The sequence below is a fragment of the Poromitra crassiceps genome (genome assembly GCF_964638095.1).
Source record: "Poromitra crassiceps genome assembly, chromosome: 2".
In the NCBI taxonomy this organism is placed as follows: domain Eukaryota; kingdom Metazoa; phylum Chordata; class Actinopteri; order Beryciformes; family Melamphaidae; genus Poromitra; species Poromitra crassiceps.
In genome coordinates, this window is record NC_139624.1 from 67200881 (window position 1) to 67272969 (window position 72089).

At 43.7% G+C, this 72089-nt stretch overlaps 1 protein-coding gene across 1 annotated transcript; it reads left to right on the forward strand.

The window, feature by feature from the left end:
- Positions 1-32667: 32667 nt before the first annotated feature.
- LOC310800205 (extracellular calcium-sensing receptor-like) lies at positions 32668-52907 on the forward strand (the record flags this gene model as incomplete). The annotated part of the gene is made up of 6 exons (XM_083662791.1): positions 32668-32894; positions 33107-33404; positions 33682-34479; positions 34591-34818; positions 34962-35085; positions 51994-52907. The coding sequence occupies 6 exons, from the start codon at positions 32668-32670 to the stop codon at positions 52905-52907; spliced, it is 2589 nt and encodes an 862-aa protein (XP_083518917.1).
- Positions 52908-72089: the final 19182 nt, after the last annotated feature.

Below are 72089 nucleotides of genomic sequence, written 5' to 3' on the forward strand. Positions count from 1 at the left end.
CTATGGGCAGCAGTTCCATGAATCTATAGACAGTTTTAACTTGACAACAAAAACATTCTAAATTGAACCCCCGCTCACTTCCTGTTGCAGTGTTTGCTATGGACATTAAAAAAAAACATTCAATTGCAGGACTGACCATCCCCTGAAAACCGTCTATACAGCTGAGCAGCGAAAACAAAAGTAATGATGTCGAGTGAATATTTCTGCAGTTTGCCGAATGCTGAGAAAAAGGAAGTGCTGTGGGGTTGCGCTCTGGTGAAAACCGTCTATAGAACATGTATAAGAAAAATACCAAGTATAAAAGATTAAATAGTCTTACAGCTTTTCAATAGCTTATTGCATCAGTGGTCCTATAATTGAACAAAACAAGACTATAAAGTGAAACATAGTGCAACATTTAAAACATCTTAATAATACCTTTCTGAGCTATGCCGATGACCCAGCCCGCAATGCCGACGTTAGGTTTAGGCGTGGGGGGTGGGAGAGGTTAGGTTTAGGGTTAGGGTTTGAAAAGCAACTCCATGAACAGATCAGCCTGTTTCTAGCATGAACATAACAAATAAAAGATAACATGAGGCTTTCAAATGATGCCCGAGAGGCCTCCACGTGCTTCAGGTGTTCCTCAGGTGTTCCTTGTGTCGTCTCTGGCTAGACACTTCGGATTCTTGAGCCGGGTGAAATACAAGTACGAGGCCCAGGCCATCTCTCTATCCACTAAGCAGAAAACTGCTGCTACAGTCCTGCACATCTGTCAAAGTGTCCAACATTTGATATAGGAATTAGGAAATTAATTACATCTTGAGAAAATCCGATTCACTACGTCAAACCGAGAAGGAGTCATTCAGACAATCTGGCAACCTATTAATCTGATTGGAAAATGTAATGGTTGATGTTCTATCAGGCTGTCATCTCTCATTCATTTTGCCATGTAACTTACAGTATGCGATCATGTGTGTGTAACCTTCCTTATTTGTGTTGCCACCATTTTTTGCGGGGGGGGGGGGGGGGGGATCTGTTGCTTGTGTTTTGTGTTGTATTTCTGTGATGTCTATTACATTTAAAAATATGTTTTTCACACATGTATGTTACCTATGTAACATAAACATAATACATGCACAGCTGACATGACTATAGGCACAACCCTATTTTGACAGCATTCTTATAATTTTGGAAATGTCTCTGTAAATTGGTTGCCCTTGCACATACTTCAGGAGGATCACTCATGCCTGGAAGATGCCAAGGTGCCAGAAGGCCAAAGAGCATATCAAAATCACAAGAAAGGTTCTGCACACTTGGATCCATGCAAAAATCTTTACTTATTTACCAAGCTTTCGGTCTACATGACCTTCATTCAGAGTCCATTCATGATGAGCATTGCAATCAGTGAAACAGTTTTACACCTGTGCTGTGTTCCTCTTGCTCAGATGGCAACTTTGGAAATGTAGTCCAGCAGAAGCTTAGTGTAGTTCTAGATGCACAAATATACATGGGTATACACAGGTCTACATCATGGTTATGAAAGCTCAAGCACAGTAGAAAAGATAATAAAAAGATTACTTAACAAATACATTTATATTTACATTTACATTAAGGGAGAAAGACTGCACAAACATATATATATATATATATATATAGAGAGAGAGAGAGAGAGAGAGAGAGAGAGAGATATATATTTATATAGATATATATATAGTGCCGTTCCTACGGCCCTATGGGTTCTACAACAGGTGAATCTCACAGAAACTCCATTATAACATGACACTCATACATGACACTCACAAATTTAAACCCCTAGGGTGTAGAGAGCCTATAGTGTATGTATCCAAAATAGTTTGACACAGCCTTTTATCAATGTCTCCTCCTCTTGGCGATTAAATAAATGGGGTGAGAGCAGCCAACACGTAAAGTGACAGGCAACAGGGTAGTTGGGATCAGCACGTCTGATTGAACTTTTATGTTCACTAATCCTCTGTTCAAGACAGTGTGTGGTTTTACCCACATACACCTTGTCACAAGGGCATTTTAGTATATAAATCACATTCTTAGTGTTACATGTAATGAAACCCCTGTCTTTAGTTATCCAATTTTGTTCCAAGGCTTGATTTGTGAGATCACCAACTATCTTTTGCAAGTCAGCAGTGGGATTACTCCTTAGTTTATTATAGAATTCATCATCATTCAGCTGGCGATAATGCTTCTGCTATATAGTCAGTACTATTAAGTATGACTATAGCACCCCCCTTGTCTGCCGGTTTGATAACACTATCAGTATCACTTGCAAGTTCTTTGATGGCATTTTTCTCTTCCTGGTTAAGGTTACTTTGGGGGGGGGGATGAAACACAGGATGAGATGTCTCAAGGAGCTCTTGTTCCACAACTCTACAGAAAGTTTCAATAAAAATGTTTTTTCCCAATGTGATTATTACTGTAGTTCACGCGGCGCGAGCCCTTTAAGAGCAATGCATCATGTGTAATGGCCTACTGTGGCTAATGTTAGCGGCTAGTTAGTTATGTTACATGGAAGTAAAACGCCACTGAATTGATATAACTTTTAACCATTTAGAGTAAGACTGTTTCCATACAGATCACCAGCGTTAGTTTATTGTTTATAACGTGGCTATATTTATGACGTTCTCTATCTATCTCTGATACACTGAAAATACTGGGAGGCGGGCCATAGAGTCTCTGTCGATGATTTAATTTGACAGTTCTGGGCGTTGGCGTTGGTCAATCCTGGCGTCGTCCACCCACAAATCAATTGTGTTCTGGTGCAAAGCGAGTGGGTTCCAGGACGAAACAGGCTCGAGCCAACTACGTTATCTTTAGAGCAGCGCAGTAAATACAAGTTTAACTAAACTGTTACATGTCCTCTGCATTCTACAACAAATAAATACATTACTATTTGTTTTATTTTGTATGTTGCATACTTATTGGCCAAATTATGTTAGTTTATGGGCTAGGAATTCTACCTGGGTACAGAAGGGAGTATAGGTGTCCATCTTGCCTGCAGAGTTTTCAAATCAAGTAGAATACCGTTTTGCAAGAAATCTGGGGGGGTCAGTCCCCCTTTAATCTCAGAATTCTGACTTTATTCTCAGAATCCTGATTTAAAGTTATAATCTCAAAGAGTTTCATCTAAATAAATAAAATAAAATAAGAGTCACTCACAATGTTGATTGTGGCTATGGTTCATTGATGGAAGCATTTGCAGTATATTGACATTATGTGACATCAGTGATGGGCAAGCTACTTGGAAAATGTAGTAAGCTAAGCTATCAGTTACTCTTGATTAAATATAGCTAAACTACATTGAAGCTATCCCCAGAGAAATGTAGCAAGCTAAGCTACGAGCAACATGGCAAAAGCAGCTTGCTACATCAAAGCTACTTTTTTCTCACATATAATCAACTTCATGTCAAAGAACAACTTTCCACCAAACAAATAGGCAGGCAAAAAAAAATCTAATTTTGATTGTTTATTTAAAACACACTGAAACTCTCACTGGCACAATATTCAAAAACAGACAATAAAACCTGAACATCTTCTTCATCACTGCCAGTGGCTCCCTCTGGCTCTGCCATCTTTCAAAGTTCGTTGCTGATGTGACTTTGGCACATGACATATTTTGCCCTACCCTTAACCAATCGTCAGTCTTCATTGCCTAAACCCAACCCAATCAGAGGCAGAGTAGTGCCGGGTCTTGCTGCAAGAGAGGCAAGGATGCTAAAAAGCAAGGATGAGACAACAACATTTGTTGTCCGTCATAATGGAACTGGAAGTGCTTTACTGGCTACACAGGCACACTTGACATATGCAATGTCTCCTCCTGTTTAAGCCAAACCGCAGCAGAAATCTCCACTGCGTGCTTTGCTCATGGATTTTCTCTGGCGAGTAGCTTGTAGCTTTTGAGGGAAGCTACAAGCTACTTGGGTCTATAAATAGCATAGCTACTGAAAAAGCTACTTGGTTGAAAAGTAGTGAAGCTACCACCAAGCTACTGAGAAATGTAGTTAAGCTATGTAGCTTTGCTACTTGTAGCAAGCTACTGCCCAACACTGTGTGACATACATTAGTAATCTCACATAATGCAAGGATGTCACCTGCAATTACCACTCATTGCCATAGGTGTCACCCAAGAGAACAAAGCTGAAATCTTAGAGATTATCACTTTAAACTCAGAACTAAAAATAATAATCATTAAATCATTCAAAAAGATTGCAAGTGGCCCTAATCATCTTCGGTAGTATTGTGTCTGCATGGTGTTAAAAAAAACTAAAAACTAAAAAAAATAATCAAGCGACCCTATTTGAATTCCAGGCGACCCCACTTAGGGTCGCGACCCTAAGGTTGGGAACCACTGGCTTAAACCCTTGCTTAAGGCCGAAAGATGGTGTACAGTGAGTACCCGTTTCACTGATTGTACTGATTGCAATGCTCATCGTGACTGGACTCTGTCCATTGTGTTGTAACTTTGCCCTGATGAAGGTCCGAAAGCTTGATACATAAGTAAAGATTTGTGCATGGATCCAAGTGTGCAGAATATTACTTTAGATTTTTACATTAAGCATATCATAAAAGACTACTAGCCTTGGTGGAGGCCTGCACTCCCTGAATGCCATTCTGCTTTATTTATGTTTTCCCTTCCCATAAATCATATTATGACTCCACAAAATTATCTGACGATACCCTGGGAAGTCCGACCGTCAGGTTGAGAACCACTAACCCATCACTTGGAGATGCTTATTGTAAAATAGATATTGGTTAGAATAGAATAGAATCTAAATTCTGCTCAGATAGCCTTGGCCTCATGCGTCTGTTAGTCTTTTCCAAATCCTTGATATTTAATACTTTTTTATATTTGGCACATGGTATTTCCATTTTAGAAACATTTCTTTAATAATGGTAAATCCATTTTAAATAGATATTACACGGTAGTGTTATATGCTGTGTTGAGGGTCTGGAACAGGGGTGTCAAACTCATTTTAGGTCATGGGCCAGGCAAAGAAAATCAATAATAATCTATAAATGACAAAACCTCCAATAGTTTTCCATTTACTGATGAATACAGAAAACATGAATAGGCTGATGAAACCTGGTACCTCTTAGACTTCACAAGTGCATCACATTGGTTTGAAGGATTTCTCAGTGCATTTTTTAGACTTTGCAAAGTCATCCTGTGTGCCGGATTGGACCCTTTGGTGGGCCGGTTCTGACCCCTGGGCCGCATGTTTGACACCCCTGGTCTGGAAGATTTCAGACCAGAACGTGTTAAGCTTGGGGCAGGACCAGAACATGTGGGTTGTATGGTCGGCTGGAGATTGCTTACACCTGTTAAGATGCTCAACACAGCATATGACACTACCTTGACCCCTGACCCTCTCTTGGCCCTGTTCAGAGTCCCTCTGCAGCCTAACGACCTGTGTGTGTGTGTGGGGGGGGGGGGGGTTGCAGACTTTCTCCACTGTTCGTTTGAATACCTTTTGAACGCATGGAAAATTACCTGTGTGCCTGACGTGCTGTTTTAATCAGTCACGAATAACAACAGGCATCCAAGCGTATTTGTGAAGCAGTTAAAGTTGATGTCGATGTTTAGGCACCCAGGGAGATGTCGTCATCATAAACCAGCTGGGCAAGCGAAGGCAGGTAAGTGTTTTCGACACAATGATGACATTTGGGCCATGGGGCTGTGACATACAAGCTTACCAGGTGTTGTGTGGGAGATTAATTAATTTGGTTCAATTAAATTAATTGAGTTTAATGGCAGGGGATCTTGCACTTTGAAAACATGCTAACATTAATTGGCAACACTACAGCAGGGTCATTATTCACCACATGCTACCTTAGTTTGATACTGCAGAAAACAACAACAATTGCATCATATTATTATGGGAATAAGCAATCTGCAGTTTCTACAACTACATTGACCAAATGTGGCAAAACACATAATTCAGTTCCTTACCCATCTGACAGCATTTCTTATTGTGATCAAATGTAATCTTTTAATAATGTAGGTTAAAGCTGAAAAATCTCAAATTCTCAACCTCCAACTGTTCCACACTCAATTTAGTCAAATCTTACATGTAGACTCAGTGCAACATGAGGTTTGACAAAACAACACTTCTGTATAGTAGCTGCTGGGATTTATTTCAACTTGTACCATAGAAGAACACTTTTGTCTTTTAATAACCCTTTTTCTATAACCATGACCAAACCTTACAATAATATATAACAAACATTACAATTAATTGCAATGTCTACAAGAGCGGATGTCAACCATCTGACAAATCAACTCGTGTGATGTTTGTAATGAAAACCTGCAGAACTCTTAGGCCTCATGGCATGACTGGAAACCACTGAAACACTATAGTCACCTATAGCTATTTGAAAACCACTGAAACGTGAAAAGAACCAGGGTTCGAGTTATGTGGGGGCCAATGGGGGCTGAGCTCCCATATGGAGTCTGAGGCTCCATGAACACATACACCTGCCGGGATCTTCAGTCTAATTAGTATTATTTATGTTAACGAGATGCATAGGCTAAAAGAAACATGTTTTCAGTTTTCCAAAAGAATGAAGCACTATTATCTTGTTGTGCATGACAATATGGCTACAGTTCAGCACCTTGGACAGCGCCGTTTGTTGTGTGGGGTGCAAAAATGGGCTGTTGTGTCTGTGTGTGTTTGTGAGAGAGATGGAGAGAAAGAGAGACAGAGAGATAAAGTGTGGATTAATGATCAGTTAAGTCTCTCTCACAGAGGGGCGTCCGGGTAGTGTAGTGGTAGATTCCCTGCCTATACCAACACGAGGGTCGCGGGTTCAGACTTGGTGACTTGTACTCGAGTCGACTTGAGTCCCTGTTTTGATGACTTGCGACTTGACAAAAAAATTAATTACGTGAGACTTGGCTTGGACTTGGAAGTTAAAGAGTTGTGAGTTGACTTAAGACGTGATGACTTGGATGACTTGTTTGTGTTGATCAGTTTAAATATTAATATAAAATATTAACATGTTCAACAGTGTTTGTCTGAACTAAACTTATCCGGTATGCGAGTGAGTGCAAGCTGGAAATGCATTGTCATGATTGGCTGTCAGTCACGCACCTTTGGGGGGGTTTTTCAAGGAGAAGGCACTTAGTTAAGTATAAAGTTATTTGACCTTTGTTTGATTACATTTATTTAACTGAATATCAATAATTATAACACAAATAAAAATGTATTGTCATACTTTTTAACAGGTTAGATAAATTGGCCAATATTATCACTATTAGACAGGTAACCTTGTCTTTTTTCTTTATAAAGCAAGGTAAGAGTGCACTATCTTGGGCGGGGGTGGGAAAGTGAAATTGACTTGGGACTTGACTTGCCTTACTGTAACTAAGGACTCGACACTCGACTTGACTTGATATAACCTGTGACTTGACTTGATATAACCTGTGACTTGACTTGATATAACCTGTGACTTGACTTGATATAACCTGTGACTTGACTTGATATAACCTGTGACTTGACTTAACAACAAAAAAAACTTGGGACTTACTTGAGACTTGAACAAAAGTGACTTGGTCCCATGTTTGCATATAACCGGGGCGCTGACCACACACTACAGTAGGCTGTGTGTGTCTGCATGTGTGTGTGTGTGTGTGTGTGTGTGTGTGTGTGCTAACCCTAATGGCAATACTTGACAGCTGTTAGCTGGAAAAAAGTACATAATATTAACCACAAGAGGTCAACATGTCACATAAATAAACTTACTGACCTTTGTTCTATATACAAAAAGACTCCTAGGCTAGAAGAACCACAGGAAAGTACATACATCACAAAACAACAAACATCAATAATCATAATATGTTGTGAGACCAATAGAATGAGAAAATACATATATAATAATCATGCATAACCCTTGTACACAAATAAAGGGGGGGGGGGGGCTAGGAGGAAATAAAGCAGAGGAGAGGGCTACCAAATTCCTGAGGGGAGGATGTCTATAGGAAAGAAACCATATCTATAGCATCGTTCAGCCCTGGGGAACGCAAAGCCTGTAGTCTATGGATCCAGCGGCTTTCTAACTGATTAACTCATTGAGTGCCAAGGACGAGTATGTTCGTCAATTGGTTTAGTAACGTAGAGTGCCAAGGACGAGTATGTTCGTCAATTGCGTTTTTTGACGGTGGGACGTGGATCAAAGCCATCTCCTGTGAAAGTATGGTGGCTGTTGAATGTGTAAAAGCTATTTTAGGGACCCATTAGGTGGCGACAGTGCTCTCCAGATTAGAGAAAGGCGAGGAAAAAAGAGAGAAGAAGTAATGGGGAAACGGAAATCGCATCGATATGCATGAAGCATAACGTTAGCTGTGCCTGTGAACAGCAGTCATCTGCTGCCACAATTGAGCCCCTCCGTGTCCGCTGCGATAGCCCCTCCATATGATTTAGTTGCCGACACCAGCGTCTTTCTGAAAAGTTACATTATTCTCAGCTGGGAGCCGGCGACAGGCTGTGAAAAAGCGGGGTGCAGCGCACTTTTCAGTTCAGCGCAAACGCAGAGCAAACGCACTCGCAGCAGAGCCCCAGAGACACTCCCACGGAGGAGGAGGAGGAGGGGGGTGGGGCACGCAGGGCACTACAGCATACAACCATTGACAGTAAACACAGACCCAGGCAGCAGCAGGCTCGATGCACAGAGACAGGCAAACAAGCTAGAATAGGCTATCTGATGCCCACCAGCAGTAAATCAAGACCAGCAAGAAGGTGTAGGGTCTGCGCACGCAGGGGCCAGCGCTGCTGGTTGCAGCTAAAAAATATTATTTGGCCAAACAAAATTCCTTTGTTTTCACTCTTTTATTGAAGGAAATTATTTTTGAGGTGTCATTACATCAGAAAATATTAGCTTCAGAGTCAATGATGTGCTTGAAATGCTTCCTTTCACAAAAGGCTGAATATCTCAGATTCTAAATTGAAACGTGTCTTTTTGCTCAAAACAACCTATCTTCTCCGGCTCATAACTAAAGAACGGAAAATGGTATCAATAAACTTTTTTTTGCAGATGATAGAAGAGAGTCTCATCGTTCTTTGTGCGTGTTCGGTGTTTACATAGTAATATCACACAATATTCTGTGGGCCTCGAGATATCACTGAAAACAATCTGAAACTCTGGCACTGGGAGCGTCCGTTCTCCAAAAGTGGCTGGCACTCAATGAGTTAAGGGCTTTCTCTCGATTTCCTCTTCTAGATGTGGACGGGACGTGATCTATAGCGATGGCTGTGAAGGAAACAGAGTAGTAAGCATGGTTATCTTTGAAATGTTTAACCAAAGCATAGTCCATGTTGTTAATCTTAGCAGCATATCTGTGTTCTGCTAGACGGTCCTGAAGCCGTCGCTTAGTGCGTCCTACATAGAACGCCACACATCGAAGGCAAGACAGAATATAAATCACATGGGTGGTTTTGCAATTCACAAAATGTCTTAACGAGTAGGTCTGTAATGTGTGTGGATGAGTAAAGCCTTTGGATTTTACTACTAGTAAATTGGTTGCAATTGCCACATTTAAAGGTGCCATTTGGGACTCTAGGTAGCCAAGTGGCTGTCTCCTTGGCAGGTTGGTGACTGCGCACTAGTTTATCCCCTAAATTTGGTGCTCTTCTGAAAGAGAATATAGGGGGATCTGGGAAGAAGTTAGGCAATGTTTGTACCTGACATGTTTCGGCTGCTCTTTCTGCAGTCTTCATCAAATTTGATCAGTTTAAGTTGATGTAGGCTACCCCCTATAAACATACCTCTGTTGTTTCAGAATTGGCAGGGAAGCACTATTTGCTGTGCTTTGGTTGTCACAAGGTGTCAGAGATGTAGCTATTTATTAAATTTGAACCTCACTGCAGTGATCATGACGTGATTAAAACACACACACACACACACACACACAGAGAAATCAGCTGCACCCAAGCACACAGCATGCCATGAGCAGAAAGATGGAGACAACGCATCTGATCACTTTATTTCTTTAATTTAATGAACCTGGCACTGACTGGCTATTATTTTGTTTAGTCTTTTGTCGATTTTTGCAGCAATTGTTTATTCTATGACTTTTCATATAGACATATATGTTCACAGTGCAGACAGGTCCCGCATTTCACGTTATGCAAAGCTCATGTAGCACATGCCTCCTAATACTGCTGGTAGTGGAGGGAGTGCAGTAATGTTATAGTTAGTAAAGACTACCAATAATACTGGACCAGAATCAGAGGATACTAGATACGAACAGGAGACAGAAAAGTGACTATTTGCAAAATCCAATGACCACACGAGACAAGGAGTTAGAAACGTATGAACTGGTACCTTGAATTTATATAAAAACATTAAAGGAATGAAATAAAATAAAAACCATAAATTCAGTTTTCAGTTGAATAACAAAAATACCTCAGTTTCAGCTTATCAACAAAGCTTTTCTTTTGTCACGCTTGTTTTAGCTTTTAACCACTGAGTTCTTTTCAACTATTTTTTCCTATTTTTCACAGCTAGGTTATTTTCGGACCGGGTGCACCCTAATACGGTAAGTACTGTAATTCTGTATCAATCTCCATTTTAATATTTCAGGTAATCCAAGGATCCAAGGTAAGTATAAATATTAACACTGTAACAGTTCAATATTTTCACCTTTCAATTCAAATCAATCATTCAATAGTTCAAGAATACCCCAATATCAAATATAATCAAATGCACAGAAATAATATCAGTAGTGATCCTATGAATACTCAGTCCATTCACTCGAACTAGTGATGTTTACTGTTCAGTCCTTCCATAGGCACGGGGGGTGTTTGGAGAAGAATGAAGAAGGTAAGTGTCTTTCCAAGTCGAGTCAAAGAGAGGTAAGTAAAAGTCTGGGATTTGGGCTGTGCAAGGGGGAAGTTGAGCGTACGAGTAGGGCTGGCGTTGTGTGATTATGATTTTTCCTCCTACCGCCGTGGCAGGAGAGGGGTAAGGTTGGCAGTTCTGGGCTCTGGGTTCTACTCAGGGACCTTCAATCCAGGAATCCAGGAATCATCAATCCAGGGGTCTAGAGGTCTCATCTGGGCTGGGTTGGCTCGCCATCGAACTTCAAATCGACTCAAAAAACCTGACCTGCAGTCATTGACATGGCCAGAATTGTTCGATCAATCAAATGTCTTTCAATCCTTTTTCTGATCAGGAATTAATCATTCTTTTAACTTCACCAAAACATGTATAAATTATAATGTAAATTGTATATTCAACACATTTTAAATAACCTTTACAGCAAATTAATTCCTGAGCAAAATGAAATAAAGTGTCTTTTTAACTTAATATTATTGTAATTATTTTTTACAATGCAACAAAGAAATGCTAAATCAATTGCATCATCTTTCACAGTGCAATGAAACAAAATACTTGACAAAACATGACTCATGTTGCTTCTAGACTATTAAACAGTGTAGCAGCTTGAAAGCAGCTTAAAACATTGAGCAATAAAACACTCCACATAACGTTTTTCATACTCTTCTCAGTTGAGTTGTCAACCAGCTTGACTTTAGTTGAGCTAAACAGTCAGCTAATTGCACTGTTCATCATTCAATGCTAATGTTGTTAGCTCCAGGCCTAGTGACTTGAAACTCGCTAGCTTAGCCTGCACCTCATGGCGCAGCATTAATTATTTATTTCTTCCGTGACTCACCAATTCGGGAGTTCCTCTGTTTTGTTCGGTCGGTTTCGGTGAGCAAGGCTTCTCACACACAGGCATCTACAAACTTACAACAAAGTACAGGCTGTTACCATTCTGATTTGACAACTTTAGATTGTGTTTTTAACGTTTTATCTGTGTTGCATTTTTACCGTTCAGCACAGGTCCTCTCTCCACTGTGTCTCCCAGCCTCTGACTAACGTAATGTCTAGCTCGTCAACAGTGCTATGGATGGGCGCTCTGATTGGCTAAGGCACTTCAGTGCTGTTACTTCTCATTGGCTAAGGCACTTCCTGGGTTTTGTTAACTCTTTGTGACCTGGTTCAGACAGGCATGAGAGAGAATAATGTACTGCTGTTTTATCATTTCAATTGTATTGTACATGTGACTTTTCTATTTAAGGATTTGTGACCTGGGTTACACCCAGCTCTATTAATGCCTTAATCTGCTGCCTTAATCTGCTGCTGTGAAATAAATGTTTTATTTGATTTTGAATAGTAGTCTTTCTTGTGTTGTTATTGCGCTTTTCAGAGGTTATTATGGTTAAAAACTCCAGAAATAGGCATAGTAAAACCTATGTTTTACGATATAAAAATATATACAAAACAAAAAATCGGAAAAAAAAAAAAAAAAAAATCAGCCCCCTCCCCAGTTATAACCGCCCCCTCAGTCATTTCATCCTGCGCTGGCCCTGCCCTGTCACCCAGAATAGATTTTTGGGGGCGATTGGGTGGCGCGCACTTCTGTTCTGGAAATTGCTCAGAAACCCACTTAGGTCGCTTTCACATATAATAGTCCATGGGCCAAGGCAAAAATCGGTACCACCTGAGGTGACCGCACGATTTTGTTATTTTTGTCTTCCTATATGTCTCTAGTTTATATTTTGGTATGATAACCCTGCCGATTTGGTAGCTTAAGGATAGTTATCACTAAACAAACATACCCCCATATAAATGACAAAACCCTGATTTCTGTGTATTAGTCCAGATGATATGTGAAAATGATGTTCCCTTTTTCATAAAAGCATGAAACTTGGTACGCTTATAGTTTGGGGCCCTGTACAGTTTCAGAAATTGAGCCATCGCAAAAATGCCTTGTGGCAGCCATTTTAATTTGCCATAAGCAAATGATGTAGTTTGCATCATATCTCCTGAACCACACATGCTAACACTGAAAAGGAGATGTCTATCCCAACGTTTTCATGGTCAAGGATTACAATGATACCATATAGAACATCATAAACTGTTAAAGTGACTAATCCAATGGTGAATTTGATGACGTTGTGAGAAGGAAATGACAGTATCTGATAACCGATGCTATAACTTCAAAGCCATGACCATTCTCTGGCTAAGATGTTTTGATGAGTGATTTGACTTATATAGACCTTTTGTTAAAATAGCGCCCAGGTCCCTCCTAAAGACCCTGGGATTTTCCTTGCCAGATGGCCAAATCCAAGATGGCCACTGGCGCCATGTTAAAAAATTGACTTTTGACCCAGAGCACATAGAATAATGTATGAAGACACTTTTCGGTGTAAGTCAACCACGAGGAATCCGATTCTGACATCAGTTTGACATTATGGCATAGTTTTGACCCATAATTCCAAGATGGCTGCCATCCAGTATTGTGGAAATGTAACTTTTGAATGGGAAGGTATACTGTGCATTTGGGGTTTACCACAAGGAAGGAGATTAACAATGGTGGATGTTTTGGGAGTCATTTCAGAATTATGTTCACTGAAAAGATGTTAATGTCAACACCCATTTTACCTTGGTACTGCTGTACCAACTACCCCCAGTATTTCTTGCATTAAAATATTTAATGAATGTATGACAAGATAACTAAAATAAGCTCTTTTTATTAGCTGTAGCTATAGATTCTGAATCATCAGATTCCGCTCATCATCTTTAGCCAAGTATGCTGTGTCATACCGGTCGATCACACAGATGATATGTCAACATCACCATGGCGGGCAAGGATGATGGATGACACCTTGTGGACATAGTCCGACCACTTGTATGGGGTGCCATCTTGTGTCTGCCGATCCAATTGCTGATGGAGTTGCCATCCTCTAGATCATGCCCATGTCAACGAGAGTGATGTAGGGTTCTTGCAGCCCTACAGATTGGAGATAGAGCTTCTAGATGCGCTTGCTCTTCTGCGTCTTCCTGTATGTGCTGTTGGAGTTGAATAAGGCCACACATTCATCAAAAACACAATGTTCCAGCAACTCGTGGAGGTTTACAAGTTGACCACAACCAGGTCAATCATTGCCTTGGAGCGCTCCACTCCATCTCAGCAGCTCCTACCTTGAGTTCCTCCCCGCGTAGTCTCGCTTGCCAGACTCCCTCCCTACAATGGCAGAGTCTGGCTGCTAATACCTCCACCCTGGTATAGGGGAAAAAGGCTCCGTTCACCTTTACAATTATCCACCAAAAGTATCAAGCAGGCCTGCTTTATTGCACAATCCAGATCCAACCGTTTTCAGCATGTAGCAACGAGCTAGCATTGTTGATGTTGTTGTTTCACAGTGGCACAGGCATTTGAGATAGACAGATTTGACAAGGAGGGAGTGGAAACAAAATCCATAAATGGTCGCCACCAGTCAGTCAGAGCGGGTTGGAGCATGCATGCAGGGAGGAGGGTGGAAGATGATTGTGATGCTGCAGACGCAAAGTGCCGCTGTGTGTAAATTCAGCTCGAGCCGGACCCTGGCCATTCACACCAGACGCACTGCTTTGCTCCACGCCGGTGACAACTTTTACTGACTTCCTATCTGGCTTCACACAATCACTCGCGGGCCTCACACAAAAATAGATCAGACGCCGAAACAATCTCTGCATGGGGCGAGCCGGCCGCATCACGGCTGGTCTGACTGAACGGTCTAATGTGCTAACAAGTCAAGTGCGCCAAATAAAACTGGCTGCGCTTCCAGATGCTTCGTCACTTCAGCGTCTAGTGTGTTTGCACCTTTTCGCATCCATTTTGAGCCATGCCTGCATGTGTGAGTTCAACTCCTTCCCGTTTGACCTGGCCTCCCCAACCCTCCGCACCCTACAGTCTGCCTGCCTCTGATGAACTCATTGCAGACTTAAAATCAGCCCATGCTGCAGGAGAGGAGAAGTTGACCAGATTCTTGCAAGTCCCAGGGGCCCTATCTTCGCAAAAGTGGTACGCCGCGCGCAATGCAAATTGGGGGCGTGCACAAGCGCATGCCTGTTGTAATTTTACTGGACATAGGCGTCCCACAATCAGGCGTTTCTGCGCAGAATACGGGGCAGCACCTCTTACGCCCTAAAAAAAGCACCTCTTACGCGCTAAATACTCCGCTGCGCTTGAGCGCACCATAATCTCTATGCTGTGCAGTGCAGCGCAGAGTAAAATTCCTTTTGGATATGTCATTACACACGGACGTGCCACGCCAGGACATCAAATTCTGCTGCTAAAATTGGATATTAGCAGATAATTCAGTGAGGCAATCAACTATAACTCACTGAGAAACTTTTATCACATCGCAAAGAGGGAAATTAATTGAGAAAACTTGTTGGACAATGGACATAGGCTATTCACCTTCACCTATCCCATAGTCTTGCTGGCCAGCCTCCCCTCCCACGCAGGTCTCCATAGTGGGATTGCGATGGGCGGCGCTTAGCGGCAGTGCCCTTGGAAAATAGTTTCCAACAATCCAATAAAAATTACAATAAAAACATTGTAAAAACAGTCTAGAGCAGCAGTTTAAAGTGCAACACAATAGTTAAAGTGCAAATGACAACAGTAGCAACGATCTAAAGTGCACAGTAGAGATATAAAGTGCATAGTAGCAAAGTGCAGTGTGGCGAGTGACTGCCTTCACTCTCAGCAGCACATTCATATAACAAGAAAGAGCAATGTATCATTGTATTAAAGGAGAATTTCGTTTTTTTTTTTAACCTGGACCCATCTCCTGGCAATAATTATGATTTGGCCACTCACCCAGCCATGTCCGCGGCGTTTCTGGCCATCCTAGCGTTGTTTTGAGATCAATAGCGTCCAAGTCAGTTGTAAAATGGAGCTGATTTGGGGCCAAGTGTGAGCATGTCTTTCCTGCATCTAAATAGCTATTTTTATTCCCGTTTTCGCCACATATCGTCGTAATGTGATCCCTCAACATCCACCAGAGTGATATTTCGCCCCAGGCCATTTCCTGGAGTCTCCCAGGGATCAAATTGCCTCAAACGTGATCTCGGTCACCAAGTCTCGTAAAGTCCCGCGATACTTTCCTGCCGACTGGCCAACTACAGGTAGGACGCTTTGCGGTGGTGGTTTTAGCGTAACCTATGTGGGGTTTGGCGTAACCTATGTGGGATTCGAAATAACGAAGGGTTCACAGGCTCACACTTGGCCCCAAATCAGCTCCATTTTACAACTGACTTGGACGCTATTGATCTCAAAACAACACTAGACGGCCAGAAACGCCGCGGACATCGCTGGGTGATTGGCCAAATCATAATTATTGCCAGGAGATGGGTCCAGGTTAAAAAAAAAAGCGAAATTCTCCTTTAAAGCACAAAAGAAATACCACGGTCCAGACCAAAGGGCAGACAAAGTATATAATACAGTTATACTGTACTGTACCCCTAAGAATAAATAAAGATAAAAGGATAAAAGGATAAAAGAATAAAAGGATAAAATAAATAAAATAACAGCAACGGCAGATGGGGAGACATTACATTTGTACCCCAGCAGCGTTCATCGCTCTGATAGAGACAGGCACAAAGGAATTTCTGTATCTGTTCTTCTTAACTATGGGGGCACGAAGGCGGAGCCCGGAAGGAAGCAGCTCATATTCGAACCTCAGAGGGTGGGCATCATCTAATCGGATGGACACAGCTTTTTTCAGCACCTGATTGTTACAGATCTGGTCCAGGCTTCTGAACTGGGTTCCGGCTATTTTTGAAGCCACCTTCACTATTCTCCCCAGGGAGTTCTTGTCTTTTGTACAAAGATTACCATACCAGCAGATTATGGAAAAGGAAATGACAGACTCCACAAAAGCACTATAGAACATTTTCATCAGAGTTTTGTCGACCTGAAATTTGGCCAGCTTCCTAAGGCAGAAAAGGCGCTGCTGACCTTTCTTACACAGCATGTCGGTATTCAGATCAAACTTCAGCTTGCTGTCAATTACCGTACCCAGATATTTGTAATCTGTCACTATGTCAACAGGCTGACCGTTGACAATACTGCTCTGGGGAACAGGGGGGGAACGTCTAAAATCAATACAAACCTCTTTCGTTTTGGAAACGTTGAGTTGTAAGGAAGCGTTTTCGCACCAAGAAACGAAGTCGTCGATGACTTGGCCGTGTCCCACATCATCATCGTCAAGCAGACTGACGATGACAGAATCGTCAGCATACTTGACGATGAATCTGTTGGCGAAACGGCTGCGACAGTCGTTGGTGTATAGAATATATAAGAAAGCAGATAAAACACAGCCTTGGGGCTGCACTCTTAGGAAAAGGCCTCAAGTTGTCCACTGAAGTGAAGGTCACATAGAAGTGACATCATAGGTTCTGGGGTCAAGAGCACAAACACAGGATTCACTCTGAGGAAAAGGTCTCAGGTTGTCCACTGAAGGTGTTAGGGAGCATGATGCAACAGGAGCCGGGACGTTTCCAGTGGAGGAGTGGAGGCAGGCATGGGCTACACGGATTTTGTTAGCTCGTTAGAGTGGCTGTGTAGAACTTGAGGTGTGAGGGGACTCAGGGTTCTGGCCTGAGGCAGCTTCTGCTCACTAGATGTGTTCAACTCCCGAAAGGCAGACCGTCAGGAGAGCTCTGAAGTGCACCATAGTCTGACAGGCATCTGCACAAACACAAACACCTAGTTATTTTTTAATTAAACCAGACCAAGAGGCATAGCAGGCTATTAAACAGCCCTATGGCTGAAAAATAACATTAACAGCTAATTAAATATCACACGGTCCAACACCTTGCTAAATCAGGCGTGGCGATTTGTTTATTTGGAGCGACTGTCATAATGTCACTTTAATACTTTAACTTTATCTTTAATTCCCTCAAAAATGAAGTGACATGTATAATAAAATAATGTCAGATTATATGTAAATGTACCAAAATCATTTGATGTTCATTTACGGGTGAGAATGAGCATTGTATGGGCTACTGTGCACATTTACAAACTCTGTCATGCACACAGTAATAGTTTAATGGTCAGTACCACTTATCTCTGCTCTGACAACTTCCTTCACGTCAATGTGACCAAAACAAAGGAAATGGTCATAGACTTCAGGCGGAGTGGAGGAGAAGTACCATCCACCCTTGTTAACAAGGCATCTATTGAAAGAGTCAGGACATATAAGTATCTAGGGATAGAAATTGATGAGCAGCTGAAGTTCAATGATGGTGCCACTGCTAAGGTCAAAAAGCTGCATCAGCGTTTGTTTTTCTTACGAAAACTGAAATTATTTAATGTTGGTCGTTACGTCCTGCAACTGTTTTACAAGGCAATCCTTGAAAGCATCCTGTCCTTTGGCCTGATCTGTGGGCCCTATTCTCCCACAGGCCTTCGGCGCTAAAACGGGCCTTAAACGCAAAAAAACGTGCCTTGCGCCTGCCTCGGGAAGATATCAATATGGCTTTACGCTGCCAAATGCGCTTTAGGCCGAATGGGCGTGGCGCAGTCCCAGAATGGGCGAGAATGGGCGTGTCGGCCTTAAATATCGGCCTAATGATATCTTCCCACCTGGCGTAAATTTAGCGCTTTTGAAAACCAGGCCTATTCAGTGCGCCAGCTGCGCGGAGCACTCCCCTCTGGCTCTCCTGTCACCCTTCTCTGTGTCACTCTCTCCCTCTCTCCTCAGTCTGACAGGCACAATACGACTGTCTCTCTCTGACTCCCTTGCTCAGACAGACACAACACACGTCCCATAGGAAAAAGCAGTTGTAAGTTCACTGCCTGTGAATGTCCCAGCATGCAATGGGGTACTCCATTTCGCTACTAAATAGCAACCAAATGAGCCGAAATAGATATAAAGGTCGATCTAAATAATGTGTAATGGTAACACAACCTGCAATTGTAGAACATTTCAATATTGGACCAAATAAAACATCAAAAGGAAAACACCACCCTATGTGAAACCTATATGTCATCCTGGGCCTATATATATCCCTTGTCGATTTAACATGATTTAGATAAGTGACAGGGTAACGTGCTTCTACTGTCATGTCCTACTGTGATGTCCGCTCCAATAAATTGGCTCTACTTCACATTATAGTTTTACAATAAAAACACATTTATGCAATGACTTTACATAATGTAGGCTATATTTATGTGCATATCCTACCATCCTAGCAGGGGAGAGAAAATGATATCTTTCTGGACAAACTTTCACCAATCTAATTAATCTCATCATATAGGGATAGGCTATATTTTTCTAGCTGATGCCTTTAGAACATTCTTTTCACTTTGATCTTGCTATAGTGTAGCCTATTTACATGCTTGCAGTATTTAAACTGCAGTTAGATTGGTTTGAGAAGTATAATAATATGGAATAATAGCCTATATATGGAGACAGACAGATGGGATGAAGGGAGGGGGGCGGGGGGGGGGAGCAAAACGCTTGGCTTTGTCTGGTTTTGCTGGACCACTGGAATTGGAGCTTAAAAGGCAAGCGTGTGATTCGTTTATTGCACTTATCCAATGAGCATGATGCTGCATAATTTTATGCTTAAAAGGCGTGGTTGTAATGCTTTAGGCTGCGTGTAGCGCCAACACCAAGATATCAAGTGCGCTGGTCCACGCCCACTGATCAGCTCTGCGCCAGGCGCTCGGCCTAGTTTCTACGCCGATGCAAAGATAGGGGCCTGTGTGTTTGGGAACATGCGTAACCAAGACCAAGCTAAGCTGCAGTGCATGATTAAGATGGCAAGCAGGGTCATCGGGTGTGATCAGACGTCTGCTGCCCAGTTGTGCAAAGATCTCATTCTGGGCAAGGCCGAGCGCATCATCCATGACCCTGCTCACCGCTTACACAGCAAGTTCCAACTCAGCCACCGGGGGCAAAGGAAGGTTGCTGCAAAGGAAAATTAGAACCACCCGGTTCAGCAAGTCCTTTATTCCATCTGCAATCAGAGTGCTAAATGAACAAGACAGGACGAAAAGTAAACGCAAAACCCAATAGCCTGTTTTCTGTTTTTTCCTCCTTTTAATGTGTTAGGGCGATGATAACTACCTGTATGCACAGTGCACTATGCCTATCATGTTTTACCTTTGGTGTGTGTGTGTGTGTGTGTGGTGTGTGTGTGTGTGTGTGTGTGTGTGTGTGTGTGTGTGTGTGTGTGTGTGTGTGTGTGTGTGTGTGTGTGTGTATGTGTGTGTGTGTGTGTGTGTGGCGTGTGTGTGTGTGTGTGTGTGTGTGTGTATAGGTGTATATGTGTGTGCATGTGTGTGTGTGTGTGTGTGTGTGTGTGTGTGCATGTGTGTGTGTGTGTGTGTGTGTGTGTGTGTGTGCGTGCGCGATGTTATGTAGAGGAAGGATGACATCATAGATGACATCATAGATGACATCATAGATGACATCATCAGTGATGTCACAAGACTGTCAACGGTGATGACATAGTGTCAAAGTTTAAACATTTATCATTTCAAGACGGTTTCACGTATCCAAATTCTTTATACAACTTTAGATCAGGGAAGTCCAGAGATGACACAGAAAAAGTTTGGGCTCATTCGGGCAAATGGCCTAGGACGAGTTCGTTTTTTTTTTTGGAAAATCTAGCAGGCTTAAATGGGTGTGAGTTATGGGTCAATACGCAAAAGGGTCTGTTATAGCGCCACCATCTGGCCAATATGGCTAATTTTTTGTCTCTGAGCAGTGGGGCACATTTCCAACCTATGTGCAAGGTCTGGCTACTGTAGCCCTTACGGTTTTTGACGTGCATGCTGTTTTAGGGCAGAATAATAATAATAATAATAGATGTCATAACTGACGTCGTCATAGAGAAGGTGACAGTCTTGTGACATCACTGATGATGTCATCTATGATGTCATCTATGATGTCATCTATGATGTCATCTATGATGTCATCTATGATGACATAGTGTCAAAGTTTAAACATTTATCATTTCAAGACGGTTTCACGTATCCAAATTCTTTATACAACTTTAGATCAGGGAAGTCCAGAGATGACACAGAAAAAGTTTGGGCTCATTCGGGCAAATGGCCTAGGACGAGTTCGTTTTTTTTTTTGGAAAATCTAGCAGGCTTAAATGGGTGTGAGTTATGGGTCAATACGCAAAAGGGTCTGTTATAGCGCCACCATCTGGCCAATATGGCTAATTTTTTGTCTCTGAGCAGTGGGGCACATTTCCAACCTATGTGCAAGGTCTGGCTACTGTAGCCCTTACGGTTTTTGACGTGCATGCTGTTTTAGGGCAGAATAATAATAAACGGAACAGATACAATAGGGATCCACGCACTTCGTGCTTGGACCCCTAATAATAACCACCTGCATTAAGAAACCCGTCCGATAACTACTGCTGTGTATAGGCTTGGCTACTGCAGGGCCTTATGTGTTCACGTTGTGCGGAAATGCGCACTACCGGTAAAATACCAATTAGAAGCCGACTTCCAAATTGCCGCGGGTCCCATATTTAAGCGGGGTCTGGATACATATTTTGTACATAAAAGCAGGTCCCAATTTGACGCCCGGTTAGTTTTTTCAAAGTTTTTTTTTTTACCTTTGCATCCTGTTGAATGCATCTCCCAAACACAACGAAGAAGAAAAATCGGATGAGGAAGACTAGGAAACGAGGAACAGGTTAAAAAATTCGTTTTCCATCAACATCTGATGATTCTGGAAATTGTGTAGGCATTTCCTGAAGATTTTTATACACTAAAACCGACATCTCTGGTGTAATAATTATTTTGAGAAATGTGCCTATGTTATGTTTCCCTGCCAGCGGGCATAGAAGTCGGCTTCTAATTGGTATTTCACGGCACTTTCAGTGCGCTACTGAAGAGGGTAGGCTCCGTGAGTGATGAACTTTTTAAAAATTCGTTTTCCAGCAACACCTGACAGTTATGAAAATTGTGTAGGCATTTTCTGAAGATTTTTGTAGGCCTACAAATCCGACATCTCTGATTGAGAAATGTGAGTATGATAGGCTATAATGTTTCCCCTGCCAGTGGAGGAGGCAGCGCATGCAACAAATAATCTGCTCACATGATGATCATGTTCTCTCACCTTCAGCGGAGAAAGTTTAGTGGTAAATACCGGTAGGTCACAGTTCAGCTCAAATTGTATTTGATTTCATGTACAGGCCAGAACTGGCATGCAATGCTCTGCTGCGCTGAGAGGGAGGCGCGGCTCTCCCCATAGACAAGCAATGGTGTGGGGGGCTGTAGCCAACTGATTAAAATAAATGGTTTAAATAAACAATTTCATACTATTTACAATCTTTGCTGAGCAATATCTTTGTACAAAAATAATTAAAGCAGGTCCCAAACTGCCGCAGGTCCCATATTTACGCGGGGTCTGGCTACATATTTTGTCAATTAAAGCCCGGGCTAATAATTGGTATTTTACGGTATTATTATTATTATTATTATTATGATTATTATTATTATTATTATTATTATTATTATAACTATTATGATTATTATTATTATTATTATGATTATTATTATTATATTTCTACTATGATTATTTATTGACCTATGTTTATTAATATTATTATAATAGCAAGTCACCACCACTATACCACTTTTAACAGTTATATATTATCTTAATTACATCCCCATCGCTTATTATAGATATTTTACACATAGCTATCAGTACTCATCTCCATCCATAATTGTACTTTTTACATTTTACACACAGTTTGTTTTTATACACAAACAAACCAAGATACTGTACATCCTGGTCGCTGCACTAGTACCTCCTCTGGTCGTTGGGGGCGCCTGTCTGGGTGGAGGGGAACTGGGGAGGTAGCGTGATCCTCCCACACGCTACGTCCCACCGGTGAAACTCACTCTCGGGTGAAAAGAAGCAGCTGGTGACTGCACATGTATTGGAGGAAGCATGTGCAGGTCCACCTACGGCCCTCCCCAGATCCGGCAGAGGGGGTGGAGCAGTGACTGGGACAGCATGTGTGTATGTGCATGCACGTGTACATATTGAATATCAAACATAGGCCTACATATTAAAAATAAAATTATACTTTTATGATGATTTTGAACGTGGCAGTCGGTTCTCCTTTGCGCTGTTTTCCTCCCTTAGACCAGGGAGCAGTTGCCATGAGCGTCAAATATGACTTCCATGGGTTTACATCAGCGAAACCCCAAGTCGTTATATCCGTCGCACAAGGGCAGCGTGTTGGGACGGAGGAGCAGTTGCTATCAGCGTCAAAGATTACTTCCATGGGTTTACATTGGAGTTTAGTTGGAAAGCCCAAGTCGTTTCATGGGTCGCTCAAGGGTACCGTGTTAGTAAACAAGCAACGCACAAGGGGCGTGACAAAGCGTCAATATGCTGCGCGCTCGGAGTGAGAATGGGTTGAATTTAGGAGACTATTTGCGTAACGCTTTAGAATACAGCCCGCAAATAAGCATGTAGTTATAGTATAACTACGGGGTACAAGGAGTGTAGTTATAGTATAACTACGGGGTACAAGGAGTGAATTTAAACTTTAACTAGAGGGTAACAAGATCTGTAGTTATAGTATAACTACGGGGTACTGTAATAGAAAAATTGCTGAAATGCCTTGTTGATGCCTTATTTGTTTTGTTTTTTTTCTTTCCCTGGGTGATCACCACTCATTTGCATAATTTTACTCACTTCAACATAATATTTCACTTTGCCTAAGTAATTTAAACAAATTCAGGAGTCCCTTTTATGTCCCATTTTTTGGTCATGACTCATTAATAGTTACAGAAATGTATTTTCCCATTCAATTTTTCATAATGACACACTGTCATCCTTGGTTCTTCTTCCCTTACTTTACTTTACTTTTATTTATCCTGGTTGCTACTCCACCCTCTGCCGATCTGGGGAGAGCCGAAACTGGCTCCATGCTTCCTCCGAGACATGGGCAGTTAGCCAGCCGCTTCTTTTCACCTGACAGGGGAAGCTTCACTGGTAGGACATAGCACGTGGGAGGTTCACGCTATTCCAACAGGTTCCCCTCCCTCCGAACAGGCGCCCTTAACGACCAGAGGAGGAACCACATTAGCAGGATATTGCATGTTTTGGTGAAGGGGGTTCCTATATGAAGGAAACCCCCAGGAGGCACGGGGAGAACATGCAAACTCCACACAGAAAGGCCCTTTTGACGACCCCACCCGGGCGGTGGGCACTCGAGGACATGCACGCATTCCTTTAGCGTTCACAGCGTCCCAGGTGAGAATCGAACCCAGGACCTTCGAGCTGTGAGGCGACAGCGCTTACCACTGCACCACCGTACCCCCCATCCTTGGTTCTTCTTCCAGGATGTAATACTCATATTCCCTCACCCACAGACCTAAGTCAAGCCATTTGACCTTCAGACTTTGGCAAGCGATACGTGAGGAAAGGAATTTTGTTTGTCAAAACAAAATGACTCATTGATGGAATATTTCCATATTTCCCTGGGGTCAGTATGCGGCCTAGGTTTCAGAATTGAAACCGAAAACACACACTGAGAATTAATCCAATTCATTGTCTATAAACTAAATTTCGCTCTTTGCTCTCCTTTATTCGCACTGGATGCATATTCTTTACAGGGCCCCAACTGTAATGTGCTGTGTAGTGTAAGCTGTCGCTATTCACCAGTTTGGCTTCTGGGTGACATCTGGCAAGCCAGACCAATTCAGCACTGACCTTGCCTGCTAGGTGGGCACGAGCCCCCCCCCCCCCCCCCTGGAAGATGTACAATGAACTGTGGGGTTTTGTTTTCACCATGGTGTAATTTAAGTTGAATTTCAGCTCTACTGCTTTAATTGAATGCCCTTGGGTGTGAAAATTTGGCAGATTTCCCAAACAAGTACTCAGTATTTACGCTTGACAGATTAATGGGACATTTTGAGAATAGGAACAAATTATTAATGTGTTCCATAACTCATATTCACACCACTATGGTATGGTGTAATTTCATTTTCAACACCTCACCGTGGCAGTTATTGATTTTACCTAACACCCTACTTCGGTGTCTTAGACAGAGCTGCTTGACAAATTACACTCTCGGTCTCCCCTTAGTCCACCAAAATTTGCACTTTTCTCCCGTCCAGCAGTAGCCTTACTGCAGTAGCGCTCTGTGTGCATTGCTTGTACATAATGTGTGCAGTGTGCGATTCTCTCGCCACAGCTTGTCGAACAGCTGTAACATACAAATGTTTGTGTGTGTCATCACTTATCTGTTCATGATTGGTGTCTTTGGAGAAAGTTCTGCTGTGAACCCCTCCACCCTCAACTGCCTTGCTTCTCCGGCCATGTCAGTCTCTCCCCGTCATTGACCAGCGCCTCACACCTTCTCCGTTCCATCGGATTCGCTTGGCCTGAATCCTCTCTGCTGTTAAACTGTCCAGGTCGGTAAACACACAGCGCATTGTTCATATGCCAAGGGCAGATGTTGCCCTGCTGGCGTCAACCTCCAGGCCAAGCCTGTGGATGGGAGACTCAACGGCAGTTATATATTCTTTTACAGCAAGCAAACCACTCATGATGAATTTCTGTGGCCTCTCACACCGGTCTGTTCAAAGACTTACACGGAAGGGAGAGATTTTAGTCTCTCCCACTGCTGGCCGCTAGCTGCAGTGTTCAGGGCTGTAGTGGTGGCTGCTGTACGGATGTTGCTGCCGTTGGTTCCCTGGCTGAAGCCTGGAGTGCTGGTGGTCTGCGCTTGAGCCTGGACTGCTGGTGGTCTGCGCTTGGGCCTGGACTGCTGAATCTCAGTCTGCTGCTGCTGCTGCTGGTGGTGAGGCGCGGCCAATTCCAGGTTGAGACCTTTAAGACACATTAAGAGACAGCGGAAATTACCTGTCCTCACATGATAAATGAAAGTGTATGTATGTATGTATGTATATTGTGTTGTATTGCTTCTGGCTTTGACAGCAATAGAGGGGAATACTGTCCTTTCTGTTCCCCATCATAATAAATGTGTTGTTGTTTTTTTTCCTCTGTGGTTTTGTTCAGAACCACTTAGACCATAACATTTATACAGTCTATATTCCCTCTAAATGTGGGGTAAATGTGTTTTTTTTTTCTCTGTGGTTTTGTTCAGAACCACTTAGACCATAACATTTATACAGTCTATATTCCCTCTAAATGTGGGGTGTAGATAATTGTGCTTTCCTGGTGTGTATTTAGAGACCCTGCAAATACAAACCCATAGCTCACTGTGAGCATTATCTAAACAACTGTACCCCCTTGTGTGGGCGAAATCAAAACCAATACCCCCTTATGGGTATTACCAATAAAAACAAAACAACAACCTATCCTTCTTTTGTGGGCAGGTATGGGTTAAAATAAAACCCAATAAAACATCGCTCTACTGTGGGCTGATATGCTGTGGGTTAAATCAATACAACCAATAACCCACTGTGGGTCCACATAACAAATAAACAGCCCGCTTGTATTGTAAAGTTTAATTCGTGATTTTTCTTCCTCTAATGAGCCTCACTGCTCATTTTTTTTCCTGTTTCACCCCCACTCTCCCCCCCCCCCCCCCTTTTTTTTTAAAGGAAAGAGACCTTTCAAAAACAACTTTTCTTTTTTCTTTTTCTTTTGTAAATGAATGGAAAGAGTTTTCCCAATGCTTTGAATTTGTAATTGTATACCTTCTATTATACCTATGTATAATTTATACCTCCTTTCGCAAAACTCAGGTCTGGGTATGTGTTCCTTTATCTTTATACTGCAGTTTAGACGCTAAGCATACCTTTCAGCTCGCGTCTTACTGTTGTCTGTCGACAAACAGGCCGTTTTTTTTCTCTAAACCTTGCATAAAATGAGTCGGCTCTAGTAAGCTCCCCTTACGCGTGCGTCCCCTCCTGACGCAACGCCTCACCCTCTAGGCAGTGAGTATATCCGTACGGCAATAGTGAGTTTTATATATATATCTCACGCCGGCGTCCCCAGGACACTTCGCACCACCCTCTAATGCAAAAGATAGGCAGTGGCTACATCCGTTACACACACCATCCCCCAGACCTGCAGTTTTTAACAGTAATTACAATCCTCTATGTTTTCCCCAATTGTATAACATTATTCTAAATTTTGGCAGCTACTCAATTTGACATAAAATTGATCAATCAACATTGCATTCAGTGTGTATTTGCCTCACCAGGTTCTGTAGATTACAGCGCTGGGCTACATTCCTCCGCATGTCGACCCCTCCTCTCTTAGAACTAAGCGAGGTTTGAGGGCCCACTCTGGCAGGAGGTTATCACCAGTCGACATGCCAGAGGTCCGCATTCCACACGTGCGATCCCGGACAGAGACCCCAAGTGTAATAGAAAAATTGCTGAAATGCCTTGTTGATCCATCAATAATGAGATTCCCGTTTCAAGTGTATTTAGGAGGATTTATTCCACGTTTACATCTGTGCACAGAGTCTCCCCGACCACGTTGTCAGAAGAAGCCACGAGTCAAAATCTCTTTTCATCATATACTGAAACTATGGCACCCGCCCCCCACCTTGGAGGGCAGTACTTTTCCACTGCTCATACAACTTCTGTCCAACTCAGTACATTTCCATGACGCCAGTTAGTCAATCTGATGTTCACAAGATACAACAACCTTGGTCTACTCACACAAGACAAAATACATGTTATCTCCCTATACAGGAATGCTCTGCATGATGCATAGTCCACAAAATACATCTTGCCATGAATCATTTATGGAACAGAGTCGATAATGATCAACAATCGATTAATAAGCGATCAATCAATTTACTATCACAGCACAAGGAGTGTAGTTATAGTATAACTACCGGGTACAAGGAGTGAATTTAGACTTTAACTAGAGGGCAACAAGATCTGTACTTATAGTATAACTACGGGGTACCACACTGTAGTTATAGTATAACTACGGGGTACAAGGAGTGAATTTAGACTGTAACTAGATGGTAACAAGATCTGTACTGTATAACTACGGGGTACCACACTGTACTTACAGGGTAACTAAGGGGTCGCCGGCTGTATTCTAAAGCAGAGGACCAATTCTGTACTTATAGGCTAATTACGGGGTACCACACTGTAGTTATAGTGTAACTACGGGGTACAAGGAGTGAATTTAGACTGTAACTACAGGGGAACAAGATCTGTACTTATAGTATAACTACGGGGTACCACACTGTATAGTATAACTACAGGGTACAAGGACTGTAGTTATAGTATAACTACGGGGTACAAGGACTGTAGTTATAGTATAACTACGGGGTACAAGGAGTGTAGTTATAGTATAACTGCGGGGTACAATGAGTGTAGTTATAGTATAACTATGGGGTACAAGGACTGTAGTTATAGTATAACTACGGGGTACAAGGACTGTAGTTATAGTATAGCTACGGGGTATAAGGACTGTAGTTATAGTATAACTGCGGGGTACGTACAAGGACTGTAGTTATAGTATAACTATGGGGTACAAGGACTGTAGTTATACTATAACTACGGGGTTTAAGGAGTGTAGTTATAGTATAACTACGGGGTTTAAGGAGTGTAGTTATAGTATAACTACGGGGTACAAGGAGTGTAGTTATAGTATAACTACGGGGTACAAGGAGTGTAGTTATAGTATAACTACAGGGTTTAAGGAGTGTAGTTATAGTATAACTACGGGGTTTAAGGAGTGTAGTTATAGTATAACTACGGGGTTTAAGGAGTGTAGTTATAGTATAACTATGGGGTTAAGGAGTGTAGTTATAGTATAACTACGGGGTACAAGGAGTGTAGTTATAGTATAACTATGGGGTACAAGGAGTGTAGTTATAGTATAACTATGGGGTTTAAGGAGTGTAGTTATAGTATAACTACGGGGTACAAGGAGTGTAGTTATAGTATAACTACGGGGTACAAGGACTGTAGTTATAGTATATCTACGGGGTACAAGGACTGTAGTTATAGTATAACTATGGAGTACAAGGACTGTAGTTATAGTATAACTACGGGGTAGAAGGAGTGTAGTTATAGTATAACTACGGGGTTTAAGGAGTGTAGTTATAGTATAACTACGGGGTTTAAGGAGTGTAGTTATAGTATAACTACGGGGTACAAGGAGTGTAGTTATAGTATAACTACGGGGTTTAAGGAGTGTAGTTATAGTATAACTACGGGGTTTAAGGAGTGTAGTTATAGTATAACTACGGGGTACAAGGAGTGTAGTTATGGTATACCTATGGGGTACAAGGAGTGTAGTTATAGTATAACTACGGGGTTTAAGGAGTGTAGTTATAGTATAACTACTGGGTTTAAGGAGTGTAGTTATAGTATAACTACGGGGTTTAAGGAGTGTAGTTATAGTTCACTACAGGGTTTAAGGAGTGTAGTTATAGTATAACTACGGGGTACAAGGAGTGTAGTTATAGTATAACTACGGGGTACAAGGAGTGTAGTTATAGTATAAATACAGGGTTTAAGGAGTGTAGTTATAGTATAACTACAGGGTTTAAGGAGTGTAGTTATAGTATAACTATGGGGTACAAGGAGTGTAGTTATAGTATAACTACGGGGTACAAGGCCTGTAGTTATAGTATAACTACAGTGTGGTACCCCGTAGTTATACTATAAGTACAGATCTTGTTACCCTCTAGTTACAGTCTAAATTCACTCCTTGTACCCCGTAGTTATACTATAACTACACTCCTTGTACCCCGTAGTTATACTATAACTACAGATCTTGTTACCCTCTAGTTAAAGTCTAAATTCACTCCTTGTACCCCGTAGTTATACTATAACTACACTCCTTGTACCCCGTAGTTATACTATAACTACAGATCTTGTTACCCTCTAGTTAAAGTCTAAATTCACTCCTTGTACCCCGTAGTTATACTATAACTACACTCCTTGTACCCCGTAGTTATACTATAACTACAGATCTTGTTACCCTCTAGTTAAAGTCTAAATTCACTCCTTGTACCGCGTAGTTATACTATAACTACACTCATTGTACCCCGTAGTTATACTATAACTACAGATCTTGTTACCCTCTAGTTAAAGTCTAAATTCACTCCTTGTACCGCGTAGTTATACTATAACTACACTCCTTGTACCCCGTAGTTACACTATAAGTACAGTGTGGTACCCCGTAATTAGCCTATAAGTACAGCATTGGTCCCCTGCTTTAGAATACAGCCCGTGACCCCGTAGTTACCCTGTAAGTACAGTGTGGTACCCTGTAATTAGGCTATAAGTACAGAATTGGTCCCCTGCTTCAGAATACAGCCCGCGACCGCGTAGATACCCTGTAAGTACAGTGTGGTACCCCGTAGTTATACTATACGTACAGATCTTGTTACCCTCTAGTTAAAGTCTAAATTCACTCCTTGTACCCTGTAGTTATACTATAACTACACTCCTTCTACCCCGTAATTATACTATAAGTACAGATCTTGTTACCCTCTAGTTAAAGTCTAAATTCACTCCTTGTACCCCATAGTTATACTATAACTACACTCCTTGTACCCCGTAGTTATACTATAACTACACTCCTTGTACCCCGTAGTTATACTATAAGTACAGATCTTGTTACCCTCTAGTTAAAGTCTAAATTCACTCCTTGTACCCCGTAGTTATACTATAACTACACTCCTTGTACCCCGTAGTTACACTATAAGTACAGTGTGGTACCCCGTAATTAGGCTATAAGTACAGAATTGGTCCCCTGCTTCAGAATACAGAACGTGGCCCCGTAGCTACCCTGTAAGTACAGTGTGGTACCCCGTAGTTATACTATACGTACAGACCTTGTTACCCTCTAGTTAGTCTAAATTCACTCCTTGTACCCCGTAGTTATACGATAACTACACTCCTTCTACCCCGTAGTTATACTATAAGTACAGATCTTGTTACCCTCTAGTTAAAGTCTAAATTCACTCCTTGTACCCCATAGTTATACTATAACTACACTCCTTGTACCCCATAGTTATACTATAACTACATATCTTGTTACCCTCTAGTTAAAGTTTAAATTCACTCCTTGTACCCCGTAGTTATACTATAACTACAGTCCTTAAACCCCGTAGTTATACTATATACACTCCTTGTACCCCGTAGTTATACTATAACTACACTCCTTAAACCCCGTAGTTATACTATAACTACACTCCTTAAACCCCGTAGTTATACTATAACTACACTCCATAAACCCCGTAGTTATACTATAACTACACTCCTTAAACCCTGTAGTTTTACTATAACTACACTCCTTGTACCCCGTAGTTATACTATAACTACACTCCTTAAACCCCGTAGTTATAACTACACTCCTTAAACCCCGTAGTTATACTATAACTACACTCCTTGTACCCCGTAGTTATACTATAACTACACTCCTTGTACCCCGTAGTTATACTATAACTACATATCTTGTTACCCTCTAGTTAAAGTTTAAATTCTCTCGTTGTACCCCGTAGTTATGCTATAACTACACTCCTTGTACCCGGTAGTTATACTATAAGTACAGACCTTGTTACCCTCTAATTCTAAATTCACTCCTTGTACCCCGTAGTTATACTATAACTACACTCCTTGTACCCCGTAGTTATACTATAACTACACTCCTTGTACCCCGTATTTATACTATAACTACATGCTTATTTGCGGGCTGTATTCTAAAGCGTTACCACTATTTGTCTTCTCGTTTTGGCTCAACATGAAAGCAGGAGTCGGTGGGAACCTGCAACACTCATGTGTTTTAAACATATCATTGCTGTACAATGGCCGAGCCACGCCAACACATAGCCTGTGAGTGTAGCAGACACATAGCCTGTGAGTGTAGCAGTAGCTAGCGTTAGTAACTGGGACGTAGCATCAACATTTAGACTGACTTACCGTTCTTTGTGCAGCTTTAAATGACGAACGAAGTTGGAAGTGGTTGCATCTCCGTCCGTAATTTTCGAACCGCATGTCTTGCAAACAGCAAGACGTTTCTTGTTGATTACTGCGTAGTTGTGATACGCGAAATAAACTATCTTTGGGATCATTTTGGCGTTCAATGAAGCAATTAGGAAGTGAAGTGACGTTCCTTCTTTATGGCTCTCTCCTGCAACTTCATTGGCTGCCATCATGTCAGTCAAACAAGTAGGTCTACAACGCTAGATCTGGGAACTGCGGCCTTCATGAACTGTTGGCTTTCTGGGAATAGCGTGAATGTTATCGTTAGTTGATTCAGGAAAATAAATTAAATTAATGCACATTTAAATAACACATTTTATTATTTGTGTTTGGAGGAAGGTATCAAGTCTTTTCAAGTCAAAAGGCTCAAGTCCAAGTCAAGTCACAAGTCATTGGTGTTCAAGTCCAAGTCGAGTTGCAAGTCTTTGTTGATTTTGTCAAGTCAAGTTCAAAGTCATCAAATTTGCGACTCGAGTCTGACTCGAGTCCAAGTCATGTGACTCGAGTCCACACCTCTGGCCAAAACTCATTAAGAACTTTCCAGTTTTGCACCTCCCTCCTCTGTCCTGTCCTCCCCGTGGAGCCCTAACATCACTGTTCATTACTATGTGTGATGTTTTAATATCTATAAATACAGATGCAAGCTCTGCCCTGCTCCTTTTAGGGTGCGCCTGCTGCTGCCCTGCAGTTTGTCTCTTAAGGTGTTGTAAGGACGTCAGTACGATTTTTTTAACCTATATCAGTCAATTTGGGGGGGGACCAGGGTTGATTTTTCTGAAATTCACTTCCGATGTGAACACATCTGTTGCTGTGATTGACAGGTGGGTCAAAATTTGCATTGCATTTTCATGCTGTATTTTCGCATTGCTCTTGGTGTTTAAACAGTCTTTAGTATGATGTCCACCCAAAGCTGGACAGAGCAGGGTTGGGTCCTTCTGCAGCTGCTGGTGGCATCTCTCTCTGGGGCTGAGGAGCTGGTGTGTCTGCAGATAGGGGAGCCGGAGATCCCTCAGCTGTCTAAGAATGGCAACATTATCTTGGGTGGAATCTTCCCTCTCCACTGGGAATGGAAAGACAGACAGGAAACCTACATGTACAGACCACCGCCACTGCAGTGCACAAGGTAAATCACACTGTAGCAAGCTGTTTGACATACAGTAAGATAGAAGATTAGAAGAGTATAGGTAGATATACAAAATAGATAAAAAAAAAAGGTTATCATGCTGAGTTATTAAATAAGAAATGTTGGCTCATCTCACTTTTAATTGTGTTTCATTTTAAGGACATACTGGCTATTATACAATAACAACAATATGTATAACTGTCTTGGTCAAGGTTGATTTTCTACGGGTTCCAGTATGCTCAGGCTATGCTCTTTGCCATTGAGGAGATTAACAACAGCACAGACTTGCTGCCTGGCATCTTTCTGGGCTACAAGATCTATGATTCATGTTACTCCATTCCAAGGGCAATAAGGGTGGCACTGGCCTTGGCTAATGGTAATGAGGATATATCCACAGCCTCCAAGGCACCCTGCACCAGACCAGCCCAAGTGCAGGCCATTATAGGAGTGGATCCCTCCTCTCTTTCAATGGCTATATCCACTGTCATTGGACCCTTTCATATCCCATTGGTGGGTAGCTTTTTTTAGCTTTTATTTATTTATTTACTTATTTATTTATTTGACACTTAATGTATAATCATGTACTGTAATGAACCTTGGCCACAGTTTGATCTATTTATTTAGTTTTATTTTCTCGATAATACAATAATCATTATGCTGCAATTTGTCTGACTGCTCACAGTAAAGGACGTTTTAAGAGAGTTACTGTTAATGTGCTCTATTTTCCTGTTTTGTTGTTGTTTTTTTCATCCTCATCATGGGAATATCATTCCTTTCTACTCCCTAGATCAGCCACTCTGCCACCTGTGCTTGTCTCAGTGACAAAGTCCGGTACCCATCCTTCCTCAGAACGATACCCAGTGACTTCTACCAGGGCAGAGCTCTGGCCCAGCTGGTCAAGCAGTTTGGCTGGACTTGGGTCGGGGCAATTAGGAGCAATAATGATTATGGCAATAAAGGCATGGCCATTTTCACAGATTCAGCCCAAAAGCTGGGCATCTGTCTAGAGTACTCTGTATCCTTATTTAGAACAGATCCACCAGAAAGAATACAGGCAATAATTGACATGATCAAAGCTTCCACTTCCCAGGTGATTGTCACTTTCCTCGCCAGCTATGAGTTGAAAATACTAATACACGAGATGGCCCCCCACAACCTGACTGGGTACCAGTGGGTAGGCACTGAGGCCTGGATCATTACCCCCTACTTTGCAACTATGAATGGACACCACATCCTGGATGGTGCTATAGGGCTGTCCATCCCCAAGGCTCATGTCACAGGCATGAGAGAGTTCATGTTAGATTTAAAGTCACTCAATGCATCTACTAATAATGAATTGTTCACTGAATTCTGGGAGGCACTGTTTGATTGTAGGTTCCACCAGAGAATGGGCTCAGGAGGGAATCAGAGATACTGTACAGGCTCTGAAGATCTGTCTGGGCAGCAAAACAGCTTCACTGATATGTCATTCATGTCCTACTTTAACAATATCTATAAAGGAGTGTATGCTGTGGCTCACGCTCTCCATAGTATTCTTGGCTGTAAAGAAATATGTGACAATAAGGTACAGCCAGATCCATTCACGGTGAGTTGTTATTGTTTAATAAATTGTTGCATGTCCATCATTCTCCAATGAGAGCTAATATGAGGTGGTTTACATTTCATTGAACAAGTAAAGTAATATATATCTGCTTAGATTCTGCAGCACATAAAAAAGGTTCATTTCAAGACAAAGGAGGGGGAGGACATTTACTTTGATGAGAATGGAGACCCACCAGCAAAGTATGACATCATAAACTGGCAGCCGAACGAAGATGGCAGTGTGGAGTTTGTCACTGTTGGTCTTTACGACACATCTTTACCTGCAGAAAAACAGCTAAATCTGCACACTAAGTCCTTAATTTGGGCACAGAACTCAGAACAGGTCAATACTGTATGAGCATTCATGGATTGTTAACTTGTGGGATTATTGTATCGTAATGTCGCTTTGATCAGAATTCCAAATGGTGACTTGTGAAGACAACAGCATATCAAAGTGTATCTCATACTGCTTTTTTGTTCATGCAGGTGCCTGTGTCAGTGTGCAGTGAGAGCTGTCCCCCAGGAACCCGTAAGGTCCTCCAGAAAGGAAAGCCGGTCTGCTGCTATGACTGTATACCATGTGCAGAGGGAGAAATCAGCAACAGCACAGGTACTAATGGATCAGAGGATAATGCCTGTAAATCCAATATCAGCAAATAAATCTTCAAATATAATAGCAGTATTTACATATATGTTTATACAATTCCTAGTGAAAATGGAGTTCATGATCAGTGCATTTGAATATGAAATTTGAGAGTAATGTGGAGTCTTGTTATGATTTATAGAACATGGCCGAGTACCATTATGTGATTATACTGTATACATAGTGTAAATTAATTGTAGATAATGCATAAACCAATTATAATTTTTTCAGGGTTTCAGGGTCAGAGGGGGCTGGAACCTATCCATGCATACATTTGGTGTAAAATGATTAATCAATTAACTATGTAAACTAGAAAACTGCACTCGGTGGGGTGCAGATCTCTGCCAGGACCGCGTTTGCACCCAAGCTGACCCATAGACCATGGGCTCTATCTTCCCACTGGCCTTAAAATAGCGTTTAGCGCCAGGCCAAGCGCTATTTAGTGGGCGTGGTCAGCGCATTCCATATTTTCCACTCGGCGCTACACCCGGCGTTAACCACTTAACCACGCCTTTTAAGCGTAGAATTATGCACAACTCTTGTCTTCGGTGAACTGCAATTACGCAATGACATTCTTCCTTTTGAAGCTCCGATCCACTCGATCCATGTCCGGGTTTTGGCTGCATGCTGTCATCTCTTCATGCCAATTTGGATATCTCAGCACATCACAGATCATAGCCTGAATAAAATGATTCAACCTACAGCCAGGCAAATACAGATCTGTTCAGCAGGGCTGATGGTCTCCCTGTACAATATAGAATGTTAACTATCGGTGATATTCCTGATAGCATCCAATTCCATGATCTTTATGTTGTAAACACATAACTTTCACAATAGTGAACAAGCACCCCCACTCGGCTCATTCAGGGCAGGCTTATAACTTGTAGGCTACCTGCTGCTCCTGCACATCACAGCACAGGCTAAATGATGCGACATAAATATACATTATGTAAAGTCATGCCCCCCCCCCACCTGACTGACCTTCTCATCTCCCATCGCCCCTCCCGTACACTCCGATTCTCTTCTACTGCCACCCTCATCATCCCCCCATCCAGACTCAAAACCTTTGGTGACTGTGCTTTCTCCCGCGCCGCACCCCGACTTTGGAACTCCCTCCCCCAGACCGTCCGAGACTCTCCCTCACTCCCCACTTTCAAAACCCGACTTAAAACCTATCTGTTCTCCCAAGCTTACAACCTCCCCTACCCCTGACCACCTCCTCCAAACCACCAAAACAAAATGTGTTTTTGTTGAAAAAGTACATGTCAAGTAAGCTCAGTCTTGTTGGAGCGGACATCACAGTACAAGTGTTACGGTTGTCACTCGACTATAACACGTATTTGCGACGGATATATAGGGCCTGGATTACATGTATGTTTCACATAGGGTTGTGTTTTGATTTTTAAGTTTTATTTTGTCCAATATTGAAATGTTCTAGAATTGCATGTTGTGTTAACCTAAATATTATTTATATCTACCACTTAGCCTACTTAGGCTGATTTGGTTGCTTTTTCTTGTCAAAATGTATTAAGCCTTAATGCATGCTGGGAGATGCACATGTGTGTCTGTGTGTGGCATTTGGTAGGGGAGTTAGCACACTGAATGAGGCCTGGTTTTGAAAAGCGCTAAGCACAAAATTAACTCATTGAGTGCCAGCCACTTTTGGAGAACGGACGCTCCCAGTGCCACAGTTTCAGAGCTTTTTTCAGTGATTTCTCGAGGCCCACAGAATATTGTGTGATATTACTATGTAAACAATGAACACGCAAAAAGAACGATGAGACTCTTTTCTATCATCAGCAAAAACAGGTTTATTGATATCATTTTCCGTTCTTTAGTTATCAGCCGGAGAAGATAGCTTGATTTAACAAAAAAGAGCAGTTTTTTTCTAGAAGCTGAGATAATGGCCCTTTTGTGAAATTAAACATTTCAAACACATCACTGACTCTGAAGCTAATTTTCTGATGTAGTCACACCTCAAAAATAATTTCCTTCAATAAAACAGTGAAGGCCAGGGAATTTTGTTTGGCAGAATAATATTTTTAGCTGCAACCAGCAGCGCTGCTGGTTGCAGCTTCTTGCTGATCTTGATTTGCTGCTGGTGGGCATCGGATATTCTGGCTTGCGTTTGCCAACCCTGTCCTGCTGCCTGGGTCTGTCTGGGTCAGTGTTGTGTGCTGCTCTGCGTGCCCCCCCCCCCCCCCCGCCCCGCCCCGCCTCAACTGCACACTCCTCCTTATGGGAGGTGGCTCTCTGCTGAATTTGCTCGAAGGGTGCGCGTCGGCGACATCCAGCTTTTTCCGCGTGTGTTTGTCACCGGCTACTACTGTATGCTTCCAGTTGAGAATAATAACGGCTGATCATGCGAATGGGCTGTCGGCGACAGCCTGTCGCAGCGGACATGGAGGAGCTCAATTGTGGGAGCAGATTGGCTGCTGCCTGCTGCAGGCACATCTAACGTTAAAACGCTTCATGCATATCGATGCATACGGATGCGATGCGATTTCCGTTTCCCCAACGACTTATTCTCTGTTTTTCTCTGCCTTTCTGTTAACCTGGAGAGCACTGTCGCCACCTAAGGGTTCTGTAAAATAGGTTATAGACCTCCAATAGCTACAATAGTTGTACAGGAGCTGCGGAAGGCTTTGATCGACGTCCCACCGTCAAAAAACGCATTGGACGTCGAAAGACGTCCGTGGCACTCTACGTCACTATTTAATTGGACGTCGAAAGACGTCCATGGCACTCAATGAGTTAACGCCAGTTGGGAAGATAGCATTAGGCTGGTATTCAAGGCCGAAATGCCCATTCTAATAATAATAATAATTCATTTATTTTATATAGCGCTTTTCAAAACCCAAAGACGCTTAACAGTAAAACAAAAGACAAGCAACAGGGAACAGAAACAGGCAACAGGCAACAGGCAACAGGCAACAGATACAGGGAACAGGTACAAATAACAGTGGCAGTTCAGGGCAAGGTTGTATGGAGAAGCAGAGGAGAGGAAGAGAACAGGAGGGAGGGGCAGGGGGGGAGGGGTGGGGCGGAGGGTGATGGTTTGGAGGAGGTGGTCAGGGGTAGGGGAGGTTGTAAGCTTGGGAGAACAGATAGGTTTTAAGTCGGGTTTTGAAAGTGGGGAGTGAGGGAGAGTCTCGGACGGTGTGATGGGGTGATGATGAGGGTGGCAGTAGAAGAGGATCGGAGTGTACGGGAGGGGCGATGGGAGATGAGGAGGTCAGTCAGGTGGGGGGGGGGGGGGGGGCTAGGCTGTGGAGGGCTTTGAAGGTGAGGAGGAGTAGTTTGAAGTCGATACATTGCTTGACGGGGAGCCAGTGGAGAGAGTGGAGGACAGGGGTGATGTGATCGCGGGACCGGATGTGAGTGAGCAGGCGGGCGGCTGAGTTTTGAACCATCTGGAGACTATGGAGGGAACGGGAGGTGATGCCGGTGAGGAGGGAGTTGCAATAGTCGAGGCAGGAGGAGATTAAGGCATGGATGAGGGATTGAGCAGCAGGGGGGGAGAGGCAGTGTCTGACTTTGGTGATATTGCGGAGATGGAAATAAAAGCTGATTTTCTAATTGACTTAATGTAGGAGTTAAAGTTGAGATCGGAATCAATAATAACTCCAAGATTTTTGACTTGATCCTTAGGCTTCAGGGATAGAGACTCAAGGCGTACAGTGATTTTAAGCCTTTGTTCTTTGGGGCCAAAGACGATCACCTCAGTTTTGTCTTTGTTTAGCTGTAGGAAATTCTGGCACATCCAGTTATTTATTTGATCAAAGCACTGGCACAATGATTCTATGGGGGCATAGTCAGCTGAGGAAAGAGTTATATACAACTGAGTGTCGTCTGCATAGTTATGATAGGCTACTTTGTTTTTTTGCATAATTAGGCCTAGAGGGAGCATATAAAGGTTGAAGAGAACGGGCCCCATAATGGATCCTTGAGGCATCCCACAAGTCATCCTAGTTAGGTCAGATGTGTAATTGCCAATGGAGACGAAGTACTTCCTGTCTTGAAGATAGGACTTGAACCACTGGAGGGCCGTACCCGATAGCCCAACCCAGTTTTCCAGTCTGTCCAATAAAATTGAGTGGTCAACAGTGTCAAATGCAGCGCTAAGATCCAGTAGCACTAGAATCGAATTTTTGCCTGAGTCTGTGTTCATTCTGATGTCATTTATGACTTTAGTAAGCGCGGTTTCTGTGCTGTGATGGGGGCGAAAGCCTGATTGGAGTTTATCTAGGAGATCATTTGAGGTTAGGAATCTATTGAGTTGTAGGTAAACAACCTTTTCAATTATTTTGGCTATAAAGGGGAGATTAGATATTGGTCTGTAGTTACTGATTACCGATGCATCAAGGCTACGCTTTTTTAGTAGGGGTTTAATAACTGCAGTTTTCAGGGACTCAGGAAAAGTGCCGGTCAAAAGGGATCTATTAACTATTTGCAATAGGTCTGACGACAGACAGTTAGAAACGCTTTTAAAAAGGCTTGTTGGAAGGGTATCGAGACAGCACGAAGATGATTTAAGGCCTTGCACAGTTTCCTCTAAGATGTCGTAGTCGATAACGCTGAACTGGGACAAATTTATCGAACTAGGGATCTGCGGGTAGGATGATGTCACAGCATTTCTTGGTGTGGAGCCACTAATAGCCTGCCTGATATTAATAATTGTATCCGTAAAAAAGGCAGCAAACTCATTACATTTGACAGTAGAGAGGAATTCAGGTGCTATACACAGAGAGGCGGATTAGTCAGTCTATCAACTGTGGCAAATAGAGTGCGTGCATTGTTCACATTTTTGTTAATTATCTCGGAAAAGAACGATTGTCTCGACCTTTTCAGTTCGAGGTTGTAGGAGTGAAGGCTTTCTTTGTAAATATCATAGTAAATGTGAAGATTAGTTTTCCGCCATTTACGCTCAGCTTTCCTGCAATCTTTCTTTTTGCATCTAACGGATGCAGAATTTCGCCAGGGTGCTTTAATCTTGCCAGACAGCAATTTTAACCTAACAGGCGCCACACTATCAATAGCATTCAGAATTGTTGAATTGAAGTTATCAAGAATCTCATTGACAGAAGCTGATGTGGGAGATAAAGAAAATGTCTCCATAAACAGCGCGCTGGTGCCTGCATTAATGTCTCGTCTTTTAACGGTTTGTGACCTATTAATGATCTCAGGGGAGATTTCCATTTCAAAAAAGATGCAAAGATGGTCAGACAATGCAACATCAATAGTCGACACAGAAGAGGACTTGAAGCCCCTAGTAATAACTAAATCCAGGGTATGGCCTCGGTTGTGAGTAGGCCCTAAAACATGTTGAGACAGATCAAAAGTATCAAGTAAGATATTCAGTTCTTTGGCAAAATTATCCGTCGGGTTATTATGAATATTGAAATCCCCAGCAATAGATATACAGTCATGTTCCATGAAAATTAAGGAGAGTAGATCAGCAAATTCAACGAGAAAGCTGGCTGAGTATTTTGTGGTCTATAGATATTCAGCAGTAACACAGTGGTTGAGCATTTCAGAATAGCAGCAAGGTATTCAAACGATGAGAAGTCTCCAAATGTTACCTGCTTACATTGAAACATATCAGAAAAGACAATCGCTACTCCCCCCCCCCCCCCTCTTATCAGCTCTGGGAGTGTCAATGAAGCTATAATTAGGCGGTGCTGATTCGGACAGAACAGCCACTCTGTTGTTCATATCGAGCCAGGTTTCGGTGAGGAACATTAAATCCAGATTATGACTGGTGATCAGATCACTGATGAGGATAGATTTATTTGACAGCGACCTAACATTAAGGAGTGCGGCTTTAATATTTTTAGAGCCTGGAACTTGTATCGTTTGCTTCACAAGGGGAATGGAGATTAAGTCTGATTTAGAGACAGATCGTGTTGGGGGGAAAGTATTACGTCCGTATGAAATCAAGACTGGTATCGAAGCATTGGATCGATAGACCAATAGTGGTTTGTGGGGGATGGCGGAGAGAGGGTGGGTGGGGGGGGGGCGGGGAGCAGGTAGGTTGAGGGGGATGTGAGGGAGGGGACTGTGGGGGGGCCAGGTTCGGGGTCAGGAGTGCTGGGTCGGGGGTGGGTCGGGGGGGGTGTGGGGCATGGCAGTATGGGAGAGGGCTGGAGGGCATGTGAGGGAGGGGACGGTCGGGGGGCCAGGTTCGGGGTCATTCATTCATTCATTTCATTTATTATTAAGGACTGCACAACAAGTCGGCAGAATTTGCTTTCGGTACAGCAATTGTTAAGCACATGAATATGTGTCAGCATGAGACATTACAGTACATAGACAGACATATGACAACATAAATACAGAACATTCAACATATATATTGCTGGAGAGGTTTAGTTTAGTTTATTAGGATCCCCATTAGCCATTGCACAAGGCAACAGCTACTCTTCCTGGGGTCCACAGTCAAAACAAACAATACAGATACATTACAAATATGCAAAGTAAAAGACAAAACACATTTTAAAATCATAAATTTAAGATAAACAAGAGAAAACAAACAAAAACTCACTCAACCTGGTTCTAAATACAGCATATGTCCATCCAAATAACCATGTAACCTCCATCACAATATTCCTAAAATACTATACAATATATACAGGCATATAATACTATAATATAATACATCTACCTATAGCCTAACTAATACATTACTATCCGTTTAACAATCATTATCTATTATCTGTCCACCCATAGTACATCCTTATGTTATATAACGTCTAACTATATTACTACATTAATTAGAGGTACTGTATGCAGTGAGGTTTCAGAGGTGAGTGGAGTTCAGAAACCTGATGGCAGTGGGAAAAAAACTGTTTTTGAATCGTGTTGTTTTGGTGGAGAGTGATCTGAAGCGCCGTCCAGAGGGCAACAGTTGGAACAGGTGATTGGCTGGGTGAGATGGGTCAGAAACTATTTTTTGTGCTCGTGTGATTGTCCATTTGTGGTAGAGAGTGTCCAGTGATGGGAGTGGGGTACCTATAATTTTTGAAGCTTTTTTATGCCTCCGCCGGCGAAGCCAGGCCGAAGGCATTATGGATCCGGGTTGTCCGTCCGTACGGCCGGCCGTCCGTACGGATGTTTGTTAACGCGATATCTGAGGAACGCCTTGACGGAATTTCATCAGATTCGCCTTAAACATTCACTTAGGCTCAAGGATGATCTGATTAGATTTTGGTGGTCAAAGGTCAAAGGTCAAGGTCACTGTGACCTCTCGAACGCCATTTTCAAGCTTGTTAACGCGATATCTGAGGAACGCCTTGACGGAATTTCTTCAGATTCGCCTTAAACATTCACTTAGGCTCAACGATGATCTGATTAGATTTTGGTGGTCAAAGGTCAAAGGTCAAGGTCACTGTGACCTCTCGAACGCCATTTTCAAGCTTGTTAACGCGATATCTGAGGAACGCCTGGACGGAATTTCATCAGATTCGCCTTAAACATTCACTTAGGCTCAAGGATGATCTGATTACATTTTGGTGGTCAAAGGTCAAAGGTCAAGGTCACTGTGACCTCTCGAACGCCATTTTCAAGCTTGTTAACGCGATATCTGAGGAACGCCTGGACGGAATTTCATCAGATTCGCCTTAAACATTCACTTAGGCTCAAGGATGATCTGATTAGATTTTGGTGGTCAAAGGTCAAAGGTCAAGGTCACTGTGACCTCTCGAACACCATTTTCAAGCTTGTTAACGCGATATTTGAGGAACGCCTGGACGGAATTTCATCAGATTCGCCTTAAACATTCACTTAGGCTCAAGGATGATCTGATTAGATTTTGGTGGTCAAAGGTCAAAGGTCAAGGTCACTGTGACCTCTCCAACGCCATTTTCAAGCTTGTTAACGCGATATCTGAGGAACGCCTGGACGGAATTTCATCACATTCACCTTAAACATTCAATTAGGCTCAAGGATGATCTGATTAGATTTTGGTGGTCAAAGGTCAAGGTCACTGTGACCTCTCAAACGCCATTTTCAAGCTTGTTAACGCGATATCTGAGGAACGCCTGGACGGAATTTCATCAGATTCGCCTTAAACATTCACTTAGGCTCAAGGATAATCTGATTAGATTTTGGTGGTCAAAGGTCAAAGGTCAAGGTCACTGTGACCTCTCGAACACCATTTTCAAGCTTGTTAACGCGATATCTGAGGAACGCCTGGACGGAATTTCATCAGATTCGCCTTAAACATTCACTTAGGCTCAAGGATGATCTGATTAGATTTTGGTGGTCAAAGGTCAAAGGTCAAGGTCACTGTGACCTCTCCAACGCCATTTTCAAGCTTGTTAACGCGATATCTGAGGAACGCCTGGACGGAATTTCATCACATTCACCTTAAACATTCAATTAGGCTCAAGGATGATCTGATTAGATTTTGGTGGTCAAAGGTCAAGGTCACTGTGACCTCTCAAACGCCATTTTCAAGCTTGTTAACGCGATATCTGAGGAACGCCTGGACGGAATTTCATCAGATTCGCCTTAAACATTCACTTAGGCTCAAGGATGAACTGATTCCATTTTGGTTATCAAAGGTCAAAGGTCAAGGTCACAGTGACCTAACAAATGCCATTTTCAAGCTCGGTAACGCCATATCTCAGTAACACCTTGACTAAATTTCTTCACATTTGGCTCAAATATCCAATTCTGCACAGAAACGCCTTGATGCAATTTCTTCCAATTTGGCTCCAACATCCACTTGGACTCAAGAATGAACTAATGGCGGAGGCATAAGTCCGCGTTGCGGTCGTTCTAGTTTATTATTCGTTGGAGTTTGTTGCGTGAGTTACTGTCCAGGTTGCCGTACCAGATGGTTATGGATGAGGTGAGGATGCTTTCTAGTATGGCTGTATAGAACTGGAGGAGCAGATTGGATTTTACTTTGAATTTTTTGAGCTGCCGGAGGTGAAAAAGTCTTTGATTGGCCTTTTTGATTATGTGACCAGTGTTATTGTCCCATTTGAGTGTGTTGCTGATGTGGGTGCCCAGGAATTTGTATGTGTCTGTGGTGGTTATAGGTTGTCCGGAGATGTGGAGGGGTGTCTTGGGGGGTGAATTCCGTCAGAAGTCTGTGATGAGTTCTTTGGTTTTGGAGGTGTTGAGTTGTAGGTTGTTGTTCTGGCACCAAGTGACCGCTTGGGCCACTTGGTTCCGGTAGTGATCTTCATTATTGTTGGTGATGAGTCCAGTTATGGTGGTGTCGTCTGCATATTTGAAAAATGAAACTGAGCTGTGGTGGGATGTAAGGAGGTTGGTGTAGATGGAGAAGAGCCAGGGGGAAAAGACACAGCCTTGGGGGGCACCAGTACTGAGGGTCAGAGGGGAGGACAGGAGGCTGCCTATCCTGACCCTCTGACGCCTCCGCCACAGGAAGCTTCTGATCAGATAGCAGAGGGAGAGGGGAATGTTCTGTCTGTCATTTTTTGGAAAAGTTTGACCGGGTCTATTGTGTTGAAAGCGGAACTGAAATCTATGAAAAGGGTGCGGATGTAGGTGTTGGGTGAGTCCAGGTGTTGTAGTGAACTGTGCAGGGCTAAGTTGACAGCATCTTCAACTGATCTGTTGGGGCGGTATGCAAATTGATGAGTGTCCAGCAGGGGGGAAGTGAGTTGTTTCAGGTGGGAGAGGGTGATGCGTTCGAATGATTTTATGACAACAGAGGTGAGTGTGATGGGGCGGTAGTCGTTGAGGCAGGTGATTTTATTGGATTTGGGTACTGGGATGATGATAGAAACCTTGGCACAGTCCGGAACAGTACAGTGGTGTAGCATGGAGTTGAATAGTCTGGTGAATGGGGGGGCGAGTTGCTCTGCACAGTGGTACAGATTAGCTGGGCTGACATTGTCGGGCCCAGCAGCTTTCCTTCTATCTATTTTTTGAAATTGCCTTCTCACCTCCTCCTCCGTGATGACAAATGGGGGGGGGGGAGAGGACTGGGGGGTGAGTATGGGGGCACTGGAGACTGTTCAAAACGGGTGTAAAAAGTATTTAATTTGTCCGGAAGTTGGGGATCAGAATTGGATATGGGTGGGGATTTTTTATTAATATTAGTCATGTTTTTTAATTTTTTCCAGACTGTTTTGGTGTTGTTGGGTGTGATCTGATTTTCTAAGTGTTTTCCATATGCTGATTTTGCTTTCCTGATGGCTGATCTGAGTTGTGAATTTGCAATGTTATATTGTTCTTTATTACCGCTGTTGTATGCTGTGCTCTTTTTGTTGCGTAGGAGTTGAATGTCTTTGGTGAACCAGGGTTTGTTGTTGCTGTGTATTTTGACTGTTTTGATGGTGATGTGTGTGTCCTCACAGAAGTTGACGTATGACGTGATTGCGTCATATGCCTCCCCGAGGCCGCCTGCGCCACTCTCCACACCTGGACTGAAGATGTCCCAATCAGTTAGGTCGAAGCTGGCTTTCAGAGTGTCGATGTTAGCAGCAGACCAGGATTTTACTGTTTTTTTGAAGGCTTTGGTGGATTTTATTTTCTGGCGGTATTTGGGGATGAGGAGCAGTATGGCGTGGTCAGAGTTGCCCAGCGGTGCCCGAGGGAAGGAGCGGTAGGCATCGCTGGAGGCAACGTAGCAGTGGTCGAGCGTGTTATCGCCCCTGCTGGGGCACGTCACCTGCTGTATGTAATTGGGGAGTTCGGTGGACAGGCTGGCGTGATTGAAGTCCCCCAACGCGATGACAGCGGCGTCGGGATGATGGTTTTCCACAGAGGAGATGTAGTTGGCAAGCTCGGTGATGGCGGTGTTTGCGTTGGCTGAGGGTGGAATATATACTCCGACCAGGATCACCGAAGCAAACTCTCTGGGAAGGTAAGACGGCCGGCATTTCACGCTGATGTATTCCAGGTGTGGGGAACATGATGAGTCGAGTGTTGAGCTGTTATTGCACCAGAGGTTGTTGATCATGAAGCAGATACCTCCACCTTTTGTCTTGGTTGATAGTACCGCCGACCTGTCAGCGCGGTGGAGAGTGAAGCCGGGCGGGGTAACCACCTGGTCCGTCACGGTGTCGTCCAGCCAGGTCTCGGTCAGGCAGAAGGCAGAGCAGTTTTTGAAGTCCATGTTGGTTTGAGTGAGGAGGAAGAGTTCATCAGTTTTGTGTCTCAGTGATCTTACGTTAGACAGTAGTAGGGTCGGGGGTGGGTCGAAGGGGCGTGGGGGATGGCAGAGAGAGGGTGGGTGGGGGGGGGCGGGGAGCAGGTAGGTTGAGGGGGATGTAAGGGAGGGGGCTGTGGGGGGGCCAGGTTCGGGGTCGGGAGTGGTGGGTCGGGGGTAGGTCGGGGGGGCGTGGGGCATGGCAGTATGGGAGAGGGCTGGAGGGCATGTGAGGGAGGGGACGGTCGAGGGGCCAGGTTCGGGGTCGGGAGGGTAGAATGAGGGGGCTTAGATGGACAGGGGGACTGGGGGATCACAGACAGTCCAACGCTTATCAGTTCGTTCATCCTGCTGGAGAATGGAATGGGGGAGGGGGGTGGGGAGAGGTGGAGGAGCAAAGAGGTAGAGGAAGGGGCAGCGTCCTCCGCTTCATCCTGGAGGGAAGATGTCATGGTTGGTTGTTGGTGAACTGGGAGTTCGCGGAGGGGTGTAGAGGCCCGGAAGGGGGAAGGGGGAGAGAAGAGGCGAGGGGGAGGGGGGGGGGCAGAGCCCTCCACTTCATCCTAGAAGCAGAGAGGAGGAGAGGGGGGGAGGGGGCAGCGTCCTCCGCTTCCTGGAAGGAAGACGTCATGGTTGGTTGTTGATGAACTGGGAGATCGCGGAGGGGTGTAGGGGCCGTGAAGGGGGGGGGGGGGGGATGGGATAAGATAGCCTCGAAGCAGAGAGCAGGAGAGGAGGAGGGGGGGCAGCGTCCTCCACTTCATCCCGGAAGGAAGACGTCATGGTTGGTTGTTGATGAGCTGGGAGTTGGCAGGGGGAGTAGAGGCTCCGAAGGGGGGGGGGGGGGGGGGGATGGGCTGATATCGCCTGCATGGCAGAGGATATTTTGTCTAGTCGGCTGGCCTCGAGTTGTGGCAACAGGGATTGTTGTTGATGAGACGTGTCGACTGGCAACAGTGTGACCTCGCGGCGAGGGTTGGAGATAGTGGAGAGGGGGGGGGGGCTCATTCCTGGCCGTGGAGTTATCAGATGTTGGGTGATTGATGTTGTAGATAAGGTTGGCAGTAAACAGCCTTGTGCCATCTCTGTTGAGTCGACCATTACGACTGTAGAGATGGCTTCGATCCCAGAAGAGATTGAAGTTGTCAATATAATTCACATTATACTGAGGGCAGACAGTTGAAAGCCACGTGCTTAAGCTCCATTGGGGGGCAGGGGGCCACTGATAAATGCCTCAATATCAAGTGAGGCTAGGAGCTTCAGTAGGTCCAGGAAGTCACGTTTTAGTGTTTCTGATTGCTGTTTCAGAATGTCGTTGGCTCCTATATGTAGGGTAATCTTGTTTAGGGAGCTGTGAGTAGACAGGACTTCAGGAATTTTCTCTGTTATGTCACAGATCATCTCATCAGGGAAACAGAGTGTAGCGGTATTGTTTTTAATCCCAATGTGTTTAATATCCGAGTCTCCGATGAGCAAGGATGTTATAGGGGGCTGCGGCCTGCTAGCTCTTGATAGCCTTTGAGGCTGTGGCCTGCTAGCTCTTGATAGCCTCCTAGCTTTGGGGCTACCTAGGTTGTCGGATAGCCGATGGGCCGGTCCAATATCCATATCGGCAGTCGATACAGGGCTACCCAATAGCGGTTGAAATCTGTTTACCAGCTGTAGGGACATCAGTGGTGGAGGAGCAAAACTCTTCTTTCCACCTCTCACAGCAATCCATGGCTGATCAGTGCTAGTGCTAACAGGGGGTATACTAGCTAATGCAGGCCAGCCCGTGGCTGAGCTAATTTCCGGGTGATAAGAGGCAGTCTCTGAGGGTCCAGGGATCACTAATCTTTTCGGCTTCGCTCCCTGGACATTCCAGAGGACAGTATCAGTTTGTTTCCCCGAGATAGCACAGGCTTGGGAGGCAATGTTTTCAGGAACATGCGTGGGCGGCTTACCCAAGGATGGGGGGGCTAGCAGACTGTTAGCATTCGTGGTATCTGTGATGATGGAAAATGCATGTACATTACCCGATGAGGGAGCAGCTAACGTTAAGTTAGCATTCGGCATCGTAGCTTCTGTGAATCCATTGGAAAGGGAGCTCTGAGGCTGTGTAGAGATAATCCCAGTGTCTTTCAAACAAAAGATGGTAGTTTCCAGTATTGCAATTTTTTGAAGGTGGCCAGTACATCCTTTACAGGGCGACATGCCCTTAGGTCAGTAACACAGGGTCCCAAGAATGTATATGGGCTGTAGTAGCACCGGAAACTCCTGAAGTTGTCATAGATCCACACCAGGCAGGCTGGTAGATAGAGGCCGCAGGCCGGGAGATAGCAAAAGCAGGCAAGCGATAGCAGCAGAGCACAGCTTGTACACGTCTGTACACTCTGAAGGCTGAAGCAGAAGGAGTATATAACAGATGAAGAGCAGGGGGCCGAGGACTGAGCCCTGGGGAACCCCCTGCAAAATAGAGGAGAGGGTGGAGGAGTGACCGGAGAGGGAGATGGACTGTTGTCTGTCGGTGAGGTATGAGGTTAGCCAGTCCAGTGCGGTGCCCTCAACACCCAGTTGGCGCAGCCTTTGGAGGAGGATGGAGTGGTTCACAGTGTCAAAGGCTGCGCTCAGATCAAGTTGAACTTGTTGAGGGCACCGGAGTCAGCGGAGGTGAGGAGGTCGTTGATGACTTTGGAGAGGGCGGTTTCGGTGCTGTGGAAGGGACGGAAGCCAGACTGTAGGGGTGCGTAGAGGTTGTGGGAGTGAAGGTGGAAGTGAAGTTGGGTGGAGACGATGTGCTCGAGGGTTTTGGAGAGGAATGGCAGGTTGGAGATGGGGCGGTAGTTGGAGAGGTTGGCAGGGTCGAGGGTGGGCTTTTTGAGGATGGGGGTGACGGTGGCGAGTTTGTAGACAGAGGGGATGTGACCTTGGGAGAGTGACTGATTGAAAAGGGCAGTGAGGTGGGGGGATGAGGGTGGGGAGGCAGGCCTTGGTCAGGGGGGTGGGCAGGGGGTCGAGGGAGCAGGTGGAAGACTTGGAGGTGGTGACAATGTCGTGATGAGGGAGGAGTCAACAGGGGAGAAGGCAGTGAGGGAGGGCGGAGGGGGGAGGGAAGATGATAGTGGCGGGGGAGGGGCGGAGGGGTTGGCAATGGAGGCAGTCAGGGAGGAGTGGATTTTGAAGATTTTGCTGTTGAAGGCGTGGAGAAATGAGTTGCAGAGTTCAGGGGAGGAGAGGGTGTTATTGTCCGGGGGTTGGAGGAGCTTTTTGACAGTGGAGAAGAGAGTGCGGGGGTTCCTGTTGGTGCTGTTGATGAGGGTGGAGAAGTAGGCAGATTTGGTGGCTAGGAGTGCATCATGGTAGGAGGAGAGGTGCTGTTTGAAGAGTTCGGCGTGGACAGTGAGGTGGGTTTTCTTGTAAAGTCTTTCCAGTTGCGGCCGGTCTGTTTCATCGTGCGGAGTTGGGGAGTGAACCAGGGGGAGGAGGAGGTGAATGAGACTGTGGAGGTTTTCAGGGGGGCCAGGGAGTCAAGGGAGTCAGTGAGTGCAGAATTGAGGAGGGTGGCATAGTCATCAGGGGAGGAGGGGGCGGAGTCAGGGGGGGAGGGCAGAGGATATAGTCTGGGAGAGAGTGGGTGGGTCAATGGATTTGATATTACGAAAGGAGATGGTGCGTTTGTTGGGGCGGCGGGGTGAGGGCAGGGGAGCAGAGAAGAGGATGCAGTGGTGGTCAGAGAGAGGGAAAACGACAAGGTGAGGGTTGGAGATGGGTAGAGAGGAAGAGCAGACTAAATCAAGAATGTGGCCTTTGGTGTGGGTGGGGAAGTTGATGTGCTGGGTGAGGTGAAAACAGTCGAGGAGAGAGAGGAAGTCAGATGTCAGAGGGGAGTCGGGTTGGTCAACGTGGATGTTCAGGTCATCGGTGAGAAGGAGGCGGGAGAAAGAGAAGAAGCGATGGTGAGGAGTTCGGAGAGTTCAGACAGAAAAGAGGGGTGGGGCTTGGGGGGACGGTAAAGAAGAAGAGCAGTGATGGAGTTGGGAAGTGAGAAGGCAAGGTGTTCAAAGGAGGACAGGGATGGGAGGTTGAGGTTGAGTTCATTGATGACTAGGGATTGTTTATGGAGAACGGCGAGACCCCCCCCCCATGCCCAGAGAGGCGGGGCTTGGCGATGTAACTGTAGTTGGGGGGGGGGGGGGGTGGCCTGATTGAGTGAGAAGAAGTCCAGGGGCTGTTGCCATGTTTCAGTGAGGAGGAGAAGATCAATGTTATTGTCCAGGATGAGTTTGGATATGACAGGTGATTTGTTAGAGAGAGAGCGAGTATTCAGCAGGGCAAGGGAGATGGATTTGGGAGCAGAGGGAGCAGTGGGGAGAGAGCGGAGGTTGTTGGGGTTAGCAGAGCGGCAGGTGGTATTGACAGGTGGGTGGGAGTTAGTCCAGAGTGAGGGAATGTTAGTGTCGGCAGAGTAGTGTAGGGTTGCGGTTATGGCGGGGTCCACGGTGGATGTAGCGGCGGTGGCGGAGGATGTTAGCCTTGCTGGCGGCGGTGAAAGCAGGAGCAGAGAGACGGTGGTTATTGTTGAGTAAGTGAAGGTCGGCAGCAGAGTAGGTGAGGCGGGGGAGAGATCGTGGAAGTTGGGGGGTAGGTGGAAAAAATAATGGTCCAGGTGGAAAAAATAAAAATGGTCCAGTGGGAAAGGATAGGAGGAGCAGTAGTCAGAGTCCAAGATGGAGGTATTATGAGGAGAGATGACAGTAATCCAGGGAGGAGGCAGCCCAGCCGTGCCATGGCGAGAGACCAGCTCCAGCAGCAGTGAGGGAATGCGGGGTAGCGATCACTCACCTGCAGAGATGGATAGCGGAGGTGGCGGGAGCCCACGAAATGGCGAGGTAGTGGAGGCTGCCTCCCAGGACGTGGGTCGTGCAGCGCAGCATGGCTGCAGCGATAGGAGGCGGCACGCAACGGGTCGGTCGTAGAGGGGCGAAGCAGATGGAGTCCAGGCAGTGAGAGGGAAATGATAAATCCAGTGGGAGAAGTAATCCAGAGACGTGTTGATCAGCGGAGGCGAGACAGGAATGAGGAAATGATCGATCGGTTTGACGGGTAATCCAGAGGGTAGTGGGGACGTGTTGATTGGCTGACGGGAAACGGGAATGATCAAACAGTTTAGCAGGGAGGATAGGACAGAGACACGGACGAGGACGGGTGGACAAAAACAAAACAAAATAAACACACGAACAGCTAACAATGACGATAAGTAAAAGTAAAAGACGTGGGCAGAAGCGGCAGTCGACAACAACAGACGCCAGCAGTGCTCTGAGCCCGGAAACAGAAACTGACTGTGAGGCTGCGGCACGACACTCGACACTCAACACATTCTGGTCTATTCTGGCACTGCGCCATGCCTCTTCAGCGTAAAGTGCATTTCCGGGGCCTAAAAACATGATGCTAACTTCCCGAGTCACGGGTAGTCAGGCGCAAAGCGTGTTTTTTTGCGTTTAATGCCAGTTTAGCGCCTAAGGCAAGGGGGAAGATAGAGCCCTGAAACTTGACTAAATAACAACAGGATGAGGTTAACTAAATTGTCCTTGTTAGTTTTTTATCATATTATGATAAAAGCTAACAAGGAGATTTGACACAGGACTAAGACTAAGAATTAAAAACATAGCCAACAAAATTAACCTCGGCCTGCCTGCTGCCACCGTTGTGGGAAAATAAGGGAGCTACTCGGGAAATGTAACATCTGTTTTGGTTTTAACTTGTAGATTCCATCACCTGTGAGCGATGCCATCCTGAATTCTGGTCAAACAAGAAAAGAGATGACTGTGAAAAGAAGGACACTGAGTTTCTATCATATGAAGAGATTATGGGTGCACTGCTCGCAGCGGTGGCCATGTTAGGAACTTGCATGACTGCTATGGTGGCTTTCATCTTCTTCAGATACAGGAACAGCCCCATAGTCAAGGCCAACAACTCTGAGCTGAGCTTCCTGCTGCTCTTCTCCCTGGCTCTGTGTTTCCTGTGTTCTCTGACCTTCATCGGCCGGCCCTCTGAGTGGTCCTGCATGCTGCGACACACAGCATTTGGGATCACCTTTGTCCTCTGCATGTCTTGTGTTCTGTTGAAAACTATAGTGGTGCTACTGGCCTTCAGTGCTACACTTCCAGGGAGTAATATCATGAAATGGTTCGGCCCTGCTCAGCAGAGACTCAGTGTTCTGGCTTTCACTCTCATACAAGTCCTGATTTGCATACTTTGGCTAACTATCTCTCCTCCTTTTCCTTTCAAGAATTTTAAACACTTTAAAGACAAAATCATCTTAGAATGTGCATTAGGCTCAGCTGTAGGCTTCTGGGCTGTGTTGGGGTATATAGGAGTCCTGGCTATGTTATGTTTCTTTCTAGCTTTTTTGGCTCGGAACCTGCCTGATAATTTCAATGAAGCCAAATTTATCACCTTCAGCATGCTGATATTCTGTGCGGTCTGGATCACCTTTATCCCTGCGTATGTCAGCTCGCCAGGGAAGTTCAGTGTTGCTGTGGAGATATTTGCAATTCTGGGCTCTAGTTATGCACTGCTAATCCTGATTTTTATTCCAAAATGTTACATTATCTTATTGAAGCCAGAAAAGAATACAAAAAAGAACATGATGGGTAAAATGCCATCAAAAGCATCATGATGAGTGAATATAATAGGCATACATGTAGTAGAATGACAGGAACTTGTTTCAGTGGAAACACATTTCGTTCACGAATAATAACTGTGGTTGCTGTCATTGACATTAATCCTAATCAGAGTTATGCTATTGCTGATGCTGCTCCTCTTGGTCCTCCTAAAGGGGAGAGGAGACTGCATGTGCCATCTACAAGGGCGGGCTTTTCCCTAACCCTAACCTAGATCAAATAAAGTAGATTAGCAAGATCAAATCTCTGATAGTGTGAACTGTACAGTGATCATATACATTGTATATGTTTATGCTGTATATTTTCACTCTACAGTTCACGTTGTGTTGATTTATACTGTAGCAGTCATGACTGCATGATGACATTCCCCAAAATACCAAATAGTGTAAATAAACATCATGGATGTTTTCCTTGTCAACTCTTATAGACGTGACAAGATCTGTCTCTAAATCAGGTCCCTGCGGTATCCATTAAGGTCAAATACTGCATCAGATTCGACACTGACTTCCGAAACCCAAACATCATGGAGGATCATGTTCACACCTCATCATTGTGGATTTATTTTAATGCCTGAATCAAGAATATCTATGACTTTAGTAGCTCCAGGTAAAACATATATACACATATATTGTGTGTGTGCGTGTGTGTATGTGTGCGTGCGTGTGTGTGTGTGCGTGCTCGTGCGTGTTTGCATCTGTGAGATGACAACTACTCTAACGGGACCGTAATTTTTTTTATTTTGCCCATCGCCACCCCCCCCCCCCATTTGCCATTTGTATTTTCATCATCTTTTTTCTATGATCCCATAATTACTTAACCTGCTCACACCGAGCCTGATTAATGACGTCAAACATTTGAGTATGGGATTGGCTGCTCTATTTCACCACGTCACTTTCTCCCGGTCCTGTTTTTATAGACTGATCTTTTTTCTTTTATTTTCTCCCTTACATGTTTTTCACTATAGCGTATATCTTTATGATTGGACAGTCTAATTATATCCTAAACATGTCAACAGTATGGAGTGTGTCCTGTCTCCCTTTCCCATCTATCCTCCCCCCCCCTTTTTTCAGTAAGCAGATGAACTGATAGTTCATATACTTACCAATTTTATTTATGTACGCATCTATCTATGTTCATCCACTCATTTATTGATTTTCTTGTCTAAAAAATTGTATTGAACTGGTAGACAGACACCCGGTGTATGATATCTACAACGAAGAGTACTATACTGTTATCTACCCATTGCATTCAGTACATCACTAATATGGGTACCCTATAAGTGCTTGTATAATGGAGGTATTTATTTTCATTTTCCCCTTTTATTTTTTACCTCTGATAAATATTTCCATGACCATTATCCCTTTTTCCTTACACGCATTACAGAAATTCAAACTCTTACTATACCCATAACGGTCTGCTACCATTATACCACTCCCTCCCCTCTAGCATTGATTCTGCAGACATTCCTTTATGCGGCACATATACATATTAGTCTATATCGGATACTGTATTTAATATCATTTAGGGTATTCCATATCTGTTGTACTTGTATAATGGCTTTTTGGCATGCATGTATGTATAGGTATGCCATTATTGTGTGTATGTCTATATGTACGTTTACATGTTTATGTGGATATAGGAATGAGTGTGCGTGTGGATGTGTATACATGTCTATGTGTCTGTATATGCAGGTATACGGATATATAGGTATTTCTTCGTATTATTCCAGTTTCATTGTTGTATTGTAGACGCTCTATCTCTTGACATCTGTAAGGATTTATTACTTTTTTTTTCTTTTTTTTTTTTCTTTTTTTTCTTTTATTTGTTTATTTTTGTGACATTGAAGCTGCATACAGCCAGAGCTCTGGCACATTTACTCTCACAGGATGCGTCTATTTAACGCAGTATTCACAATGTCCCCCAACATGGGTACCTTCTACTTTTTTACATGTATCCAGTTATGTACGGGCATTTGTGCATACATGCATGTAGATATGTGCATATATATGTGTGTGTATATGTGTGTATGTATGTATACATATTTTATTTGGGGTTTTCCTCCTTTTTGTTTGTTTGTTTGTTTCTCCCCTCCTTACTATAATGGCTAATAGTAGCTGAGCTTAATAAGTTTGCATTTTTTCCCCTCTTCTTCCTGTTTTTAAGCAGCATGTATTATATTCACTCCCTCCTCACATTGGCAATCTACCTAAAACAGGCACATTTTTTCACCACTTGAGGGCAGTACAAGCTTGCCATCATCTCACTGTTTCTCAACATTGCCCACAGTTTTATGGATCACATTAGGAGTGCAAACCGAACTTTCCTATACTTAGCGAAGATGTGTAGGAGGTAGAATATGAATACATTGCATATCTTTTGCTTAATTTTGTACATGCTGCTTAACATTTATTGTGGGTCCCCTTCATTTGGTTTATTTCAACTTCTGTGAATACGGGGAGGAGAGGGAAAGGACTTTTTCGTTTTTCTTTCTCTATGGCAGACTTGCTTCAAACTTTTCCAGATAAGTAATGTTCATAGCTCCCTCAAGGATTGGTGTTCCCTTGAGAATGTGTGTTTTTCTTTCTGGGCGGCAGCACTGTCAGGAAAATGTTCCTGCCAGCAGAGAGGCCGACTTTGACCTCTCTCTTTTTTATGTTATTGTTATTTTTGTAATACTTTTGTTTGTTATCGCTGGTACAGATTACATTATTCAAGATTTTTTAAATGTCAATTAATCTAGTGAACATAGGGGGCCCCACTAAAGGTGGATCAGTGAACTTCCTGAGCTGGAACACTAAAGGTCTTAATTCTCCAATTAAACGTAATAAAGTATTTAGTCATATTCATCAGCTTAAATCTGATATAATTTTCCTTCAAGAAACACACCTGAGGGTTTCTGATCACTATCGAATTAATAGGAATTGGATAAGTCAGATGTATCACTCAAAGTTTCAGAGTAAAGCCAGGGGTGTAGCAATCCTGATACGTAATACTGTTCAATTCACTCCATCGTCGGTACTTGAGGACCCTCTCGGCAGATATGTGATTGTATCTGGTGTCCTATACTCGACAAAAGTCACTCTTGCTAATATTTACGGACCAAATTGGGATGACCATCAGTTTATTTCTAAAATTATTTCCCTTCTTCCTGACCTCAATTCTTATGCACTGATTCTCGGCGGGGACTTTAATTGTGTCTTAAATAGTGCATTAGACCGCTCCTCCCTTAAACCTGCCCATAGCTCTCTCACTGCTAGAGCTATTCAAACTTTCCTCCAGGACTTTGGCATCGTGGATGCATGGCGCTTTTCCTACCCCACTCTTCGTCAGTATTCTTTTTTTTCTCCAGTCCACCATTCATACTCGAGAATCGATTACTTTTTCATCGATCAGAAATTATTGTCTAGCATTAAAGCCTGTTCATATGAAAGTATCATTATATCTGATCATGCTCCATTACTGTTAAGCCTTTATTTTTCAGAGAAGCCAGTGTCTCAAAGGATCTGGCGACTGAATCCCCTCCTGTTCTCGGACGGTGGCTATATTCATTCTCTCTCCGAACAGATCAGCTCCTTTTTGGAGATCAACTCTACTCCTGGTATGTCCCCATGTTCCATCTGGGAGTCAATGAAGGCATTTGTCTGAGGCCAGATAATTTCTTATACGGCATAAGAGGCGCAAATCCAGACTTCTGGAGCTATCCACTGAAATTTTCAATCTTGACAAACAATACGCTATTTCCGCTAATTCTGAACTGTATAAGAAAAGATTGACCTTACAGACTGAGTTTAACCTTCTTTCTACCAACCAAGCAGTTCAACTACTAAATAAAACTCGGCAAACATATTTTGAATTTGGAGATAAACCTAGCAAATTGTTGGCTCTTCAATTAAGACAACGATATTCACACAATTTAATCTCGCAGATTAGATCCCCTCAGCAAGTAGTTCTCTCCCAAACCTCCGATATTAATATTTGTTTCAAAGAATTTTATACAAAACTGTATCAGTCAGAAGCACCAGCAGATCATTCTTTGCTTGATGCGTTTCTTGTCAATCTGCCCGTCCCATCCATCAGCCAAGACACTAAAGCCCAACTCGATCAACCTCTTTCCCCTGAAGAAGTCACTCAGGCTATTATGTCCATGCAGAGTGGCAAGTCCCCAGGACCTGATGGGTTCCCCATTGAATTTTTGAAAACTTTTTCAGATAGTTTGACGATACCCATGCTAGATATGTTTAATGCATCTCTTAAAATTGGTATTTTGCCTCCCTCCCTTCGTCAAGCCACCATTTCTTTGATACTGAAGAAGGACAAAGACCCACTCGAATGTGGTAGCTATCGGCCTATTAGCCTGTGTCCAGCCGATGCCAAAGTTCTAGCTAAGATCTTAGCTCGGAGGCTCGAATCAATCTTATCTAAACTCATTCATAAAGACCAGACAGGTTTTATAAAAAACAGAATGTCCTTTTTCAACATCAGACGGGTTTTAAATATCATTCACTCACCTTCCACTTCTCGATCTAAGGAGATTCTGGCCCTCCTCGACGCGGAAAAAGCATTCGACCGCGTCGAGTGGGACTACCTTTTTGCCACTCTGCATAGATTTGGTTTTGGTGAGAGTTTTATCGCCTGGATTAAGCTACTGTACACATCACCCCTCGCTTCTGTTCGTACTAATGATGAATCTTCCTTATATTTTGTACTTCAAAGGGGGACTAGACAGGGATGTCCATTATCCCCTCTTCTCTTCGCTCTCGCTATTGAGCCTTTGGCCATTGCTATTCGAGCAGATCGTATGATCACGGGTATCACTAGAGGTGGACTGGAGCAAAAAAATTCATTATATGCTGACGATATCGTACTTTTCATATCAGATCCTGCCACATCACTCCCTCGAGTCCTCCATCACATCGAACAATTTGGTGCCGTTTCTGGTTACAAATTAAATATTAGCAAGAGTGAATTGTTCCCTTTGAATGTTGCGGTTGAAGACCTTCCCCCTTCGGCTGCCCCTTTCAAAGTGGTTCAAAATTAGTTTAATTATCTTGGTGTTATAATAACACGGAAATATGCAGATTTATTTAAAAATAACTTCATCTCTACTCTTGAGCGTACCAAACGCGATTTCTCCCGCTGGTCCTCCCTCCCCTTATCTCTTACAGGCCGTGTAAACTCTGTAAAAATGAATGTTTTGCCCAAGTTCCTTTATCTTTTTCAAGCAGTTCCAATCTTTATTCCCAAATCTTTTTTTTAAACTTTAGATCAAGCCATTACCTTTATTATATGGAATAAAGGCCCTGTTAGAATTCGAAAGAGTATTTTACAAATGCCTAAGGAATCCGGAGGGCTTGCCCTTCCAAACTTCCAAGCATATTACTGGGCGGCAAACATCCACAGTATCTTACACTGGCCACACTGCCACTATGGCCTCAGCGACTGGGTCCCCACTTGGGTACAAATGGAGGAAGCTTCATGTAGTCCAAAGTCCCTTACTGCACTAGCCTGTGCTCCATTATCCATGTCTATATCCAGACTAAATCAATATCCTGTAGTGAGTCAATCACTGCAAATTTTGAAACAGTTTAAACGTCACTGTGGAGCGCAAGCTATCTCAATACTCTCCCCTTGCAACAACAATCCAGTTTTTCTTTCGTCTTTGAACAATGCTTTTAGGTTCTGGCATAGGAGAGGCATTAAAACATTCAAGGATCTATATATCGACAACATCTTCCCTTCCTTCTTTCAACTGTCCTCGAAATTCGATCTGCCCAATACTCACCTGTTCAGATTTTTCCAGATTCGTAACTTTGTAAAGAAAAACTTTATAAACTTCCCACTGCTACCCCCTAAAACTCTGTTTGACAGTATTCTAGAGACCAGTATTCATAGCAAACGGGTTGTTTCTCACCTGTACAATCTTATCACAAATTCTTACTCGTCTCAAGATTTGCCTGTAAAACAACAGTGGGAAAGGGATTTGAATTATGAGTTTCAGGATGACGAGTGGGACCAAATCCTGCGCAGAATCCACTCTTCCTCTATCTGTGCCCGTCACAGCCTTATTCAACTTAAGCTCATTCATCGAATATATTGGACTAAAGTTAGACTGTCTAAATTCAATCCCGCCCTTGACCCCCTTTGTGATAGATGTAAGCAGGCTCCAGCCACTTTGACGCACATGTTTTGGTTCTGCCCCAATTTATTTTCATTTTGGAAATCAATTTTTGATTCTATTTCTACAGTATTAAAAATAACCATTGACCCTTCACCGTGTATTGCACTTTTCGGCCTTCCACCTAAAAACATCTCCCTTCCCAAGCCCCAGAAAGATGCTCTGGCCTTTTCGATGTTAATAGCCAAGCGGCTGATTCTTATGGGATGGAAATCCACTCAACCACCCTCTCATGTACAGTGGATGAGAGACCTAATGAGTTGCTTACATCTTGAAAAGATCAGATATACTAGACAAAACAAGGCAGATACATTTACTTCTCTCTGGAACCCATTTATTTCTCTTTTTTCTTCTCTCCCTGCTAGTGACCTCACCCCCGTAGTGGCTCCCCTAGTTTAAGTTTAAGTTCCTAGTCAATAGTCATAGTAAATATTCTTACAAATCTTCTATCGTACTACCAGAGATAACCTCTATGTTTGTTTTTGTTTGTTTGTTTGTTTGTTTTTGTCTTAGATGTATGTCATGGTATTTTTATTTATTTTTATTTTCATTTTTTTTCTTCTCCTTCGTTAATTGCTGTCAGGGTTGTGGGTGGGGGGAAGGGATTTTGTTGTATAATTTTTTTTTATGTCTTTTAGGTATAACCTGCTATTTACTGTTGTCTGAGATCTCTTGCTTGTCTGGCTGAAAAAAATAATAAAAATTGATTTAAACACAAAACATATATTGCAAGACTGAATGTTATGGAGTACAGTTTTAATTTATTAGGATAAAGCCCTTGAGATGTACAGTACCATCTCCTATTCAATGAGATCCGAATATTAGGGGTTTTCACCATTCTTGTTTTCTCTATCAACAGTCTGGGTGGCTCAGTTGTTGTGAGTTGTGTGTCCGTGGAGTTCCCAGATGACACATTTTGTACACCTCCAACAATCAAACAATCTGCACCAGTGGTGAGGAGCACTTTCTCTAGATAAATGTGAGGAAGACAAAGGAGCTCCTCATAGACTCAACCAATTCCCATCATACTTAAAAAGGAGCAATCAAATACTGGTTCCATCTAAAAACAAAGAAACAGAGACCCCCCTCTCGTATCACTAGAAAGAGCTGCAATGCCAAGAGCTGAGAAAAGAGAAGAGTCCCCTCACTCAGCTGGTCCTGTGGCTTAGTTCACTTTCTAACCCTGTTCTGCCACCAGTCTGACTACAAATCAATCAGTTTCTAACACATCAGAAACAAAACTACTGTACAACACCAATTGGAACACACAAACAAAAGCACAAAGGAAAATAGTGATGGGCAGACCGATTCTTTTCAAAGAAATCAATCGAGTTGATAAATGTAAATCTATCGAAATTTTCGAGTGTTGATACTTTTTACAAAAAACAGCACCTGTTTCTCTGTGACACTCACAGCTGCCTGCCCACAGAACCTGCCTTCAATGCATGTCTTATCGGGCAGTCATCATGTATAGGTTAACTTGAATAAAGATAAAATATTTTAATGCATTGATTCAGCATCCCACGTGTATAATGTATAATGTAGGTAAGCAATGTTACAGAAATATAACATCACCGACATAATGTACACAATAAAGACACCTCTGTATCACACAAACTGTAGCACACAACTATAAATATGCAACGAAACGTAGCCTAAATAAACATACCTCACTTGTTTTGCACAGAAGAGGGAATGAGTCCACTTGAATGAGCGTACAAAAACAGACCATGCAGTCACAGTCACAGAGTAGTAGTAGGCTATAACGTTACTGTAGGCTATTTCTCCCATGTTGTGTCTTAAGTTGGAGGAGATTGCAACAGATATGTGTCCCCACACAACACAGAACGTAAACGTAGTTCCCACGTAGTGTTACAAACAAATAAATCTATAGCCTAATTATGTAAACAAACATATCAAACAATGACATATTATTATGGCTGTTAGATTCTCTTTGAGGTGCAAGTAGCAGAGTGACACCCTATTTGGAAAGAGAGGAGAGAGAGCAGCTCGTTCTCCGTCAATCTCGTTCAGTTTCAGTTCGGTTTCAGACAGTTTGTCTAGACTGACTCCAGACCAGTCCCACTCAATCGCTTCTCGTTTACATACATCCCCGTTCAAGAGAGGAATGGTTAATTTGATCTTGTTCAGTGAGTGTAGCTACCAGGCTGTCTGGACTCAAGTGGCCGATCCGATCTCTTCTCCCAGACATCCAGTTCGAGAGAATGGTTAATTTGTCAGGACAGGAGTCACTCTGACACATCTCTTCATTCGGCTCATTCATTGGTTGGCCCAGCTTCCTATGTTTTGGGCGACTGCAGTAATAATAATAATAATAATAATAACTAGAATTTATATAGCGCCTTTCAAAAAACCCAAGGTCGCTTTACAGGAGAAGCGGCAGTGGGGAGGGGGGGGGGGAGAAACCAAGGGAAACAGATTAATGGAGAGAGGGGCAAAAACAAACAAAACAAAACAAGGGATGGCTAAACTAACTAAACCAAAACTAACGAATGGGGAAAGGCCATGGTAAAGAGGTGAGTCTTGAGGGTTGTTTTGAAAGTGTCCACGTTCAGGAGGGAGAGAGTTCCAGAGGGTGGGGGCTGTCACGCTGAAGGCCCTTTCCCCGAAAGTTCTTAGTCTGGTACAAGGGATGGACAGCAGACCCATGTCTGAGGACTGCAGGTTCTGGGATGAGTGTGTTGGTGGAGGAGGTCGGACAGGTATTGGGGGGCGAGTGCATGAAAGGATTTGTATGTGAAGAGGAGGAGTTTGTAGGAGATGCGGAACTTGACCGGGAGCCAGTGGAGATGGATGAGGGCAGCATATCAGCATAGCAGCAGTGACAGCGAGTAACAGCGAGTGGGCGTGTCTGAGTGGGAAAAGTGACTCATGAGCACTCGAACATTTGACAGTACAGTTCGGTACGTATCGGACGCTAAAAAGAGTTGTTCAAAATATGTGTTCGTTCCTTTTTTGCCCATCACTAAAATGCCAAAAAAGACTACACTCTGCAAGATGACATGACCACAGTGACTGACATTAAACAAATGACTACATTGACAAAGTACAGACTCAGTGAGCACAGACTGGCCATTGAGACAGGCCGGTACAAACAATCATGGCTCCCCAAAGATGAGTGCTTCTGCCAGCTGGACAAAGAAGTCAAAGTGGAGACAGAGCTGCACTTTCTGACAGAATGCAGAAAACTCCAAGCAGTCCAAACAAATATTACCCCAAACTCAAATACAAACATCCTGATTTGGACCACATCACTAACTGACAAAATACCACTCCTGGAGAGCACAGGGAGAGTTGCAGTCAAGCAGCAGAGAATATCTTCACCTGCCACACTCACTGTGAGGAACAGTGAGCGCCTCTGCCCCAAGACCACCTCCATCTGCTCAGACTAGGATAGAGAATCCCCCCCGTACGGAATTCTTCAGGAGTCAAGACATTGGTGGTGGCCTGGGGAGGTGGGTGGGGTGAAACACAGCTTCAGAGGATGGGATAGGATCAGGGAAAGAGGATGATGACGCGCTGAGCATGGCTATATGTACTGCCACGTCATAGCCTCGGCAGTAACGTCAATACCGACGTCATATTGTTGACATGGTTGATGTTTTTTAAACTATGTTACATTATGTTTTATTCTTTGTATGTTAAAGACTGTTTTCTATTCTTGTTTGTTTGCACTGTTTGTAGGCTACTACCCTGTATAATGTGCAATATCATTATGGTTATGCCAAATATGGTTATACCAATAAAGCCTCTTTGAATTGAATTCAATTGAATTGACTTCCGGAGAAAGGTGGACCATGTCGCACATTTGACACTCAATGGAGAGGTTCTGGCAATGTGACAATAAAGTACAACTAATTGTCACAATCACTACATAACAACAGAGTAGAATAAAAATAAACTAATACAAATATTTTTTTTACAATACATTTTTTACTTGAACTCGATCACTCCTGGAGTGTGTGTCTCTGTGTCACCCGATGTCTGTTGATGTTGACGTTTTTGTACTATATGTCCACATGCCTGCTGCAAACCAAATTTCCTTCGGGATATCAAGAAAGTTGAAGTTGAAGTTGAAGTTGAAGATATATAAATTAAATAATCACTAAGACAACGTACAGACAGACAATAGACAAAGAAAAAGTCTCACACACACATTAATGAAAACATTACAACAGTGTTAATAGATTAACAGTAAAGTGTGAATGGATACACAAATACAATCAGGTATAAATAAATTATAAGGTATAGGTAGAATAATTTTAATGCCTGGATAAGAAACACCTATGAGGTGTATTTCTACAGTACAGGTAAAATATATTTTGGAAGACTGAATGTTATGGAATACACTTGTCGGGGATTTCATTTAACCCATTTAAAATATTAGTCTTCTTCCTCGTGTCCGGTCATCAACTATATCATGTCCTTCCAGTGGTTGGCACATGGCAGTGCATGCGGCAATGTTCAGTTCAGCCAGATCATCTCCAGTACATTGTGGAGCGGAGCTGCATCTCATGACATGTTCCATGGTTTGGGGGTCGACACGCACACATGCATCTGAGCTTGCCATTTTCCATTTTTTTCATGGACGCCTTGCAGCGTCCCCCCCCGACCCGCAGGCGGTTTAGGGTCTTCCAGACAGCCCAAGGTTGGTCATGGCCAGTAGCAAGGCATTCATTTGGGATGAGGCCCCTCTCCGTCTATTGGGTTGACTGGCTGGTCAGGCTGTTCCACTTGTTGAGCCACTCACTGATCCTGGCATCAGCTGGGCTGGTCTTCGGTACGTCAGTGGCGTCCAAGAAACTGTTCCTGTAGCTGAGAGAGCAGGGAAAGGGAGGAGGTAGGGAACAGGGATTGTGGGGGACACCCCTCCGGGATAAGATGGATGCCGGGCTAAACATTTTACAGAGTTTCAGATATAGAAATACCATTTTCAAAAGAACAGGAAGTTGAAAATGTAAATAAGGAAGAGTTAAAAAAAGAGGGAATAAGATAATTTAGTCTTTAAATGATTCATAAGTTCGGGGAAGAATGTTGAAAGTTTAAAAAGGAAGAGTCCAAAAAAGAAAATAGTTTTTTTTGTCTTTAAATGTTCATACGTTCAGGGAATTAGCTAAGTTAAAGGGGGAAAATTTGTCTCTAGTAAACTGAGAGTTCCATGAGGGCGATCTGAGAGTTCGACAAGGGCGATCTCAGAGTTCCTCGAGGGCGATCTGAGAGTTCCATGAGTCCACATTGGTGGCATTGACTGAGAGGAGAGGGGTGGGGGGGGGGGACAGGGGTCAGTGGTGGTGATGAGCCCGGGGGGAGGCGACAAGCAGGCAAAGAAGTAGCGGGTATTGGGCTAGGGTGATGAGGGATTGCCCGGGCGATGATGAGCGACTGCACGTTCAGGGCTGGCAGCGGCAACACGACACAGCAGCCATGGTGGCGGCAGGGACGTGAGCCAGGCCAGCAGAGGACAGCTGAGGAGGAGAAAGAGAAGAGAGGGGGAGCCAGTACGGAGGAATCTGCGCAGGGGTGGGACTAGGTTTGGCTGGCAGCTAATAATGTCCTGCCTACACTGCTGATTGGTCGAATTGCACAAAATTTGAGACTTTCCCGGGTCCCAGGCACTGCACCCACCAAGTTCGAAATGCGCCACCACACTCCATCAAGTTCCCACCAGCGCACCCCCAAGTGTGAAGTCGATCAGACGAACGGTTCAAGAGATGAACTGGTTTGTGTGGTGCCAGTAAGTGGCGCTATGACTATGTGCATGTCAAAAAATTGCACGGAAATCAGCGCGGCATTCCGTGGAGTTCCCAGCAGCACACCCACCGAGTTTGAAGTCGATCTGAAAAACGATTCCCGATACAAACCACTTTTTATGCCTCCGCTGGCGATAGCCGATTATGGTTTCGGGTTGACGGCCATCAGAGATGGGAACTTGGACTTGAGTCGCACTTTAGTCACACACACAGTGACTTGAGACTTGACTTGAGACTCGTCCTCAAAGACTTGAGACTTGACTTGGACTTGAAGGTTTGGGACTTTTGAACAATCTTTATTTTTCTTTATTTTATTTTTTATTTTTTTGGTGCATTAACATTAAGGAAATGTCTACTAATGTCAAATATAATCATTGCTTCATTGCTGATACTGTTCTAATAGATAAGGAGTGAGGATAATACAGCACATGCTTTGAATTCCTTAGTTTTAGCTATGCAATGTTATAAGCTGACTGGCTAGCATGCAGCAGATGATGGAACACTCATCCATAGGGACTTGAGACTTGACTTGGACTTGCCCCTCAAAGACTTGAGACTTAACTTGGACTTGCCCCTCAAAAACTTGAGACTTGACTTGGACTTGTGACAAAAGACTTGAAACTTGACTTGGACTTGCAAAAAATGACTTGTGACCATCTCTGCCGTCCATACGTACGTACAGCCGTCCATCCCATGTTCGTTAGCACGATATCTCAGGAACGCCTAGACGGAATTTTGTCAAATTTGGCTCAAACGTCCACTTGGACTCAAGGATGAACTGATTAGATGTTGGTGGTAAAATGTCAAAGTTCAAGGTCACTGTGACCTCACAAACGCCATTTTTTAGCTCGTTGACGCGATATCTCAGGAACGCCTTGACGGAATTTTGTCACATTTGGCTCAAACGTCCACTTGGACTCAAGGATGAACTGATTCGATTTTGGTGGTCAAAGTTCAAGGTCACTGTGACTTCACAAACGCCATTTTCTAGCTCGTTAATGCGATATCTCATGAACAAGGAGAGCCAGCACTCACGGTAGGCTAATTGAAAAACAGCCTTTTATTGGGCAGTGAAAAAATTGGACGTTTCGGCTTCAAGCCTTTGTCAACCTGCTGGTTGACAAAGGCTTGAAGCCGAAACGTCTCCTTTTTCATTGTTATCCATTATCCAGGCACCCGGTCTGTTTTTCTTACAAGGAGTTGTGCGCTTTACCTCAATTCTGATATCTCATGAACGCCTTGACGGAATTTCGTCACATTTGGTTCAAACATCCACTTGGACTCAAGGATGAACTGATTCGATTTTGGTGGTCAAAGGTTAAAGTTCAAGGTCACTGTGACCTCATGAATGCCATTTTCTAGCTCGTTAACATGATATCTCAGACATGCCTTCACTGAATTTCATCACATTTGGCTCAAACGTCGACTTGGACTCAAAGATGAACTGATTACATGTTGGTGGTCAAAGGTCAAGGTTACTGTGACCTCGCGAATGCCATTTTCAAGCTTGTTAACGCAATATCTCAGGAACGCCTTCACTGAATTTCGTCACATTTGCCTCAAACTTCCACTTGGACTCAAGGATGAACTGATTAGATTTTGGTGGTCAAAGGTCAAAGTTCAACGTTACTGTGACCACGGACGCCATCTTATAGCTCGTTAACGCGATATCTCAGGAATGTCTTGACGGAATTTCGTCACATTTGGCTCAAATGTCCACTTGGACTCAAGGATGAACTGATTACATTTTGGTGGTCAAAACTCAAGGTCACTGTGACCTCACGAATGCCATTTTCAACCTCGCTAACTCAATAGCTCAGTAACACCTTTATAGAATTTCTTCACATTTGGCTCAAACATCAAAGTCTGGACAGATATGGATGTCGACTGCTCACATGTTGGCGGAGGCATATCTGCGGTGCGGTTGTTCTAATTGTTTGTCCACTAGGTGGCACTATGCCGAATTGCATGAAATTCGGGACCGCAATCTGTCGGGTTCCCAGCAGCGTTCTCCCCATGGTTCAAGTAAAACAGATTAATTATTGTAATATAATGAAAGGAGGGCAGCGGTGTTCCATGCAGGTGAGATCAGACTGTGAGAATGTGCTCTTTGGTAAAAAATGGGGTAACATTAAGCAATCAAAAAAAGCTGAACCAAGGCACTCTTCAAAGATTTAAAAACGCTTTAATATAAAGGCTTAGTCCAATACTGGACAAATTAAAAAGCCACGGTCTGCCTTCATCAGGGCAGTAATGAATGATCAGTTCACACACACCATATAACCATACAGGTAGGCAATTAGTAGGATAGCTAACACCTGTTGAGGAGAAAAAGTTGTAGGCCTTCCCAATATAATAAACACCACCAGAGGACAGTATTAGGGTCAACATTGCTGGAAAATTGCGAAGGTCACTCCACTGTCAAAGAACAGTGGGGAGTCCTTCACAGGACCGAACAGCAGACTGGTGAGCATCTTGCCTGTATTAAATAAATTATTTGAAAAGATAATTTACAAACAGGTGCAAGCCTATCTTGAAGGGAACAGCATTAATTCAGAACACCAGCATGCATACAAGGATACAACACTACTCCACAATCACAGCACTCACATCGCTCACTGACAACTGGCTGAAACATATTGATGGTAGGTCAATGGTGGGTGCTGCTTCTGGATTTTAGCGCAGCATTTGATATTATAGATCATGATCTCCTACTAACGAAACTATTCGCATATAAATTCAAATAATCTTCAATTAAATTGTTAAAAAACTATTTAGTTAACAGACGACAATGCGTTATGTTTAATGGCACAATTTAAAACTGGTGGTTTTTGCGGATGACACAAATATTTTGTGCTCGGGGGAGGATTTGCAGCAGCTATTAGTGGTAGTTAAAAGTGAATTGCTAAAATTAAAGTGTTGGTTTGATGTAAACAAATTATCGTTAAACCTGAACAAAACTAAGTTCATGATATTTGGAAATCGTCAAATCAAGCAAGAAGTACGCTTGGAAATTGAAAATGTTGAAATTGAAAGAGTTAATGAAATTAAGTCTCTGGGTGTTTTAATCGATCATAAGCTCTGCTGGAAACCTCACATCAAATATTTGTGCTCCAAAGTATCCAGAAGCGTTGGAATACTGGGTAAAACCAAACACATTTTAGATCAGAAATCACTTCAAATTCTGTACTGTGCACTTATTGATCCATATATGTCCTATTGTGTTGCGGTATGGGGAAATGCATACAAAAGCACTTCACAAAAGATTTGCACTTTACAAAAAAGAGTCATTAGGATGGTTCATCATGCTGGGTACCTTGATCATACAAGTCCTTTGTTTTTTAAATCGGGTATTTTAAAATTCAGGGACCTAGTTAATTTCAAAACTGTACAGTTTCTGTTTAAAGCCTCAAATAACTTATTACCGAGTAACATCCAAACGATGTTCACGGTTAGAGAGGGTAAATACAATTTAAGAGGTAAGCACCATTTTAAACAACCTACCATCCATTCAACTGTGAAAAGTATGTGCATCTCTGTCTGTGGTGTCAAACTGTGGAACAAACTAGATGAGGACACAAAAATGTGCACTAACTTAAAACTATTTAAACGCAAATGCAAACAATCACTCTTGGTCAGCTATAAAGAACTGGTCAGCTAATTTATACTTCATATATATAATTTTTTTAGAAAGGATTTATTTAGTTTTGTATGTTTATACGTTTTTTTTTATATTAAAGTTTAATGTTTAATTTTTAAAGATGTTACAGATTTATGGATTATGTATGTTCTTATGGATCGTCTATGACAATGTAAGTGGGGGCTGTACATGATAAGCTTTGCTTCCTTCAGCCCCTTCTCGAACTTGCACTTTATCACTGTGTACCTGTTTTCCTTTTTACATATACTGCCTGTTTTTATGCTTGTGCTTGTTTGAGACAAATAAAAATCAAATCAAATCAAACAATGTCTGAAATGAGGGACCTCCATGTGGGAGTACCCCAAGGAAGCTGCCTCGGTCCTTTATTGTATGCAATTTTTGTTAATGATTTGCCATTTGTACTTAAAAATGCAACAATGGAAATCGTTGCAGATGACACCACCATGTATGTCGCTGCGGATAAATCAGAGTCTGTTAACTCATTGAGTGCCAGCCACTTTTGGAGAACGGACGCTCCCAGTGCCAGAGTTTCAGAGCGTTTTCAGTGATTTCTCGAGGCCCACAGAATATTGTGTGATATTACTATGTAAACACTGAACACGCACAAAGAACGATGAGACTCTCTTCTATCATCTGCAAAAAAAAGTTTATTGATACCATTTTCCGTTCTTTAGTTATGAGCCGGAGAAGATAGGTTGTTTTGAGCAAAAAGACACGTTTCAAATTAGAAGCTGAGTTATTCCGCCTTTTGTGAAATGAAGCATTTCAAGCACATTCACTGAGTCTGAAGCTAATATTTTCTGATGTAGTGACGTGGTGTAGTTGTGTGGTGCCCTGCGTGGCCCACCCCCCTCCCCCCCCCTCAGCTGCAAACTCCTCCCCACACTAACACACAGCCTAACACGCACCCAGTCTATTTTCGGAGCGCTCCGTTTTTGTGCGCTGGCTCCCAGCGCAACACGGAAATGCCAAACCGGACTGCAGGGAAAGGTTTGGCCCTTCGGCGTCGGGTGCTGCCTTTCCCAGCTAGCAATCTGCCGCTGCCTCTGGTGGCCCGCGGTCGCATTTTGAGTGGCAGAGCGGCGGTGGCATTCCTTCAGCGGCCATCCGGCGGCCCACTGGAGGAACGCCGCTACCTTCACTCTGGCGGAATGCCGCTGGAGGGCTAGCAGCGGCAGGCCGTCAGCAAGCCGCCAAGAATTTTCCCTCTCTAAGTACCACATCAGCGCTGGCGGGGCGCTGGTGTCTGGCCGTCGGCAGATAGGCCAAGATACTCCATCCATTAAACTGCATTCATAAGCATTATGAAACTATAGCTCTAATTTGAAACGATGGGCTAAGTTCTGTTCTCTTTTGTTTGAAAGAGACTATTTAATGGATTTCTGTTTTTATTAGGCTACACAAAGGCAAAAATACCTTCACAGCATTCGAAAATGAACTTAGCAAGTTTATTGTAGCCTATTTAATTTCTGTAGTAATTGTTTTGTCCGTGCAGCATTTACTTTTTATTTATGTTGCTCTCTAAAATTTTTGGGTTAGTCTTTGAATTAAAAAACATAGTGGACAAACATTTCTAATCACCTATGTTGGAATGTTCTTTGAATACCAGAAATCAAATCAATAGCTTATAAATTCACCTCCTTGAATAGTTCACGCCTGAGTCGTAAACCAGAGCAAATTAAAATACACCTGGATGGATGTTGGACTTTGAATGGTTTTGTGTGTGTGTGTGTGTGTGTGTGTGTGTGTGTGTGTGTGTGTGTGTGTGTGTGTGTGTGTGTGTGTGTGCGTGCGTGCGTGTATACATTTAAGAATTATCAAGTAGATTATCTAAAATTACTTAATGTCAGGATTGGTGTTAACCTTGCTGTTGGTGTTAGACATGTGGATCTATTCGCGGGTAGTTGATGGCCAAGACACTCTCGGTAACTGAAGTCTCGATGAGTAGGGAGGTTGTGGAACTTGATAGCTAGGTCTGCACTGTTCGAGGTTGGGAACGGTTGCAGAGGTTGATTGACGTGATCGTTTAGTTTATGAACCAATACTGAGGGCCTGCAGGAACGGGCCTTTATAGATCCGAATATGACATCACCTGTGTTATGACATCACCAGCGAAAGACATGAAAGACACTTATGAATCATGACATCATCAGTGATCGATGACATCATAGTAGGAATGACGACATCAAAGTAGGAATGATGACATCATCCTAACAGTACCCTCCCCTCAACGGACGCCACCTGGCGTCCAATGAGGCCATCAAGGATGGCATCTGTAGAACAGAAAATCTGCAGGTTCTGGTGGAGGTGCTCTTCAGCAGGTGGTTAGATGCAGGTGGTTAGACCCCAAAGGGGGTGTAGGAGAGTGAGGTGCTCTTCAGCAGGTGGTTAGATGCAGGTGGTTAGACCCCAAAGGGGGTGTAGGAGAGTGAGGTGCTCTTCAGCAGGTGGTTAGATGCAGGTGGTCAGACCCCAAAGGGGGTGTAGGACAGTGGAGGTGCTCCTCCCTAATACTGGATATCGAAGCCATAGATAGACCGACACGTAGACAGAAATTCTACCGGCTCCAGTGGATCCTCTGGGGCCGGCCATCCCCCGGGGCACGATCCAAACATGGGAGGCTGGAGACCATCAAAAGGGTCAATGTCACGGTCCGGCAGCCCCCACCAAGAACTGTTCGTCTGACGCAACAGTTGATGATGACGCAACACTTCAAACTCTGCGGGCTCCGAAGGTGGAGTCTCAGAGGACGCTCCAGACTTGGAAGGAGCCAAAGGGACTGCAGGGGGGGGTGTCGCAAGCTCAGAGAGCGGGGCTCCAGAAGGCTCCGCACAATCCAAAGGCTGAGCTCCAACCAATGCCGCCGTCTCCGAAGGCAGAGCCACAGGGGGCTCTGACTCAGCGAGGCCTGCCCTCCCGACCTGTAGTTTGGGCAGGACACCCACCGTCTCTTTCTTTGGACGCCTCTTCTTTGCTCCTGACCGAGGGCTGACGACACTACGGGGACCTCCCAGCATGAAGCTGGAACCTACGTGTGGGTCAAGGACAGGAATTGGCTGCTGCTGAGGTACGGGTTCAGACTCGGCGAGGGGAAGGTCCACAGGTTGTGCCTCAGCACCAGCAGACTCGGAGGGCCCCTGCGGGGGAACAGAGCTGATCTGCAGGCAGTGATTGAACTTCTCAATGAGACGATCGACAGTCTTCTCCAACTCCTTAACCCTCTTGGGGACACACTGCCACTCCTGGGTGCTGCAGAGAACGCTGCCCAACCGTACAGATTCCGGGGCTGGACACATAGAGTCTTGATCCAAGGGCCGGCGAGCGGTGGGACCACTTACTGGACGCCGGGAGCAGGAGGAGAGGTAATGCCCGGCTCGACCGCAGTACACTGCGCTCGGAAGCCGGGGCAGGAGGAGCGGAAGACTGCGGAATGACACCCTCAGGAGGATTCAGTCCGTCGAGACGATCTAGCCGGTTAACCAGGAGGGCGTACCGATCCTCGGCAAGGGAAGCCAGAGCCTGGATTGTGCTAACCAGGAGGTCGTGCCGATCATCGACCTTGGAAGCCAGA